The 72,089-nt window shown below is 37.0% G+C and overlaps 1 protein-coding gene across 1 annotated transcript; it reads left to right on the top strand.

Annotated features, from left to right (window-relative positions):
* The first annotated feature begins 56,147 nt into the window (after positions 1-56,147).
* On the top strand, positions 56,148-59,131 carry LOC125837553 (probable ascorbate-specific transmembrane electron transporter 1). Its single transcript, XM_049516649.1, has 4 exons — positions 56,148-56,330; positions 57,558-57,606; positions 57,789-57,988; positions 58,868-59,131. Exons 1-4 carry the CDS (start codon positions 56,148-56,150, stop codon positions 59,129-59,131), a joined length of 696 nt encoding a protein of 231 aa, XP_049372606.1.
* The last annotated feature ends 12,958 nt before the right edge of the window (positions 59,132-72,089 follow it).

The following is a 72,089-nucleotide window of genomic DNA, read 5'->3' on the forward strand; positions in this document are numbered from 1 at the left end:
ATTTTTTTCCTCGGTTGGTGAACTTGTTAGGTACATTCCTCTAGCAGTGGTTGCCCCTTTTTTTTCGATGCTCACATGGAATGTAACAAAAAATTTGTTGCTCATTATCAATATTCGTATTCATGTTTCCTTAGATGGTGAAAGTGATTTAACATTTCAAGCACACCTCTTCCAATTCTAGGTGTCAACGATCATTAATATGTATAAAACCCAACAAATGAGTTGGGGTAGAATCCCACAAGGAGCGTTATGTGTTCAAATTTGATTAGAAAGAAAAAGACATGAATCAAATTAAAGGGTTGACACGAATGTACGATGGGGTTTTTGTTTGTAATTATCAACTACAAAGCAGTCACAAACACTTTGAAATAATAATAAGGAGAGGGATTCTCGGGATGTGATCGATTATAGGCAAATGTAGATGTATGGGTAATTGAAACTACTAGTAAACGGCTAAAAATCAGTGAGTAGGCTAGACTATGAGGGAGATAGCTTTCTCTCGAACAACTACCCTAAATCAGGTGATTTCTTTCGAACATCAACAAGCATAACAATGAAAAACAACCCACACTTTAATTCATCCACTCTTTCGAGCTAGATGGGTAGGATTGGGTTTAAGATTTACTCTCTCGAGCTAAACCCAGCTCAACCCATTACCCACAAATCATTAATCAATAATTTTAGTTCTAAAGCCTCTCTCTCTCGAGCAAGCCAAGACCACAAAATTAGAACTGCATTTGCAACTACAATTCATAAATTAAACCACAATTAATGATTAAACTCACTTCAAAATAGCATTTCAACTAGTAATTAACAATACCCATAAACTAATTCAACCCATAATCACATGATCACACCCCAATAATAGGGGTTTTAGCCAAACATCATAAAAGAGTAAAAATGATTACCGAATCGATTAGCCATCAACTGGGTAAAAGTGATTTAGTCTTTACAATGCTTCAATTTGTAGAATATTCGAAACCCACTCCCCAAATTTCCAAATTGAACCTTTAAAATTCTTCAAAGCTATGAAAAACTACAGAGAAAAGTGTTCTCAACTAAATTAGAAATTTCTACTCTATCCAACCTCCTAAATAAAATGTTCAAAATCTAATTTATAGTCGCAAAAAATGAGCCACAAATGGCCAGTTGGTGAAGTAAGTCGGTATCGCCGAACCACTCTGCGAGCCGCTCTTTGACCTCTTCCATCGCCTTTTCGCGCTGGCACTAAGCATTCTCAAGTTCTGCAACTTTGGGCGTTCTATCTTTGCATCGCGGAACTACTCGGTGATTCGCCGACTGCTTATTTTTGTCGCTGACTTGGTTTCTTCCCTCAGGGCTGGCACACTGGAACTTTAGGGGGTCAAACTCGCCACTCGGTGATTCGCCAAGTGCTCTTGGCGTTCCCCAGGCTTGCCATTCTTCATTTCTTCAGTTTGTTTTGTTTCTTTTTCCCTGTTAGTGTCCTTGCTTTTCTCCTCAATCCATATACCTGAAAATCAAGGATTTAACATCAGTTTATGGCACAAATTATAAATTTGAAGACACTAAATCTGTATAAACAAAGCCCCAAATGAGTCCAAATCTCAGACTCATTAACACCCCAACTTAAACTTTTGCTTATCCCCAAGTAAAACTCAAGATTAGCAGTTATAAAAGGATGTCTCAAATAGTGCTTCATAAGACTCAACATGAATGCACACAACAAGACTCACTTTACTCATGCAAGGATCAATTGTGCACTCAAAGATTCAAATTGTGACTCACCATTATCAAAGATGCTCAAGTTCACAATACTTGCTTCAAATGCAAGTTCAAGCTCAACAAAGGTACTCAAATGCCCTTACAACAAAAATGATTCCCTATTCACACAAAGTTCTTCAACAATTTATAGTTTCGGAATCACATATGACTCTCACACTCACAAATATGAACACATGCATGACTTCACTCATAGGTTTGCCCTTATTTTCCAATCAACATTCGTTTTAGCATACTCAAGATCACAAAGGTCTTTTCAAGGCTTGTAACAGGGCTGAGTGTAGAGGTATGGTCATTTAGGCTCAGTGGCTGCTACCCTAATGAAATGTGGTCTGAACATCACTTTCTTCCTTTTCTTCAACATCTTGATCATGCCCACAATTCACCCCATTATTCAACTTCAAATGGACTACCGGATACACCATTTCTTTTGCAACTTCCACTACTTTATTTCACAACTTTTTCATTATTTTTCTTTTGCTTTCTTATCTTCTCTTTTTTTAACATGGAGGGGTTCCATCTTTTTTAAAACCATTGCTCAAAGAGGGAATTTTTCACATTTCTTGATTTACTTTCTCTTTTCACCACACCCTTAACTTAAGCTTTTGACCTAAGTTGGTTATTCAAACAAACTACACTTCATGAGAGTTATGGGTGAATGTATAAAGATGAGTCACAATTGTTCAAGTTTCTTCCAAGAAAGGGATAAGGCTCAAAAGGGTTCAAGAAAGGTTCACACATCTCATAATGTTGTCCACAAAAAAGGTATATTGTCAAATTATTTCACTTTGTTGCCTAAGATCATTTCCAGTGCTTGCATCACTTAGTCAACCGGTTTAACGGGGAAAATTCTAGGTGTCATCACACACGATGTTCAAGGTAAGCTCATCACCCAAGGCGTTGGTGCCAATATCAAACAAGACTCTACACTTTCTAACTACTGTGCAATGTTCATCACAAGAGACAAATTCGATAACTGGCTAGTCACAACGAGATGCAAGAAGTCCACACATTGTGTATGCAACTTAATTTGGCCTCATCGTAGCCGAACATTTATTTCGTTCAACTAAGAGCACTATTCAAGTCATCGGTATTGATCATAACTGATACTCAAATTCGCACAAGAACAACCACAATCACAAATAATAGAGGTGGCACAAATTTTTAAAATAGGTTTAAACAATTTCCATTCGAAACAAGGAGCCACAAGCTCAAACATCCACAAGATTAAGATCCAGACACAATAAAAACACAAATATAGATCACAAAACCCAACATATACAAATAAAATGTAATCATAAGAGGTAGGTATGGAAATACCTCACCCCAACCACAAAAGAAAAGCAGTTGTCCTCAAATGCAACTAAAATACCAAAAATCAATAAAAACAACAAAGAGGGAGGTAAAGATGTCATCCTGCCAGGCTAAGACTGGGGTGAAGTCTGCATCGCAGTCACTCCGTCTGTCGGGGCATCAATGCCTGGGGTCACACTCTGGTCTTGGGCATCAGTGCCAGTGGTAACATCAACACCGTCTCCACTGGAGCCTGCCATAGAAGTGTCCCTCAATGAAGTCTGAATGGCTGAATGTATGATTTAACATTTCAGGCACACCTCATTCAATTCTAGGTGTCAACGATCGTAAATCTGTATAAAACCCAACAAATGAGTTTGGGTCGAATCACACAAGGAGCGGTACGTGTTTTACATTCAAATAGGAAGTGCAAACGTGGTCTAATCAGCCATAGGAATATAAATTATTGAAAAAGACATTAATCAAATTAAAGGGGTGACACGAATGTCAGATGGGAGTTTTAGTTTTAATTAACAACTACAAACAGTCACAAAAACTTCTAAATAACAATAGGGAGAAGGATTCCCGGGATGTGATCGATTAAAAGCAATTGAAACTACTAGTAAACAACTAAAAATGAATGAGTAGGCTAGACTATAAAGGAGATAGCTTTCTCTTGAACAACAACCTCGAATCAGGTGATTTCTTTCGAACATCAACAAGCATGAAAATAAAGAATAGCCCACACCTTAATTCATCCACTCTTTTGAGCTAGATGGGTAGGATTGGGTTTCTTATTCACTCTCTTGAGGTAACCTAGATCAACCCAATACCCACAAATCATTAACCAAGAATCTTAGTTCTAAAATCTCTCTCTCGAGTAAGCCAAGAACAGAAAGATATAACTGCATTTGCAACTACAATTCAAAAATTAAACCACAATTAATGATTAAACTCACTTCAAAATAGCATTTAAACTAGTAATTAACAATACCCATAAACTAATTCAACCCATAATCACATGATCACACCCCAAGAATTGTGGTTTTATCCAAACATCATAAAAAAGTAAGAATGATTACCGAATCGAATAGCCATCAACTGGGTAAAAGAGATTTAGTCTTTACAATGCTTAATTTAAAGAATATTTGAAATCCACTTCCGAAATCTCCAAATTGAATTTCTAAAATTCTCCAAAAGCTCTGGAATACTCAAGAGAAAAACACTTCTAAACTAATTCAGTCTTGTCCAACTTTTCCAATATAAAGAATCTCTTGAATAAAATGTTTAAAATCTAATTTATAGTCGCCTAAAATGAGCCACAAAAGCCATTTGGCAAAGTAATTCAGGCTCTCCAACCACTCATCGAGCTGCCCTTTGACCTATTTCATCGCCTTTTTGCCTTGGCATTCAGCATCCTCGAGTTCTGTAACTTTAGGAGATCTATCTTTGCTTTGCAAAACTACTCAGCGATTCACCGACTGCTCTTTTTCTTCGCCGACTTGGTTTCTACCTTCAGGGTTTGACACACTGGAAATTTAGGCGGTCAGATTAGCCACTCAGCGACACACGATGTGCTCTTGGTGATCCTCAGGCTCGCCCTTCTTCATTCCTTCAACTTGTTTTGTTCCTTTTTGCCTGTTAGTATCCTTGCTTTGTTCCTCAATCCATATACCTGAAAATCAAGGCTTTAGCATCAGTTTATGGCACAAATTAAGCATTTGAGGACACTAAATCTATATAAAGCCCTAAATGAGTCCAAATCTTGGACTCATCAACACCCCTAACTTAAACTATTGCTTGTCCTCAAGTAAAACTCAATATCAGCAGTTCAAAAAGGATGTCTCAAATAGTGCTACATAAGACTCAACATGAATGCACACAACAAGACTCAACTAACTCATGCAATGACCAATTATGCACTCAAAGATTCAAATTATGACTCACCATTATCAAAGATGCCCAAATTCACAATATTTGCTTCAAATGCAAGTTCAAGCTCAACAAAGGTACTCAAATGACCTCACAACAAAAATGATTCTCTATTCACACTAAGTTCTCCAACAAGTTCTTCAAAAATTTACAGTTACAGAATCACATATGACTCTCACACTCACAAAGATGAACACATGTATGATTTCACCCATAGGTTTGCTGTTACTTTCCAATCAACATTTGCGTCAGCTCACTCAAGATCACAAAGGTCTTTTCAAGGCTTGTAACGGGGCTGAGTGTAAAGGTATGGTCATTTAGGCTTAGTGGCTGCTTCTCTCATGAAATAGGGTCTGAATATCACTTTCTTCCTTTTCTTCAACATTTTGATCATGCTCATAATTCACCCCATTATTCACTTTCAAATGGACTAATTGATACCCCATTTCTTTTGCAATTTCAACTACTTTATTTCACAACTTTTTCATTCTTTTTCTTTTCTTTTCTTCTTTTATTTTTCTTTTTTTATATGGAGGGGTTCCATCTTTTTCAAAACCATTGTTCTATGGGGAATTTTTCACACTTCTTGATTTGCTTTCTCTTTTCACTACACCCCCAACATAGGCTTTTGGCCTAAGTTGGCTATTCAAACCAACCACACTTCATGAGAGTTATGGATGAATGGATAAAGAGGGATCACAATTGTTCAAGTTTCTTCCAAGAAAATGATAAGGCTCCAGGAGGTTCAAGCAAAGTTTACACATCTCACAAGGTTGGCCACAAAAGAGGTATAATGACAATTTGTTTCACACTCCAAAATTGTTGCCAAAGATCATTTGAAGAGTTTACATCAATTAGTCAACTAGACCAACGGGGAAAATTCTAGATGTCATCACACACAATATTCAAGGTAAGCTCATCACACAAGGCATTGGCACCAATATCAAATAAGACTCCGAACTTTCTAGCTAGTATGCAATGTTCATCACAAGAGACTCATTCCATAACTGGCTAGTCACAACGAGATGCAAAAAGTCAACACATTGTCTATGCAAATTAATTTGGCCTCATCCTAGCAACACATTCACTTCGTTCAATTACGATTACTATTCAAGTCATAGGTATTGATTATAACTGATACTCAAATTTTCACAAGAACAACCATAATCACACAATAGAGGTGACACAAATTTTCAAAATAGGTCAAAAACCATTTTCATTCAAAACAAGGAGCAGCAAGCTCAAACATCAACAAGATAAGATCAAAACACAATCAAAACACAAATATAGATCACAAAACCCAATTTATACAAATAAAATGTAATCATAAGAGGTGGGTATGGAAATACCTCACCCCTCCCACAAAAGAAAAGCAGTTGTCCTCAAATGCAACTAAAACAACAGAAATTAATAAAAACAATAGAGAGGGAGGTAGGTATCATTCTGCCAGGCTAAGCCTGGGGTGAAGTTTGCATTGCAGTCACTCCATCTGTCAGGGCATCAATGCACGGGGTCACACTCTGGTCTTGGGCATCAGTGCCCGGGGTAACATCAACGCTGGCTCCACTAGAGCCTGCCATAGAAGTCTCCCTCAATGAAGTCTGAATGGTTGAATGTACCTTAGCCTCCTCAACTTTGGTTAGACCCTCATAGGTGGTCTCCTCCTGAACATCGAGCTGCTCTTCATCAGTCTCATTTTTGGACTCTACAGCCACATCATCATCTCTAATCTCATCTCTGGTGATAGCTGGAGGAACATCAGAATAGGCCAGAATATTTGTGTCGTGGTCATTAGGAATCTCCATAGTCCTAAAAATAATCGATATGTCAGTGTACTTCAGCTGGTCCATGTCTTTTCTCAACTCTGCAATTACGGCCGTTAAGATCCTTACCTTATGAGTGGCTCCTTGACCTCTCTCACACACCATTATCCTTGTCGTGGGGGCATTAATAGATTCTCTAAGAGGTGTCAAAGTAATGGTGAGAGCTCTCTCAACCAGCCCAAGAACTGCAGCCTCTAGCCTGGAGGCACGTACATCAGCAGAATGGGCTTGGTTCCCCATCCGTAGCAGCATAGCCTGGGTGAGTAGAGGTCAGGACACAATACTAGCAGCAGACCTAGGAGGCAGAGCAGTAGTAGAAGAACTCGGAGTAATAGAAGGGGTAGAGCTAGAAATACGTGAAGGCCCAGTGGCTGGAATAGGCAATACTGCCTTTGCAGGTAGTGTCTCAATATCAACAGCTGGTGATGTATCCATCGGGGCTGCCCTCGTCTTCTTAGCCTCATCCTTCCAATACTTGGTCTTAATGCATCGAATGTCGGTAGAGGATGTGGTAATCATTTCCACGTCCTTCTTCTCATCACGTGGAACCCGAGCTCGTCTACACAACACAATGATCAATACCCAAAAAGGGACAAATATCTGCTACTGCCGAGATCTCATGTCTAATAATCGCACCTAGATTAATGTGTTTCCTTGCAATGATGGATCCAAGATAGGCTACCTTTGTGTGGCAGATGATAGACTCATTCTGGGATGGCACAATTGTGCTACTGATGAAGCTGAACCAATAACTCACTACCACATTGAGGTCTTTCTTCTCAATTCGCACTCCAACCACGATCCACCTAGAAGTACCATCAGATCAAATAAGGGACAACCATCCTTTCATATCCTCCAAGGATGTTCTCTTGATCATGTTCTGATATTCATCTGAAATGTTGGCAGTGCATTCCATAATAACGTTTATATCATCACTATCGTACTTTACCTTCCTTCCCCTAACAACTACATGGTCTATTGGCTTAAAGGTAGCAACCTTCCTCTTTCCTTGTGGCACCAGAGCTCCATAGGCATTGTAAAACTCCCATACACAATTAGGAATGTAAGGGCCCTAAGGTTTAGTAAAGACCTGGAATTTGTGGGATTTCAGTGTGCTCCAAATCTCCAGATATATGTCCACTGCATCATCTGTGGACAATCTCTTCTCCTCGATGATAGTCCTCAGTCCCTTGACCTTCATTCTGTTGAGAGACCGGGGAGAAGGACCCTGTGTAGGTGGTGCTGGGACCACAACCTGATCTGGAACTATAGAAGGAGGAGTGGTCTGAGGCACCCAGATCCTAGACAGATCATGCATCCTCTTGGAGAGCATTTCAATTCTCTAGGACAATAATAGCTGACCGTGCTCAGGCTCAGAGATGACAGCCTGAGGATCCTAGTGTTCCTCTTCACTTTCAGAAGTGGTGAGGTAAGTCGTGTAGACTCCCTCACTATCGGAGCTGACCTCCGGTGAATCAGTTGCGGGCACCTTGCCTTTTCCTTTACCCTTCCTACCCTTGGTAGGAAGTTTGGTTGTCTTTGCTTTGGATGTCGTTGCATCCTCATTAGTGACGATTCTTTTTGCCAATGGGGCGACATGTCTCATCCTGGTACTTTGGGTCTAGCCATATCTGCAAAACACATAAAAAAGGGTTAGAAATAATTCAAGAAAATTTACAGAATTCAAGGTGCAGAAAGACTCGCCGAACCAGTTGTCGAGTCACTTTGGTGAGCCAGATCAGGCTCGTCGAAAGGACAAGTGTAAAAAATTTCTAGAAATAAGGCAGGTCGATGATGTTTAGAGCCCTTCGGTGAATTATCGTCCTCATTCGGCGAGCTCAAACTAGCTCGCCGAATATTACAGTGTGTTTTAGGGGTTAGGGGCGCAGAAAGGGCAATCAAAGGAACCTTTCGGTGCGTTGCTGAGTGAATTTAGTGAGCTCAGAATTCTCACAGAAAGTTACATATTCAAATTACCCAAATTAAGCAATTAAGGGAAACCATAAGGGGACATCGATGAACCGCTGAAACGTTCGACAAGCTCGACCCAGCTCGCCAAATGGGGGGAAGTTTGAGTACCCCGTTTCCCAAAATAAAGGCTACTGCCCCAGAAATTAAAATAAAATAAAAACAACACTCAATTCACAGTAGACCCATAAGACCCATGCATCTGAGGTACTCAAACTTCCCCCGATTTGGCCAAAATTGGCCATTTGACGACTTTTGCCCTTAGGATTTATGTCAACCGCTCCATCATTGGGCAAATTACGTCATTTGAATGAATTTGGGGTTACTCAGACTTCACCCAACTAGACCCAACATAAAATAACCTCAACTGAACAATTTAGAATCAATTTTAATGCATTAAACACGTGGATTCGTCATTTTAAGCAATTAAGCACAAGTTTGAAACATGAAATAGGCAAACCAACACATAAAATATGATTTCAACCATTATCCAATACACAACAACAAATAATTATTGAAGGCATTCGAGTTCAACCACTAATCGAAAGTTCAGGGTTCAGAAAACCAACCTGGGTGCCGAATAGAAAATTTGATAAGCTAGATGGCAAAGTAATCCAAATCCGAGCACGAGATGAAACACAAAAATGAAGAAAATGGGAAAGTAATGAAGATCTAAAGTGCGGGTGAGAGTGTACAGGTTCGAATGAGAGAATATGAAAGATTTTGAAAATTTAAATTGTTTGGCCTTTTAAAACCTTTCAGTTCGTAGCCCTTTTAGCGGTATTAGTCAACCACGCCAAACCACTTGGCGATTTGCCGAGTGGTGACGTACTTCACCGAGTTTACAGGACCTCTAGTCAATTTGGGGATCCAAATGACAGACAAAATCAGGCAGCTCGCCGATCTGTTCGGTGAGTCACCGATTCAGCCATTGGCCCATCTAGTTTTACAGACTTCCACTTCATGTTTTATGAGTCTAACGGCGGTCCAAGTTGGGCTCGCCAACCTCTTCGGTGAGTCACCAACTGGACTCTTGGCTCGCCAAATCACCTATTTTCAAACACCCTTTACTTTTTGACCTGCACAATCAACACCCGTTATTCAAAATCAAACTTAAAGCATTAAAAACTTAGGTAGCCTACCAAGAAGCACCTTAGTTAACGTCGTAGCACAATGTAAGTACCCATTAAAGTTTCATTCTTAGGTTTTGCCATAGTATCACTAGGCAACCCCCTTGTTGTCTTAGGTTCAGATGAGATGAAATTTGACCCATTTGGGTCTCCAGCTGCTTAATTAAGACTGAGTGAGAGGTCATCGTCTGGTTGAGAGTCGATACATCCTCATTCATTTCCTTCAACACTTTATCGGACACTTCAACCTTGTTGAGAATGCGTGAGGGCTTGTCTTCCGTACAGTCACTCTCAGAATCTTTAGGCTTTTGACGCTCATGGGGAGGAAAATACCTATTATTCTCCCCCTTTCTTTCCTTCCAAGTGGCGTTACGATCACACCAATCTCTATCATGGTATCTCCAGCCCTCATCTTTATTCCAACCATGATTTCCACCCGGTCTTGGGTAGTTAGCACGATAACCTCCTCTGTAGTTGGCTAGGAAGTTCACTTCCTCATTGTACAGTGCTTCAAATTGGGTTGTTCACTCCACCAACACCCACACATTAACACTCTTCGTACCAACACCCATGACATTTTTAGCCAAGACATCTAGATGGGTCATCATTTTTTCCATGTTTTGGTCTCTCTATTAATCCTTCTTGATCTGAAATTTTATCATTCTAAAGTTGAGAGGAGAGACTTGGTCCTCACGAGTGTACCATGCCCTGTTGATCTTGGTCATGCAATCAAGGATTTGGAAAGCTACTTCATAGGGTTGTTTGATTATACCACAGGGAATAAGTTGATCAGCAACTCCTTTGTTCACTGAGTCAAGACTCCTATAGAATTATTACAGCAGCAAGTTGTTGGGAAATCCATGAGTTGGGCATTGCAACACCAACTTCTTAAACATCAGCTATGTCTCATGGATTGGCTCACCCTCCAAGTGCTTCAAACTGTGGATACTATCTCTATAAGTTCCTAGAGTACAAAAATAACACAAACAATGATAAATAACCCAACACAAAATAATAAGACAAATAAAATAAAATAGTACTAGATAAAGTAGAAAATATCAAGATTTTTTTAGTAATTAATTAAGATAATAAGAACGGCGAAAAAAATAAAATGAAACCGACTGTTATTCACAATCACCGAATTTTGGCAAAGTCACGACTTGCAAAGAAGCACAAAAAATGACAAAAATAGGAGAGACAATAGAGGTTTACAATGGTGTTGTGTTGGCTAGAGTTGTAGTTATTGATTGTTCCTTGAGCTCCATCGAGACTGCTCCAGAGTTGGTGGTTTGGAGCTCGGCGTTGCTTCTCGCCGGAGTTTAGAGCTTGGAGCTCACTAATTCGCTATTGTTGTTGGTTTGTTGTGATTCGATGGGGTTCTGGTTGTTTCCTGTCTCGCTAGAGCTGCGAAAAAGAGTTGAGAAAGAGGGTTTTTATGGTGGTTTGCTTTGTAACGGGGGTCGCTAGTTGCTGGTGGTGGTTGTTTCAGCTTGAAATGGTTGAGATATGGGTCCTTGGTGGTTTTGTGGTGGCTGTTTTCAGCTTATTTTTGTTGTTTTAGTGGGTCTTGCCGGAGTTTTAGTGACTGTTGGAGTTGTTTGGTCGACTGTTGTCTGTTGTTGCCAGAGCTAAGGCTCACGGTGGTTACAAGTGTGATTTTGGGTCTGGGTTTTGGTAGAGATCTGGTGCATATTTGGTTCAAGGTGGTGGTGTGGTCGACTGGTAGTTTGGAGGGAGATTTGGGTTGTTTTCGGTAGTTTTCTCGCAAGAAAAAGAGAAAAATGATGGTGGTTTTGGTAGTGGATTCGCCGGAATCCGGTGGAACTCCGGTGAACTTGTCGCCAGAAAATTATGAACACTAAAGAATTACTTAAGACTTAAAAAAAATCTAAAAGTTACCCCTAAGATATTATCCACCACCTTTTTTGTTTCTTGATCTAATAATTACTTAAATAGGGAATTGCCATACAATGGGCTCAAATCATGGGCTTGAGATTGTGGCCCAAAATCGTTGGTCAATCTGTGTAGGCAAATCCTATCTGTATTTGAATGAATTTCTAGATTGTGCAAAATATCAAAATAAATACTAACAAATGTAGCGAATAAAATTTAATATTAAAAAATATAATGAACGTAACCAATGGCATGTAAAAAATGCAATTTAACTGAAATAATGATTTAATCAAAACAAACAAATATTTGAACGTAATCAACTGACTGTGACAAAAATAATTTAATTAAAATTAACTGATATAAAATCCTAAAATTTTGAAAAATAACGATCGATATCAATAAACTTATTTAAAATTATAAAAAAATGTATTTTAAACTATTAAACAAATAAAACTTAAAACTTACAAATTTTTAAAATATTAGGCCAAAATTGGGTGTCAACATCTGTCCCTTTCGTTGGATATGATTGATGAAAGAAATCATAGACATAGAAAATTGAAAAACCCAATTGTGGCCAAACACATGACCTTCATATAAAAGTGTGGCTGGAATGTGGTGGAAGTCGATCCTCAACTTGCTTCCAAAAGGTTGCATGTTGTGATGCATCCTTGTTGGCGTAGTCCACACCTATAGCTCAATTTAGAATGCATCCTCTTGGATGTTCTCGAAGAGACAAAATAAAATTCTTTATTAGAGACAGAATTAAAGAAAAAGGCAGCATCCCTTACGATACGATGAATGACGATGATTCAACGGTAGGATATAAATGCATGTCCATCGATAGGACAAATGAACATGATCCATCGATAGGATATAAATGCATGTCCATCGGTAGGACGAATGAAAATGATCCATCGGTAGGATATGAATGTATGTCCATCGGTAGGACGAATGAAAATGATTCATCGATAGGATATAAATGTATGTCTATCGGTAGGACGAATGAAAATAATCTATCGGTAGGATCTGAATGTATGTCCATAGGTAGGATGAAAAAAGATGATCCATCGATAGGATCTTTGGGAAAAATAATTCATGTCCATCGATAGGACATATATGTGAACACTACCACTTCCGGTAATGTAATATGAATATCTTTCAATGCAAGTCTCCTCTAACTTCGACATGGAATAAATAGGGTGCACAACCTTCACCTCCGAATAGATGTGACTTAAATGCAAATATCTTTTTGCGAAACTCTCATCTGACTTGAACACGGAATAGATAGGGTGAACATCCTTCACCTCCGAATAGATGCGACTTAAATGCAAACATCTTTCAACGAAAGTCTCTTCCGACTTTAACGCGGAACAGATAGGGTGCACATCCTTCACCTCTAAATAGATGTGACTTAAATATAAATATCTTTCAATGCAAGTCTCCTCTGACTTGAACGCGAAATAGATAGGGTGCACATCCTTCATCTCCGAATAGATTCGACTTAAATGCAAATATCTTTCGATGCAATTCTCCTCCGACTTGAACGCGAAATAGATAGGGTACACATCCTTCACCTCCAAATATATTCGACTTAAATGCAAATATTTTTCAACGTAAGTCTCCTCCGACTTGAATGCGGAATAGATAGGGTGCACATCATTCACCTCTGAATAGATGCGGCTTGAATGAAATGGCCTTTTCGGCGAATAAAAATGTAATGACCCTCTCGGGAAATGAAAAATGCAATGGTCTTTTCGGCAAATGAAAATGCAATGGCCCACTTGGCAAATGAAAAATCCAAAGACCCTCTTAGGAAATGAAAAATGCAATGGCCCTCTTAGCCAATAAAACTACAATGGAAAATGCAAATGATGGATGACCCAATGATTTTCCACTGTAACGAGGTGGATGGCTCGGTGATTGTCCAACTGTAACAAGGTGGATGGCTCAATGATTGTCCGACTGTAACAAGGTGGATGGCTCAATAATTGTCCGTTGTAACAAGGTGGATGTTCCGATGATTGTCCACTGTAACGAGGTGGATGGCTCGATGATTGTCCACTGTAACGAGGTGGATGGCTCGATGATTGTCCAACTGTAACGAGATGGATGGCTCTAATATTGTCCACTGTAACGAGGTGGATGATTCGATGATTGTCCAACTGTAAGGAGGTGGATGGCTCGATGAGTGTCTAACTGTAACGAGGTGGATGGTTTGCTGATTGTCCAACTGTAACGAGGTAGATGGCTCGCTGATTGTCCAACTGTAACGAGGTGGATGGCTCGATGATTGTCCACTGTAACGAGGTGGATGACTCGATAATTTTCCAACTATAACGAGGTAGATGGCTCGATGATTGTATACTATAACGAGGTGGATGGCTCGTGATTGTCTTGAAAGTGTCATCGCCTCAATGTTTTTACCTGTTCCTCTACTTGACAATGAACATTAGTAGACACAATGTTTCCTTAGCTAGAGACTTCGTCAAGAAACCTGGAAAAAAGATTCTTTAAAAAGAATGTGTTCAAAATGGCTGATTAATTTGACAAATGTCAGAAACCAATATTTTACTCTTCATCATTTTGTGTTTATTGTGACTCATGTCTTATTGGGGATATGTACGAGGATTTGCTGGCTCGCCATGACAATGCTAGAGAGTTGCAAGTTGACTTTGAACTTCAAGCGATGATGGATCATTTAAAGTTGAGAATCAATCTTTTGACTAGACTTGTTGGAATTTTTGAGGTCTTCCTAAAAAATTATGTCCCAGTTAGAACTTTTGCTAAATCTCAAAATGATCTCCAATCTTGACTTGTTGGGGATAGCATATTTATTGTGAATTTTGGAGATAATTTTGTCCCAATTTTTATTACAAAGAGAAAAGAAAATCACACTAGGTATATGACCGAGCCGTTGTGGCGCCTACATATCCTATTGAGTCAGAAATCAGGTCAAATGTAGTTTCAATCCTGTAGATGATGAATACTGCAAAGAATTTGAGACAAGATCATTAACAGAAAAATGTAAAATATGAACATGATGAAATAGGAAAATGATATTCCTTGTGATATTCAAATCCTAAAGACAAAAGATATGTCACATTTTTTTAGGACGAACGACCCAATGAAGTAAAATAGGTGTCTCACAATAACAGGATAAATATAATATTACAATTTACAAAGAATAAATGAATTTTGCAAGGAAAAAATGTAAATTATTATTATTTTAAAGGAAAGAATCTAAAAATTATTTTGAAAGATATTGAAGGTGGGTGCTTGCCCATTTTTTTTCTTTTTTGTTTTGAAAAATAAAGAATATGAAGAGATTATCAAATCTTGACTACAGTTGGTACCCACATTTAGGATTGGTCGGCTGTTGCCGGTGCTAAGGCTCACGGTGGTTTGAGTGTGATTTTGGGTTTAGGTTTTGGTGGAGAACTGGTGTAGATTTGGTTCAAGATCATGGTGTGGTAGACTAGTAGTTTGGAGGGAGATTTGGGTTATTTTCGGTAGTCTTCTCGCAAAAAAAAAGAGAAAAATAATGGGGGTTTTGGTGGTGGATTCGGCAGAATCCGTTGGAACTTTGGTGAACTTGTCACTGGAAAATTATGAACACCAAAGAATTACTTAAGACTTTAAAAAATCTAAAAATTACTCCTAAGATTTTATCCACCACCACTTTTATTTCTTGACCTAATAATTACTTAAATAGGGAATTGTCATACAATGGGCTCAAATCGTGGGCTCGAGATTGTGGCCCAAAATCGTTGGTCAATCTTCGTATGTAAATCTTATCCGTATTTGATTAAATTTCAAGATTGTACAAAATATCAAAATTAATATTAACAAATTTAACGAATAAAAATGAATACTAAAAAATGTAATTAACGTAACCAATGGTATGTTAAAAAATGCAAATTAACAGAAATTATGATTTAATCAAAATGAACAAATATTTGAACGTAATCAACCGGCTGTGAAAAAAAAATACAATTAAAATTAACTGATATAAAATCCTAAAATTTTGACAAAAAAGGAGAGATATCGGTAATCTTATTTAAAATTATAAAAAAATGTATTTTAAACTATTAAACAAATAAAACTTAAAAGTTACGAATTTGAAAATGTTAGGCCAAAATTGGGTGTCAACACCCAACGTGTCTCTTTAAAGGTGGACGACTCAATCTTGAATATAACATGTCACTTTGAAAGAGGTGACAACCAAACGTGTCTCTTAAAGGCAGAAGACCCAATCTTGAACTTAACGTACCACTTAGAGGGAGGTGACAATCCAACGAGTTCCTTTAAAGGCGGATGACCCAATCTTAAACAACAAAATTTGCAACACAATTGTTAGTAGAAACTGTAATAGCAGTGCAATATAAATTATGCAAACATGGCCTCATATGAACTAGGTAATTGACTAATGCAACATTTCGATCATAATAACATCCTAAATTTTATAAGAGTGTCATTTAAAACGGCATGACAAATCAATATTTTTTTAAAAGCATCATTTTATTTGAATAACAAATTAATTTTTAAAAGATGTCATTTTGAAAGGTAAGACGACCTAAATTTAAAATGATGTCATTTTGAAGGGTATGACGACCCAAAAATACAATTTCAACAATGAAATGGTCCATAAAGTTACTTTGGACAAATATTGAAAAGGGGATGTTAGCCCATTTTTATTTTTTGAACAATGAAACATGTTTTGACTTTAGTTAGCGCCAACAATAGTAATGCACAAAATTTTCGCACAATACTATATCTTTCACCTCAGATTGACTTCGAGATAATTCCTATAGCTTCAAATGGTACCTCAAATGTACTTAAGTAACAACAAGAATTGTTTATCTTGCTCCAAACAAAGGTTTTTGAACTAGAAATCATGTTTCAAATACCCTCACCACAAAAAGGTCTCAATTTGCACACATTTAAAGTGTTTTAATTTGTGGGTATTTAGTGAAATACACGCACACTCGAAAAATGTTCAACGCATGAAATTGTGATACCATAGGCTTGACCTTCATGTAAAACTCCATTAATGTGAGAACATTTGAACTGAAATCATGTACGACTTGTTATTGGCTTGTAATGCAGGCTTATAGATGGGTAGAATATTCATTTGGGATAAAAAGTGACTTTATCCCATCTTGAGCATTCACTAAATCTGTGCTTTCAATGTTCGTAACGCTTTAAGTATGTGATCCTCTTTGGCGTCCCTTCAATTTGCATTTTTGACTTCTTTTGAAGATTTGCTTATCAAAGCTTTCCCTCCTTCTCTTCATCTTTTGAAGTTTCTCCCATATTTTTGGAGTATTCTTCTTCATTTGTTGAAATTTGATTTTCTTGAACTTGTGGGGAATTTTCAACTCTTTCTTCTTTATTTTGAAGTCATTTTTTGCAATCTTGAATTTCAAGGACTTCGCAACTTTTGTCTTTGACAAATTTGAACTTTAAATTTTCATTTGAAACTTGCACGTCTTCAGCATGCTCAAGAAAGTTAGGCCACGAGAAGGATAGTGCATATGACCACTTAGAAAGGGTGTTAAAAGTGGTGCCTCAAAACCTAGAGATTAGTTTCACTTTCTGTTGTATCAATATACAACTTAAAAGTAGAATTAAGTTCAGATAAATAAGGCTGCAGTATTTGGCAGAATCTAAGTAGTTAGTTGCTATATTTTAGGCTTTAGTTATTGGAGATAATGTTAGCTTATTTTACTCCTTTTCTTTAGATTTTTAAGTTATGAATTCATGCATTTATATTGCAGTCATTATATCAATAAACAAACAACTTAACCTTGTTATCTTCTCTTTTCTTTCTTAGTAAACATCTGTTATTCTCCAGTTAAAAACCTACATATTGGTATCAGAGCATTGCCATCTTGAGGGACCTATGAGAAGAGAGTGAACCATATAAACCTTTCTTTGAACGACTATCTTAAATAGTTTATAGAAAATAAATTCTGAAACAAGCTTCTTAACTCCATCAGTCTTCAATGGTGAGAATTATCAAGCTTGGGAAATTAGAATGACAGTTCATCTTGAAGCGCTAGAGCTCTGGGAAGCAGGAGAAGAGGATTATGAAGTAACTCCTCTTGGTGATAATCCAATAATGAATCAGATGAAACTTCACAAGGAGAATAAGACAAGGAAAGACAAAGCTAAATCTTGCCTTTTATCTACAGTATCCCCTTAAATTCTTACCAGAATTATGCAAATGAAGTCTACTGCAGAAATTCGGGAGCATCTTAAAAAAGAATATCAAGGAAATGAAAGAGTGAATAATATGCAAGTGATGAATCTGATTCAAGAATTTTAAATGAAGAGAATGAAAGAATAAGAAACTATAAAAGACTATGCAGACCAACTACTCGACTTGGACAACAAGGTGAGATTGTTCGGTAAGGATTTCACTGATGAAAGAATTGTTCAAAAGATTCTTGTTACAATTCTTGAGAAATATGAAGCCACAATTTCTTCTTTAGAGAATTCTAAAGATATGCCAAGCGTTACCTTGGCAGAACTTGTTAAAGCTTTGCAGGCATTAGAGCAAAGGAGATTAATGAGGAAAGAAGATTCTGTTGAAGGTGTTTTTCAAGTTAATTCACAAAACAACAAGTCAAACAAAGGAAGCAAAAAAAACACAAGAAGCACAAGCCAAGTAATATTTACAACAATAAGGGAGAAAGTCAGCCTCCCTGCCCTCATTGCAAAAAGACAAATCACTCTCAACAGAAGTGTTGGTCGAGACCAGATATCAAGTCCAACAAATGTGGTCAATTAGGCCATGTGGAGAGGGTATGCAAGTCACAACCGCAACAAGAAGAAGCTAAGGCTGCAGTAAATCAATATCAAGAAGAGCAATTGCTTGTAGCAACTTGTTTTGCTAGCAAAAGTGTTTCTGAAAGTTGGATAATTGATAGTGGATGCACAAATCATATGACCAGCGACCAAGAACTCTTTAAAGATCTCGATAGACCTTTTATTTCCAAAGTGAAAATCAGAAATGGAGAATCTCTCAACGCGAGAGGCATAATGTAACACCCTGTAACTAGAAAGAACTAGAAAGAAGTTAATAAGTGGAAAGAGTCATTTTTTGAAAGAATATAAAAATCTCAAAAATTTGTTAAGTATGTTAAGTTGAGTTTTTGGTCAACTTAAAACGACCATTACTCCTATCTCAGTATGGTTAGGTGTGTTTCCAGATATCGTAGGAAATATCTTGGAATAATCTTTCCAACGCCGCTGAGTTTGCGCCATTCCAAGTTCGTATGAGTGAGATATGCCCATTGGAAGTTGTGCTGTTCAATTAAGGAAAGTTTAATCTGGATTTCAGAAGGGCATTATGGTCTTTTCCTTACCCAATTATTTTATTTCATTTTTGGGTAATTAATTGGGGTCTAAACTGATATTAGTCAGTTTACGCTTTTGGAAAAACAGTTAGGGTTTTGAGAGAAGAGAAAAAAAAAGAGGAAAAAAGAGGAGAAGAAGCAAGAATCGTCAAGATCTTCAAGAATCGCTTGTGGATTTCGTCAAGGGGTGATCCCTACGAGGTATGTGAGATCATATAGCGTTGGTTTTGTTCATCCACGCACCAATCAAGATTTATTTCAGCGAATTTAAGTTCTTGAAAGTTTAGAAATTGAGTTCTTGATGGGTTTGTTGAAGTTCCTTTGAATTCTTGATTCGTTGAAATTGTTGAGGAATTGTTTGATCCGAATCCATGATTTTAGGTGTGAATTCGATTAGAATCTTTCATATATTGATGGTATAGTTGATTCTAACTGTTTTGGGAAAGAACCAAGTCAAAATAAGGGGTTTAAAGTTGAAAAGGAAAGAGAAAAGTCGAAGGCACCTGGGCAGGGGGCCAGGGCGTCGCCCCTCTCATAGCCCCAAGAAGAATTCTCTAATCTTTTGCCTTTGGGGCATTGAATCTCTCAGATCCCCAAGCAGGATTCTCTGAACTTTGGCCTCTGGTGCCCCACACCTCTCAAAGCGCTAAGGACGCTAGTTCACCCCATTTCCCCCCCTTCTTTCTGTACTAGTTCCTTAGTAACGTACCTATATTTTCCAATCGATTTCTATACTCTAAGGTACATTTAAACATCATGAAATCATCATAAACATGAGATAATGAACCTTGAATCCATAATCCAATTCAAGGAAAGTTAAGATCAATGTCAAGAGAAGTAAGAGTCAAGTCAAGAAGAGTTCTTAGAGTTTTCCAAAAGTCTTTTCCAAATGTTTTAACTTGTTTTAAGACTTAAAGTTCAAGTTGAGTAAAGATTAAAGAGTAAATATTGAAGTTCATTTCTTCAAAAGTATATGGGGACTATGTATTCCCAAAGAATTGAAATGTTTTCACATTTAAACAAGAGAATGAAACCTTGATTTCCAAAGAGCTTTTGAGCTAGTTTTCAGAAAAGAGTAATCACTTTCTAAATTAAGCAAGAGAGGAAACTTTGATTTCCAAGATAGACTTTTAGCTAAGTTTTGAGCAATTATCTCAAATCACAGAAAGAAGTATGTTTTTAAACATAAGAGTTAGTATCATATTTTGGGAGTAGTATTGAGCAGTGATATGTGGGAGAGTTCAGACAACTCACAGCCCCCATAAACAATGTAGCCATCATGGGTAGAAAAAGGTCATACTTTTAGATGATTCCTTTAGTGATTTTTAGCATAGACTAGTGGATCCACTTAGTAGTTCAGGTTCGATACCCTCGGCAAAGTATAGGACGGCCCTGGCAGCGTGAGGCAAAATGTTGTATCATCATAATAGCTCTTACGTGATGGTTGTCGGTTAGAGAAACTCCCACAAAAGTAATTGTATTCTTATATACATAGTTTATATGTATTTTTTACATACATTTCAGAGTTATATTGAATTTTTGCATACACACAGAGTTGACATCCATGTTTTAAACAACTTTTCTTTAAATTGCACTTGTTTTAAACTGCTTTATATTGAAATGAGTTCAGTTATGCTGAGTTGAGTTGAGCCAGGTAAGTTCTTCAGTTCCTTTCAAGCTTATGTCTTGTTTAGAATTCCCCTCGCATACTCATACATTCAATGTATTGATGCCATTTGGCCTATATCTTCTTATTATGCAGATACAGATAACCAGGATCAACATCCAGTGCATCGTTGATCTAGTTGAGCACTTAGAGTCTTGTGGTGAGCCTTCTTACTTCTGGAGGATCCCTTTTTATTGCTTTCAGTATTAGTTAGTTCATTAGGATGTCGTGGGTCTTGTCTCGACATCCATCTCAGCTATTTTAGAGGCTTCATAAATAGACAGTCAGATGTTAGTTCATTCGTCATTATCTTTTTATTGTCTTATGTTCAGATTTTAGTTGCCACTTTGGCTAAATTAAATGTTTATTTGAAAATATTATGAGTTTAGTTTGAGACAGTTGAGTTATTTAGCATTTGAATCTTTTTCTTAATACTTAAAGTATTCCGCTGAGCAACTAATTCAGGCCAAGGGTTCTCTTGGAACTAGCAATGGTTCTCGAGTACCAGTCCTGCCCAGGGTGTAGGCTCGGGGCGTGATAAACTTGGTATCAAAGCCCAGAGTTCAAGAGTCCTAGGGAGTCTATGAAACCGTGTCTGTAGAGTTCTACTTATCGGTGTGAAGCGCGCCACATCTATAATTAGGAGGCTGCAACATTTTGGAAATTCCTTCACTTCTTTCATACTTATTTCATGTGATAGAGTTTTATCTTTAAAATATTTCTTTCTAAGTCATGCTTGTGCATAACCGATTGTGAGTTGGACTGTTTTGAGAGTGCTTTCATGGGGCGTTTCTTTCCTCGTGAGCTAAGAGAAGCAAAGAGATGGTTGCCGACATGAGAAACAGGATGAGTTTATTCATTATTGGGTTACCTCGTCTATCAGATAAGGAAAGTAAGGCGTCCATGCTAATAGGTGACATGGGCATAGCACGGATGATGATCCATGTGCAACAAGTTGAGGAGGACAAGTTGAGTGATAGAGAAGGGTTTAAGAATAAGAGGGCAAAGACATCAGGGAATAAATCCAGGCAGCAAAAGAGTAATGCAAACCGGTCTTCTTTCCAACATAAGCAAAAAGGACCTTTCCCATCATCTGCTGGTGCACCTACACCAAGAAACAAATGTGAGTACAATAGTCATAATTCCCAGGATTTAAGAGCTAGACCTGCACTGTCGCAAGGTAGTATGGCACAAGGGGGTACTAATATTCTTGCATTTGCTAAGTGTGGCAGGAACCACTCAGGTACGTGAGGGCTCCACTGGTTGTTTCAAGTGTGGCCAGAATGGTCATTTTATGCAAGAATGTCCAAAGAACAAGTAGGGTAATAGTAATGGGGTAATAGAGCCAATCTTCTTCAGTTTTTCCCCAAGACAAAGCTACACCTAGAGGGGCTACTTCTAGTACTGGCGGAGGAGCAAACCACCTATATGTTATCACTAGTTGCCAAGAGCAAAAGGATTCACCAGATGTTGTCACTTGTATGATCCAAGTCTTTAACTTTACTGTTTATACTTTGCTAGACCCAGGAGTGAGTTTATCCTTTGTAACACCATATGTTGCGATGAATTTTAATGTTATTCCTGAGCAACTTAGTGAACCCTTCAGTGTTTCTACACTTGTTGATGAGTCTATTCTAGAAGAGAGAGTCTATTGTGATTGTCCCATTTTTGTCAATCACAGGAGCACCATGGCTGATTTAGTCGAGTTAGACATGGTAGATTTTGATGTCATTCTTGGTATGGATTGGCTTCATGCCTACTATGCCTCAGTTGATTGTAGAACTCGAGTTGTCAAGTTTCAGTTTCCAAATGAGCCAGTCTTAGAGTGGAAAAGCAGTTCGGTAGTGCCTAAGGGTCATTTTATTTCGTACATTAAGGCGAGGAAGTTAGTTTCCAAGGGGTGTATCTATCACTTAGTCTCAGTTAATGACTCTAGTGTTGAGATACCTCATATTCAGTCAGTTTTAGTAGTAAAAGAGTTTCCAAAAGTCTTTCGAGATGATCTTCCTGGAGTCCCTCCTGAGAGAAAGATAGACTTCGGTATAGACATTTGATATACTGTGAGTTTACGGTATTTTTAATACATTTCACTTAATAGTTGTGTGTGTTTAGGGACATTTTGTATTGGTATTAATGTATTTTTATCATGTTTGCAGGAAATAAGTTCGAACATGGAAATATGCAACACAACTGAAGAATTGTGCAGAAAAGGGCATCTACGGAAGTGATTGATGGACCGTAGGTTCATTCACGTTCCGTAGGTTGTGATCGTAGATGGGCAGGCAATGCATGAAGAAGAAATCAGGGAATTCTTTACTAAGTGTGGAACTACGAACTCAAACGATGGACCGTAGGTCGACCTACAAGTTGTCCTGCAAGTCCGTCAAATGCTTCAGAGAGGGTGTTCCAGTACCTGGTTTCAAAGATTCTAAGTATGGAGCTATGAAGAAGGACCCACGGACCGTGGATAAATCCACGGTCTGTACTGTTGGTTTGTTGATTGAAGATGAGAAGTGGAATTTTGAAGTTGGAAAAAATGCCTAAGTCCTAAGTCACGGAAGGGGCCTACGGACTGTAGCTAAGTCCAGGGTCTGTAGGTCAATGTCGTAGATAGAAACCGCGTCCTGAAACTTTATTTCCATATTTCGTTTCATTTTTAGTTGGGACTTGTTTTTCTATTAAAGGGTATGTAAACCTCGTTTTTAGGAGTTAGACTTTATTATTTTAGTTCTAGTTTTTCGCTTGGGAGATTAACTTGCAAGTTTAGCAATTCTTGATTTCCTAAGTTCGTTTTGAAGATTTTGACTTTGAAATTCAAGTTGAGATTCCGGGTTTATTCTTCTCATTACGTAAGTTCATGATTTCTTCATCAAAAAATATGAATTGTGTTCTAGTTATTATGGGTAACTAAATCCACAACTAGGGATGTGGGAACCATAAGCAAGTAACAAAGTATGAATAGTAACTAAGTAATTCTTGAATAGTGTTGTTGCATGCATTGATAATTCTTTCATTTAGAAGTCTTTTTAATGGTGGCCAACGTTAGAACTCGCCTCGTTACTACTTGTCGGAACAAGAAGGTAATTAACGAGAAAAGTATTATCAACATAGATTTAGTATGATACAATCTAATAGTCTAATGTCGATTGGTGTGAGGGTGAAAACTAAGTCATACATCGATGTGATGTCTAATATAAGGTAAAGGTAAGGGTTAGTAAATTATACACACGTAGCCGGACCAAGGTGCGGGGTGTGAAATTCTCTAGTTGCCAGACCAAGGAATTAGAGATACCTAACTTATCACTTTGCATGTAACACACTAGGAAAGGATTACTATTACTAGGATTACCGCGTTATGAGCTTCTGGGGAACACGTACACCCTAGTTTATATCTCATCTTGATAACACCTAAAGTTTGAATCTTGTTCATTGATTGTTCTCCTAATTTCTAGAATTTGTTTCACAAATCCCCCCCCCCCCATTTAATTACATATTTTAGAAGTACGTTGACTAAACGAATATAATTGTGGGTTAAAGTTAAGTCTAAACCATATTCATCATGAGATCGATCCCAACCTACAAGTTGGGTTCTTTACTTGATAACGATCGCCTATGCTTCTTTAGGGAGGTGTAATTTGAGCGTATCAAATTTTGACGCCGCTGCTGGGGAATAAGGTTGTTAGATTAAGTTTAACTACATTATTGAACTTTAGTCAAATATTTCTTAATTTTACTTTTTCTGTTGTTTTTGTTTCTCTCAGTTTCCTACTATAGAGTATGCCAAGTACACGGAGTAAAGGTGAACCACTTACTCCTTATGACCTAGAATTGAATAGAACTTTGAGAAGAATGAATAACCAAGGAGTCCCCGTCAATCCTATCAGAGGAAACATAGGTGATGGAGTTGGGTTGCAGCCTCCGAGGGTTGGTGATGAGAATAATCAAGTTCAAGCTGAGAATCTACTGGAAGATGCATTGAGGGTACAGGATCCACCAGGACCAAGACTGTGTGATAACAATAGGGTCAAGTTTAATGCCGTTGAATTTGAAAGACCTCTTGTCCTACCTCTGGGTCATACATTTGTCGTGACTAGCTGTTTGATACAGATGCTTACATCGAGGGGTTTGTTCACCAATTTGGCATCGAAGGATCCACATCCACACGTAACTAAGGTGAGGATTGTTTGCAAAAGTAGTGTTGGTCGACCGAACTTAGATATGTATGTCATTGGATTGCGAGTATTCCCTCTATCATTGACCGGCGATGCTGCTGTGTGGTTTAATGAGCTTCCTTATAACTCAATCTACATATGGGAACAATTAACTGAAGTTCCCCTGGCAAGATACTTTCCCGTGTCAAAGAAGCTGAATCACAAATATAAACTCAACAACTTTGTAGCATTACCTAGAGAGTTCATGAGTAGTTCTTGGGATAGGTTTACTGCTTTTGTTAGAGGTGTCCAAAATCACCGCATTGATGATGAATCACTGAAAGAATACTTCTATCGAGGTCAGGATGACAATAGTAAGGCAGTGCTTGATACTATCGCTGGATGTTGATACGGTGAGTGCACTTTTGAGAAAATTGCGGAGAAATTTGAGAAGAATTCTCAAAATAATAAAGCATGGAGCACTAGAAAGTCGGATACAGGGAGAAACACGTTTGCAGTCCAAGCTACAACTAACTAATCTGCTGATGATATTCGTGAGAAGATGGCTCAGATGAGGACCGAACTGGGGTTGGTGTTGAAGGATGTAAGCAGAGGTACTGAAAAGGTAAATGCTGTCAATTATTTGACTAGAAATTCACCACCGAGTGAGGAATGTTACTATGAAGAGGATACTTATGCGGTGAGTGATCAGACGGGGGGTTTCTGAGCTAACACCAAGGTTCCAATACGGATAATTGGCGCCAAAGTCAAGGAAACCAAGGTCGGAACTATTGCAACTACAACCGAGAGGGTCATTATGTCCAGGATGGGAACTACAATCGCGAGAAAAACTACAATCGAAACAACTATGGCAACAGAGACGATCGGGTTAAGCCTTATGTCCCTCCACAAAATCGGGAATCTGGTAATAGGGAAGTTGGAGGTAATATGTTATGTATTGAGGATATGATGCAAAAGATGATGAAAGAGGTTTGATGCGACTGATGAAAATGTGAAGGAGATGCGAAATGACTTATCTAGTATTGGTCAAAAAGTTGATGCCCATGCAGTGTCGATCAAGCATCTTGAGCTACAAATGACTTAGTTGTCTACAACAGTGAACCCACGTCAACCTGACACACTTCCTAGCAACACCATCCCAAATCCAAAGAATGATGGGCATTGTATGGCAGTCACTACTCGAGGGGGTAAGCAGACCATTGATCAACCGATGCCGTCTGGGGTTGAAATTGAGGTTAGTAAGATGACGATGTGATAGAGGTAAATAAGAAGCCCGAGAATGCAACAAAGAAGGAAGAAGAGATAACTCAGAAAGTTGTTCCCATGGCTAGACCTCCACCTCCTTTCCCATAGAGGTTAGTGAAGAAAACTGAAGAAGGCAAAAACTGCAGGTTTATTAGTATGTTGAAGCAACTTTCCATCAATGTGCCGTTGATAGAAGCTTTGGAGCAAATGCCTAAGTATGCGAAGTTTATGAAGGACTTGGTAACTAAAAAGTGGTCTGTGAGTTTTGAATATGATGATATGTTGCAACATTGTAGTATTATTGTTATAAGGTCCCTTGTGAAGAAGAAAGAGGATCCTGGTGCTTTCACTATTTCTTGTACTATTAGGTTGCTACATTTTGCAAAGGCATTGTGCGATTTGGGTGCTAGTATCAATTTGATGCCATTGTCTATTTAGAAGAAGTTAGGTTTAGGGGATCCAAAACCAACTGCAATGCGACTGCTTATGGCCAATAGAACTGTAAAGAAGCCCATTGGTGTGCTCCAAGATGTACTAGAGATTTTGTGATACTGGATTGTGATGTTGATTTTGAGGTTCCCATTATCCTTGGGAGACCATTCCTAGACACTGGGCGTGCCTTGGTTGATATGGAGAAAGGAAAGATGAAGTTTCGATTGAACAATGAAGAGGCAACTTTCAACATCTCTAGATCCATGAAGTAGAGTTGTGAGCTCAAATTGGTGTCTATGGTGACACATATTGTACAGAGTGGTTCTGAGATGCCTATTAAAGAAAGGTTGGGTATTGATGCACTAGCAGCGGTATTGATGAACTTCGATGGTGATGGTATTGAAGACTATGAAGAATTGGTCGATGCACTTGATTGGTTTGAATTCCGTTCAAAACCAAAACGATTGGAGTTAGACATGAAGAATCACGACTCTCCACCTGCTAGACCGTCTGTTGATGAGGCACCAAAATTGGAGCTTAAGGCTCTACCATCATATTTGAGGTATGTATTCTTGGGGAGAGATGGTACTTTACCAGTCATCATTGTGGTAGATTTGAATATGGCACAAGTTGAGGAATTGGTTTCCGTGTTGAAGAGGTTCAAGCGAGCTATTGGGTGGACTATTGTAGACATTAATAGGATTCCTCCTGGTATTCGTTCTCATAAAATTCAACTCATGCCGAATCACAAGCCTAGTATTGAGCACCAAAGAATACTAAATCTACATATGCAAGAGGTAGTTAAGAAGGAAATCATCAAGTGGTTGGATGTTGGAGTTATGTATCCCATTGTAGATAGTAGTTGGGTGTGTCCTATTCAGTGTGTGCCCAAAAAAGGTGGGATTACTGTGGTGCCTAATGAGAGAAACGAGTTTGTTCCGATGCGGCCTGTGACTGGATGGAGACTCTGCATGGACTACCGAAAATTGAATGCTTTGACAGAAAAGGACCACTTCCCTATGTTGTTCATGGATCAAATGATGGATCGACTTGCTGGTAAGGGTTGGTATTGCTTTCTTGATGGTTATTCGGGATACAATCAGATTTTCATAGCTTCGGAAGACCAAGAGAAGACCACATTCACTTGCCCTTATGAGACGTTCACATTCAAACGGATGTCATTTAGGTTGTGTAATGCTCCAGCGACCTTCCAGTGTTGTATGATGACAATATTTTCTGATATGGTGGAGGACACTCTTGAGGTATTTATGGATGATTTTTTTGTGGTAGGTGATTCTTTTTATCGTTGTCCAGACCATTTGGCCGAGATGCTTAAAAGAGGTGAACAGTGCAATCTTGTGCTAAATTGGGAGAAGTGCCACTTAATGGTGAAAGAAGGGATAGTTCTGGGTCATCGGATTTTTGAGAAGGGTATCGAGGTTGATAGAGCGAAAGTTGAGGTAATAGAAAAGCTTCCACCACCTATCTCTGTTAAAGGTGTTAGAAGTTTTCTTGGGCATGCAGATTTCTATAGGAGGTTTATCAAGGATTTCTCTGAAATTGCACATCTATTGTGCAAACTGCTAGGAAAAAAAGTATAAGTTTGATTTTGATGATGCCTGTTTGAGAGCATTTAGAGAGTTGAATGAGAAGCTAGTTACTGCACCTATCATTATTTCACTGGATTGGGGACAACCGTTTGAGGTAATATGTGATGCGAGTTGAGTGGCGCTTGGCGTGGTATTGGGACAGAGGCGAGAGAAGATTCTTCATCCTATTTATTATGCTAGCAAAACTCTAAATGTGGCTCAAAAGAACAATACAGTGACTAAACAAAAGCTTCTTGCGGTGGTTTTTGCATTCGAGAAATTTCGATCCTACTTGCTTGGTACTAAGGTCATTGTGCATACTGACCATTCAGCATTGAAGTATTTGATGACTAAGAAGGATGCAAAACTGAGGTTGATTAGATGGGTGTTGTTGCTGCAAGAGTTTGACTTTTTCGTGAAAGATAGAAAAGGGACAGAAAATCAGGTTGCCGATCACTTGTCTAGATTGGAGCAAGAAGCTATGCTCAAGCTTGGTGATAGGGCTGAAATTAATAATGATTTTCCAAATGAACAGGTATTGGCTGCTTCTTATGATCTGATTCCTTGGTTCGTAGACTTTGCTAACTTTTTGGCAAGTGATTTGGTGCCATCGGATTTGTCTTTTAACCAATGGAAAAAGTTGATGCATGATGTGAAAACTTTTGGGATGAACATTATTTGTATCGTAGTTGTGCTGATGGATTATTCATCGTTGTGTGCCCGAGGTCGAGATGTTGAGTATACTAGAGGCGTGCCATTCACCGCCAGTTGGTTGGCATCATAGTGGTATTCGGACTGCGCATAAAATTTTCCAGTGTGGGTATTACTGACCTACCGTCCACCAAGATGCTCATGATTTCGCCAAGTCTTGTGACCGTTGCCAAAGAGAAGGAGGAATTTCAAAGAGGCAAGAGTTTTCTATGAATCCTATATTGGTGATAGAGTTGTTTGATGCATGGGGGATTGATTTTGTGGATCCATTTGTGAGTTCACATGGGATGAAGTATATTCTTGTTGCAGTTGATTATGTGTCAAAGTGGGTGGAAGCAATTGCGCTTTCCAACAATGAAGGTAAGAGTGTCACCGCATTCTTGAAAAAGAATATCTTCTCCAGATTTGGTACACCTAGGACGATTATCAGCAATGGAGGTTCCCACTTCTGCAATAAGTTGTTCAAGGCGTTACTTGAGAAATATGGCACCCGCCATATTGTAGCCACTCTTTACCATCTGCGGTCTAGTGGGCAAGTTGAAGTGTCCATAGAGAGATCAAGCAGATTTTGGCAAAGACAATGAATACTAATAGAACGGATTGGTCAAGGAAGCTTAATGATGCTCTATGAGCCTATCGCACTGCATTTAAGACTCCCGTAGGTATGTCTCCCTACCAACTTGTATATGGAAAGTCTTGCCATTTGCCGATAGAGCTAGAGCATAAGGCTATGTGGTCGATAAAGAAGCTAAATTTGGATTGGGGCACCGCATCAAATCAGAGAATGAGTGACTTGAATGTTCTTGTTGAGTTTCGCCTATGAGCTTATGAAAGTTCAGCCTTGTACAAGAAGAAGATGAAGAAGTATCATGATCAAAGGATTGAAAAGCGAGAATTTGTTGTGGGTGATCTTGTGCTTCTATTCAACTCTAGGTTGCGCTTGTTTCTGGGAAAGCTCAAGTCCAAGTGGACCGGGCCATTTTCAGTCACTCAAATGATCCCACATAGAGCGGTGGAGCTTGGAAACAGTGAGGGAACAAGGTTCAAAGTAAATGGGCAAAGGATTAAGATATATCTGGGAAACGCGAAAAGTATACACGAAGTTGTTGAGGCCTAATATCTTGATGAAGTCTGAGTAATCAAGATACATGCGTCGTGTCGCGACGTTAAATCAAGCGTTACTTGAGAGGCAACCCAAGATGTACAATCTAGCCAACTATAGGTTTTTCTTTTCGGTTTAGTAGTTTTCTTTGTTTAGTTACTTTTCTCTATCCCTTTAGATAGGTGCTTTATTTTTATTTTAGTGTTGGCTAGATATAGAATAGGGTCCGTATCTAAAGAAGTGTCCAGAAAAAGTAAAAAGAAAGGCCTAACAGTTGCTACATGTGCAGGGTTGAAAAGCAAAATCTGCAGAAAAAGTCTGTTATAGAGATTTACGGACCCTATCGACAGTCCGTGGTTCATTCCACGGACTGTGAATGGCGTCCGTAGATCCTGGGTAAGTTCTCTGAATTTTCTAATGTTAGAGTGACCTACGGATCCCATCAATGGACCGTAGGTCGACCCACGGACCGTAGATGGGGTCTCATGTGTTTAAACCCTAGTTCTGCCTGACCCGATCCGAACCCCTATTAAATAAAATCCCCCCATTTTCAAATCATTTCCCACTTCTAATCTTACCTCCTAACCATTTCTAAACCCATCAAATTCCTAAAATCCCTCCATATTACCACAACTCACCCTATAATCACTCTACATTCATCCTTCCATTTCCCAAATACTCTCCTTTGCCCCAAATCCTGTCATCCCCATTTTCAGAGTTCCGGTGTCCGAGTTCGGTGTGTAAGGTGAGTTAAAGGTTGTTGGAAGTCTAGAGTTATCACATAATCACCCACTTTTGTTGCTTGTAAGGTAATCGACTTTCCCTTCACTTTGAATTTCGATTCATTGTTGTGTTAGAAAATCAGGAAGTGGTTATTGACCTTGGGTTGTTGTTATATGAAATTGTATGCTAAAATAAACTTAGAATCACCCTTGGGATGATAGATTGTGATTGTAGTGTCATTATCATCAGTGTAATAAGAGTATAAATGCAAGTTTTGACTTAGGGTTCCTAGTCTTGTATGCAATACTTGTCAAAAACTAAGTAATTGGAACCCTTAGAATGACGAACTAGCATCAATTGTGTTGAAATGCATGGTTAGACTAAGGGAAATTGTGTGAATTGGTTAAACTTGGTTTCGAATCAAGGCATGTATGATACCTAGCACAGACCTGCTCCACGAGACCACGTCTATGGACCGTAGGTCAATCTACGGACCGTAGATCAGGTCGGTGGTTGTGGCACATAGCAATTCCACTAAGTGTGGAACCACAGAGGTGGATTACGGTCCGTAGGTCAATCTACGGACCGTTCTGGACATCTGTGGTTCCCATTAGAGCCCATCTATTTGGGACTTCAGATCTATGGAGGGGATCCACGGACTATAGGTCCATCTACGGACCGTAGATACCCACCGTAGGTGGCTTCTAAAGCCACTGTCAGAATTTTTTATTTTATTTTTTGTTTTCCTTTTGGTTCATTCTTAGTTCTAAAAAAATTTCGTGTGTTATGGGTTTATTTTGGCACTAATTATACATTCACATGTATCATGGCTCCTAAGAAACAAGTAACCTACACAAAGAGGGGCAAAACAAAATCTGTGGCGCCAACTTTTAGGCTGATTGATGAAGACACAGATGCGGAGAAACATCCCGAATATGTTCCACCGGCCACAAGGACATCCCCTATTGCACCTCGTGCTACCCGAAATCAATCCCGGCAGGTGATCACCGACGTAGTCACTGTCTCCCAGTCTGATAAGCAGAACACATTGATCGGGTCACCAGCTGGTTCTGCTTCCAGCTCTGAGTCCGCTCCTACTTCCGGCTATTAGTCCGCCCATGCTTTCGTCTCCGATTCTGGATCCACCACAGGCCCAATTTCGCATGACCAAGTCGCCTCGTCTGATGAGGCTACTAGTTCGAGGGTGGTTCTAGTGCCACCAAACACAAACCCTCATTTGGTTGCTAAGGAGCCTAATAGGTGGTGTGTAGAGGGTCAATGGCAGATATACAGAGACGCCTCGATGTTGAATGAAAAGAGGGTCAAGGCTCGGCAAATCACTGAGGAGCGCAGAGTTCTCACGGGGAGCCTACACACCATACCCGACATCCACTAGCTCTTCTAGAAATACAAGTTCGATTGTATGGCTCGGAACCCCGGGACTTATAGCGAGGAGATTGTGAGAGAGTTATATGCTTCCTATGCTGCCACACTTCGGGGATCTATTAACAGACGGGTCAAACCCACGGCCCAGGACCCACTCACTTCCACTTTAGTCCGGGGTGTTTCGGTGGACATATCACCGGCCACTATCATTAGATTCCTCTACGATCCGAGCACCTCTTGGGCACTCAACACTGGAGAAGTTGACTACCGGTGGGATATTATGAGGGGCGGTGAGTTCCAACGGTATGCAGAAAAGAGAAAAGATGCCCTACTTTGGTTAGCCAGGCATATAGAGTGGATGGAGAGCGCACTGAGTGGGTTAGCACACCGCATTTGGGTATTCGGAAGGCCACCTTAAACTTGGTGGCCAAGTTCTTCTGGCCTCTGTTACGCAACAGGATATTGCCCACTAAGGCTAATAATGCACTTACTTGGGATAGAGCGGTGATGGTTGCGGCTCTAGTAGCTGGGTTCGAGATAGGCTGTTCCCGCATGCTGTTGGCAGAGATCCATGAGAGGGCGTTCAATACTACCAATACTCTACCCTTTCCGTGTATAATTTTTTAATTGTGCAGGGATACTGGGGTGCCTATTTGGCATTGCAACTTGGTACAGGCGACCGGGACACTTGATATTGGCCTTATTTAGGATGCGGCCAATGTAGCTTCCCTACGACGTGGCCCACAGATTGAGGTGTCGCCATTAGGAGCAAATATACTAGTTGATGTGGAGTAGATGCGGGGTGATGACCCTGCCCCTCCAGCCCATACTGATGATGCCCCAGGCTCCCCATCTCAGGCTTCCAGTCGGGCCCCTATCTCATCCAGAGTCACCCCACCTTCCGGAGCTGATGTTGTGCCCTTGGCCCGGGTTCAGAAATTGGAGGCACGGATGGCCACACTGCTTCATCATGTGAAGCCATGGATGCAGAAGTCTATTGCAGAGTCCGAGGCAAGGATGGAGACCATGATGGACCAGAAGGTCCAGGCCATTCATAAGTGCTTGAATGCCTTCAAGTTGAGAGTCCTCGAGCGACCAGACCCTACTACAGATTTGTCATATTTCTGAACCGAGTTAGACAGTCTTCGGCCGACCTTGATGCCATCATTGCCCCACCCACAGATGAGCCAGAGTCTACACATAATGTATTAGTTGATGATACAGTGCTTAGTGCTTTATTCAGCGAGGACATAGCACAGCTTAAGCCGACCCATCCCCGAGGGAAGAGGCCCCATTCCAGTAGCATTTCTGACACTAATGAAGAGGCCCGAGCAAAGATGCGATAGCGTCAGCAGAATGAGAAGGCTAGAAAGGCTTTCATTGTAGATGAGGAGTTGCGCCAGCAGAGGGTTCGTGAGAGTATTATTAGAGCCTCAAGTTCTAGGCCTACCACTGAGGCTATGACTGCTGTGGGAGATGATGTTACCACCACTAATGGTGCAGTTAGAGTGATTGATAGCACTAATGATGGTGTAGTTAGAGTGACTGATCGCACTACTGATGGTGCTATGATAAAGGATTTGGGCACTATTGAGGGTGACTCAAATGTTGTTCTAGCGGGCTCCGGGAAACCGAACCCACCCGCTTGTTGAGGTCTTCGGCGCATTTGCGCCACAGGTTTGCTTCCCCTTCACCCTACTCTTTATTGCTTATTTTTGTTCATTGGGGACAATTGCACTCTATTTTTTTTTTGTAAATGGATTGTGAGTGATAGGGTGAAATCTAAGTAACCCAACTCATAATCCTATTTTGGGGTTTTCTTGCATGTGTTCTTCTTCCCCAAGAGACTGCTTTAATTTATGTTGAACTGGCATGTGTTAGGAATGTATGTGTAGAAGCATGAGAAAGAATGAAGTATAATGGCATAGTTATGAATAAAAAAATTATACACATCCAAAATTTGTGATATGTGCTAGAATCTATAGGCTAGAATGAGTTGAATGTGTTGGCTCCGAGTATGACATAATAAAGAACCAAATTGATCACATGACTTAAGCTAAAACTTGAACTGAGTAATTGATAACCTGATAATGTGACAATGTGCCAAGAGTGTGTGAGAATGGTTGATTGTTTAGATAGTTCTGTGCCAATCTTGAACTTGCCCCATTGGTCCTGCTAGGATAATCTAGGCTAGAAGTTAGGAAGTGATCATAGGTCATTGTTCAAATTGGTCCACTTAAGCCTAAAATGATATAACCAAATGATAGCATTATTCCCTTTTTATCCAATTATTTGAGCCTAAAATTGACCAATTCTTTTGATTCACCTAACTCACCTTCCCTTAGAAACATTGTCTTGGCCCCGGTCCCTCCTTGGACATGTGCACCTTGACATAGGCCAAAAGCCTAAGTTGAGGGCGGCTAAGCCTAAAAGTTGCCTTGATCTTGGCCCTGGTCCGACATCGGAGATTGTGCACCTCAACTAATGCAAAATGCATAAGTTGAGGGTGGCTATGAAAAAGGAAACCAAATGAAAAACAAGGGTATAAAAAGAGTTTGGTGTTGAAAAGGGAAAAAGTATGAAAGAGGATGTGACTTTGTGCAAAAGAAAAATGTTGAAAGAAATAAAAGAAAAAGAAAGTGAAAAATAAGAGTCAAAAAGTCAAAAGTCACATCCATGTTGCAAAGAAATAAGAGAAAGAGTTTAAAATGGAAGGATGCCAAAAATAGGTCAAGGAAGAGGTAAAAAGCCAATGTAATGTCAAGGAGGGTTGAAAGCCACTAAAAAATACCCAAATGTACCACACCTGACCCTGGGCCTACGTTAGAAGCTAAAAAAGTCCTATAGTGATCCTAGCAACTAGTTTGGAGAGTCTAAGCAGTGAAAATAAGGGTAAGCCTATGGTATTGAGCACTAACTGTACTTGAAATTACTTCTAAGCGTGAGTATTGAATGAATCCTTGTACTCAAAATTATATTCATTGTGTGAAAAAGGGATATTATTTGAAGTAAGGGCACCAGTTACATTGTTGGAAAGTTGGTACCTTAGTGATAGCAAAACAGTGTATGTTGTGTGTTGATTGGTCGATCTTTGTCATATTTTGATCCGCATGAGTTAGCTTGTTGAGTCTAAGAGAAAATATTTGCACTCGAAAAGAGAGTCGAGATAGAGAGCCATGTGATTGCTTGTGGTTGGATGCTTGCTTCTATACAAGTGTCGTTTAGAGTCTTAGTGCATCACTTGAGGACAAACAACGAATTTAAGTTGAGGGTGTTGATATACTGTGAGTTTACGATATTTTTAATACATTTCACTTAAGAGTTGTGTGTATAGGGCCATTTGGTATTGGTATTAATATATTTTTATCATGCTTGCAGGAAATAAGTTCAGAAGAGGAAGTATTCGACAGATCTGAAGAATTGTGCAGAAAAGGGCATCTACGGAAGTGATTGACAAACCGTAGTCCATTCACGTTCCGTAGGTTGTGATAGTAGATAGGCAGGCAATGCATGAAGAAGAAATCAAGGAATTCTTGACTAAGTGTGCAACCACACACTCAAACGACAGACCAGAGGTCGACCTACGGGCCGTCTTGCAAGTCCGTCAAATGCTTCAGAGAGGGGCTTCAGTACCTAATTTTGAAGATTCTAAGTATGGAGCTACGGAGAAAGACCCACGGACCGTGGATCGATCCACGGTCCATACTGTTGGTCCGTTGATTGAAGCTGAGAAATGGAGATTTTGAAGTTGGAAAATGCCTAAGTCCTAAGTCACAGGAGGGACCTACGGACCATAGGTCAGTCCATTGTCCGTAAGTCAGTGTCGTAGATCGAAATCGCGTCCTGAAACTTTATTTCCTTATTTCATTTCCTTTTTAGTTGGGACTTGTTTTTCTATATATAGGGTATGTAAACCTCATTTTTAGGAGTTAGACTTTATTATTTTAGTTCTAGTTTTTGGCTTGGAAGATTAACTTGCAACTTTAGCAATTCTTGATTTCCTAAGTTCGTTTTGAAGATTTGACTTTGAAATTCAAGTTGAGATTCTGGGTTTATTCTTCTCACTACGTAAGTTCATGATTTCTTCATCTAAAAATATGAATTGTGTTCTTGCTATTATGGGTAACTAAATCCACAACTAGGGTTGTGGGAACCATGAGCGATTAACAAAGTATGAATAGTAACTACGTAATTCTTGAATAGTGTTATTGCATGCATTGATAATTATTTCGTTTAGAAGTCTTTTTAACGGTGGCCAACGTTAGAACTCGCCTCGTTACTACTTGCCAGACCAAGGAGGTAATTAACAAGAAAAGAATTATCAACATAGATTTAGTGTGATACTATCTAATAGTCTAATGTCGATTGGTGCGAGGGTGAAAACTAAGCCATACATCGAAGTGATGTCTGATATGAGGTAAATGTAAGGGTTAGTAAATTATACAGATATAGCCGGACCAAGGTGCGGGGTAAAATTCTCTAGTTGCCGGACCAAAGAATTAGAGATACCTAACTTATCACCTTGCATGTAATACACTAGGAAATGATTACTATTACTAGGATTATCGCGTTATGAGCTTGTGGGGAAAACGTACACCCTAGTTTCTCTCTCATCTTGATAACACCTAAAGTTTGAATCTTGTTCATTGATTGTTCACATAATTCCAGAATTTGTTTCACAAATCCCCCCCCCCCCATTTAATCACTTGTTTCGGAAGTACGTTGACTAAACAAATATAATTATGGGTTAAAGTTAAGTCTAAGCCATATTCCTCGTGGGATCGACCGCAACATACAAGTTGGGTTCTTTACTTGATAACAATCGTTTATGCTTATTTAGGGAGGTATAATTTGAGCGTATCAAATTTGACATTCTTCCAGATACTCATCTTATATCTATTCCGACATACTCAATGGCACTAGCAGAGTTGAAAGAGTAGTTGAAATATCTCCTTGATAAGGTTTTTATTCGACCAAGTGTCTCACCTTGGGGAGCTCCGGTCTTATTTGTGAGAAAGAAAGATGGTTCCCTTAGGATGTGTATAGATTACCGCCATTTGAACAAGGTTACCATAAAGAATATGTATCCTCTTCCGAAAATTGATGAACTCTTCGATCAACTTCTGGGTGCCACTTGTTTCTCTAAGATAGACCTCAGATCTGACTACCATCACTTAAGAGTAAGGGAATGTGATATTCCAAAGACAACATTCTGGACCCGTTATGATCATTATGAGTTCCTAGTTATGTTCTTTGGTTTGACCAATGCGCCTGCAACATTCATGGACATTATGAATAGAGTATTCAAGCATCTTTAGATATGTTTTTTATCGTGTTCATTGATGACATACTAATATATTCAAGGAATGAGGAAGATCATGCTAGTCATCTCAGAATAGTTCTCCAAACTCTAAAGGATAGGGAGTTGTATGACAAGTTCTCTAAGTGTGAGTTTTGGCTTGGGTCTTTGGTATTCTTAGACAATATTGTGTCTGGTGATGGAATTAGTGTTGACACTCGGAAGATAGAGGCAGTGCAGAATTAGCCTAGACCCACATCTCCAACTGATATTAGGAGTTTCTTGGGGTTAGTTGGATATTATAGAAGGTTCGTAGAGGGGTTCTCATCTATTTCTCCCCCTTTGACAGAAAACATTTAAGTTTCAATAGTCTGAAGCTTGTGAGAAAAGCTTTCAGGAATTGAAAAAAAGGTTGACTACTGCCCCCACTATTAACCTTACCAGAATGTACTCAAGGTTTTGTCGTATATTGTGATACGTCCACAGTTGGTTTGGGTTGTGTATTAATGCAGAATGGCAAAGTTATAGCTTATGCCTCCAGACAGTTGAAAGTTCATTTGAGGAACTACCCAACCCATGATCTAGAGTTGGCTGTCGTAGTCTTTGCTTTGAAAAGATGGTGTCATTATCTTTATGGTGTTCATGTGGATGTGTTCACCGATCACAAGAACCTTCAATATGTGTTTACTCAGAAAGAGCTTAATCTCAGACAAAGGAGATGGTTGGAATTACTCAAGGATTATGACATGAGTATTCTTTACCACCCAGGTAAGGCTAATGTTGTTTCTAATGCCTTGAGCAGGTTGTACATGGGGAGTACCGCCCATTTTGAGGAAGATAAGAAAAAACTAGCAAGAGATGTGCATAGACTTACACGCTTAGGAGTTCGACTAATGGATTCCACAGAAAGAGGAGTAGTGGGATGAATGGGGTTGAATCATCCTTAGTATCAGAAGTGAAAGAGAAATAAGACCAAGACCCATTTTTTCTTGAATTGAAGGCAAATGTTCATAAGCAAAAAGTAATGACTTTTGAACAAGGGGGAGATGGTGTATTGAGGTATCAAGGTAGATTTTGTGTACCAAGGGTGGATGAACTCCAAGAGAGAATCGTGGAGGAAGTTCATAGCTCCAGGTATTCCATCCATCCGGGTTCCACAAATATGTATCGCGACTTGAGAGAAGTGTATTGGTGGAGTAGTATGAAGAAGGGCATTGCAGAATTTGTTGCTAAGTGTCTGAATTGCCAACACGTTAAAGTAGAGCACCAAAGGCCCGGTGGTATGACTCGAACTATAGAACTTCCAGAATAGCAGTGGGAGATGATCAATACGGATTTCATCACAGGTTTACCAAGGTCTCGCAGGCAACATGATTCTATTTGGATGATTGTCGATAGAATGACAAAATCAGCCCATTTTTTGTCGGTAAAGACTACCCATTCAGCAAAAGATTATGCTAAGTTGTATCTTCAAGAGGTGGTAAGACTTCATGGGGTTCCAGTCTCCATTATTTCAGACAGAGGTGCACAATTTTGGAAGTCATTCAAAGAAGGCTTGGGTTCGAGGGTGAACTTAAGTACTGCTCTTCATCCTCAGACAGATGGGCAAGCAGAGCGCACTATTCAGACCTTAGAGGACATGTTGAGGGCTTGTGTGATTGATTTCAAAGGTAATTGGGATGATCACCTACATCTTATTGAATTTGCTTACAACAATAGTTATCACTCTAGCATCCAAATAGCTCTGTATGAAGCTCTTTATAGGAGAAGATGCAAATCTCCTATTGGATGGTTTGAAGTTGGTGAAGCAGGGTTGATAGGACCATATTTAGTTCATCAAGCTATGGAGAAGGTGAAAATGATTCAAGAGAGATTGAAAATGACGCAGAGTCGTCAGAAATCCTATACCGATGTTAGGAAAAAGGAGCTAGAGTTTGAAGTAGATGATTGGGTCTACTTGAAAGTTTCACCTATGAATGGTGTTATGAGATTTGGTAAGAAGGGGATACTTAGTTCCCGGTATATTGGCCTTTACAGAATATCGAAAAGGGTAGGTAATGTAGCTTATGAGTTGGAGCTACCACAAGAGTTACCCACGGTTCATCTGGTTTTTCACATCTTCATGTGAAAGAAGTGCATGGGAAATCCTTCATTAATTGTACCAACTGAAGATATTGGGATCAAGGATAGCTTATCTTATAATAAGAGATTCCGATCCAGATTCTAGATCGTCAAGTTTGCAAGTTTAGGACTAAGGAAGTAGCATCAGTCAAAGTTCTTTGGAGGAACAATTTAGTTGGGGAAGCTACTTAGGAAGCCGAGGAAGATATGAAGAAAAGATATCAGTAACTTCCAGATGAAGGTACTAACTCTCTTCTTAGTACTCTTTTATTTATAAGTTGGCATGTTGTATTTGCATTGCTTGTTGGGCATTTGAGCTGAATGTTAGATGTTACACCCTTAGCATATTATGAGTAATCTCATTCGAGAATGAATGTTCCCAAGGGGGAGATATTGTAACACTCCGTAACTAGAAAGAACTATAAAGAAGTTTATAAGTGGAAATAGTCATTTTTGGAAAGAAGACAAAAATCTGGAAAATTTGTTTAAGTATGTTAAGTTAAGTTTTTGATCAACTTCAAACGATAATAACTTCGAGACTAGGATGAGTTATGTGTGTTTCCAGATATCATAGGAAATATCTTGGAATAATCTTTTCAATGCCGTCGAGTTTGCACAATTCCGAGTTTGTATGAGTGAGATATGCCCATTGGAAGTTGGGTTGTTCAATTAAGGAAAGTCTAATCCGGATTTTAGAAGGGCATTATGGTCTTTTCCTTACCCAATTATTTTATTTAATTTTTGGGTAATTAATTGGTGTCTAAACTGATCTTAGTCAATTTACACTTTTTGAAAAAGAGTTAGGGTTTTGAGAGAACAAAAAAGAAGAGGAGAAAAGAGGAGAAGAAGCAAGAATCGTCAAGATCTTCAAGAATCGCTTGTGGATTTCGTCAAGGGGTGATCCCTACGAGGTATGTGAGATCACATAGCATTGGGTTAGTTCACCCACGCGCCAATCATGATTTATTTCAGTGAATTTAAGTTCTTGAAAGTTTAGAAATTGAGTTCTTGATGGGCTTGTTGAACTTCCTTTGAATTCTTGATTCGTTGAAATTGTTGAGGAGTTGTTTGATCCGAATCCATGATTTTAGGTGTGAATTTGATTAGAATCTTTCATATATTGATGGTATAGCTAATTCTAAGTGTTTGGGGAAAGAAACAAGTCGAAATAGGGGGCTTATAGTTGAAAAATGAAGAAGAAAAGTTGGAGGCACCTGGGACGCCCCTCTCATAGCCCCAAGCAGAATTCTCTGATCTTTTGCCTCTGGGGCATCGCCCCTCTCAAATCCCCAAGCAAGGTTCTCTGAACTTTGGGCTCTGGCGCCCCACGCCTCTCAGAGCGCCAAGGATGCCAGTTCACCCCATTTTCCCCCTTCTTTCCGTACTAGTTCCTTAGTAACATACCTATGTTTTCCAATTGATTTCTACACTCTAAGGTACGTTTAAAAATCATGAAATCATCATAAACATGAGATCATGAAACTTGAATCCATAATCAAATTCAAGGAAAGTTAAGATCAAAGTCAAGAGAAGTAAGAGTCAAGTCAAGAAGAGTTCTTAGAGTTTTCGAAAAGTCTTTTCCAAATGTTTTCACTTTCTTTTAAGACTTAAAGTTCAAGTTGAGTAAAGAGTAAAGAGTAAATATTGAAGTTCATTTCTTCAAAAGTATACGGGGACTATGTATTCCCAAAGAGTTGAAATGTTTTCACATTTAAACAAGAAAAGGAAACCCTTGATTTCCAAAGAGCTTTTGAGCTAGTTTTCAGAAAAGAGTAATCGCTTTCTAAATTAAGCAAGAGAGGAAACTTTGATTTCCAATATAGCCTTTGAGCTAAGTTTTGAGCAATTATCTCAAATCAAAGAAAGAAGTATGTTTTTAAACATAAGAGCTAGTATCATATTTTGGGAGTAGTATTGAGCACCGATATGGGAGATATTTCAGACAACTCACAGCCCCCATAAACAATGTAGCCATCATGGGTAGAAAAGGGTCATACTATTTAGATGATTCCTTTAGTGCTTTTTAGCATAGAATAGTGGATCCACTTAGTAGTTCAGGTTTTATACCCTTGACAAGGTATAGGACGACTTTTTCAGCGTGAGTCAAAATGATGTATCATCATAATAGATCTTACGTAATGGTTGTCGGTTAGAGAAACTCCCAAAAAAATAATTATATTCTTATATACACAGTTGATATGTATTTTTACATACATTTTAGAGTTATATTGTATCTTTGCATACACACAGAGTTGACATCCATGTTTTAAACATCTTTTCTTTATATTGCACTTGTTTTAAACTGCTTTATATTGAAATGAGTTCAGTTATGTTGAGTTGAGCTGAGCCAGGTAAGTTCTTCAGTTCCTTTCAAGCTTATGTCTTGTTTAGAATTACCCTCGCATACTTGTACATTAAATGTACTGATGCCATTTGGCCTGCATCTTCTTATGATGCAGACACAGGTAACTAGGATCAGCATCCAGTGCATCGTTGATCCAGTTGAGCACTCAGAGTCTTGTGTGAGCCTCCTTGCTTCCGTAGGATCCCTTTTTTATTGCTTTCAATATTAGTTAGTTCATTTGGATGTCGTAGGTCTTGGCCCAACATCCATCTTAATTGTTTTAGAGGCTTCATAGATAGTCAGTCAGATGTTAGTTCATTCGTCATTATCTTGTTATTGGCTTATGTTCAGATTTGAGTTGCCACTTTGGCTAAGTTAAATGTTTATTTTAAAACATTATGAGTTTAGTTTGAGACAATTGAGTTATTTAGCATTTGAATCCTTTTCTTAATGCTTAAATTCTTTCGCTGAGTAAGTAAGTCAGGCCAAGGGTTCGTTTGGGGATAGCAATGGTTCTCAAGTGCCAGTCACGCCCAGGGTGTAGGCTCGGGGCGTGACACAGAGGAACTGTTGCAATTGAAAGCCTCAGAGGTTTGAAACTTATAGTTGATATTCTTTTTGTTCCTGATCTTGATCAAAACCTCTTAAATGTTGGACAACTATTTGAAAATGGTTTGAAAGTGTTGTTTGAAGAAAAAACATTTGTCATCAAGGATACTGATAATAAAGAGATGCTCAACGTCATGATGAGAGGAAAATTTTTTACCTTGAACTTGTTGGATGAGGAGCAAGCAACAATTATCAAGTTGGAAAATAACTTAGAACTATGGCACAAAAGACTCGGACATTTTCATCATGATGTTATACTCTTCATGAAAGAAAATCAACTAGCAGAACGTCATCCAAGCCTTGAGAAGAACATGCCTGCTTGTGAAGCTTGTCAGTAAGGGAAGCAAATAAGGTTGCCTTTTCAGAATTCATCATGGAGGGCAAACAAGAAGCTGCAACTTATTCATACGGATGTAGGCGGACCTCAGAAAACACCAATTTTAAACGGTAGTAAGTACTATATTTCCTTTATTAATGATTGTACCAGATATTTTTGGATTTATCTTTTGAATTATAAATCTGAGGTCGTAGATGTATTCTAAAATACAAGACTTTTGTAGAAAATCAGAGTGGTTGCAGAATTCAGGTGATAAGAATAGATAATGGAACCGAGTATACTTCAGAAAAATTCAACAAGTTTTGTAATGAAGCAGGAATCGAGCATCAGCTAACAACATCATGTACTCCCCAATAAAACGAAGTAGTGGAAAGAAAAAATAGGACGCTAATGGGGATGACAAATTGTTTGCTCTATGAGAAAGGACTGCCAAAGAAATTTTGGGTTGAAGCTGCAAATACTGCAGTATTTCTGCTAAACAGATTGACAACTAAGGCCTTGCAAAATAAGACACCATTTGAGGCTTGGTCTGGTTACAAACCTTTGCTAACAAATCCAAAAATATTTGATTGTCTTTGTTTATCTTATGTACCTCAGGTGAAAAGAGATAAGTTGGATAAGAAGGCTGAACTTGGAATTTTTGTAGGATACAGCAGTTTTTCAAAAGATTATAGGATCTATCAACCTCAAAATAACAAAATCATTGTTAGCAGGATGTCAAGTTCGAGGAAAATGACACCTGGCAAGATGATGAAAAGCAAAACAATCTAGAATCTCTAGATAAAGATGTTGATGATGTACCTATTAGAGGCATACGAACACTTTCTGATATATATCAAAGGTGTAAAGTTACAATTTTAGAACCAAGAGGATCTATGGAGGTTGCTAAAGATGAAAAATTAATATATGCAATGCAGGAGGAGCTCAAAATGAAAGAAAAAAGAACAACACATGGGAGTTAAAAAGGTTGATTAAGGACTTTATAAGAGCCTGATAGGTTGCCTAATGTACTTGACTGCAACGAGACCAGATATTCTTTATGTTGTGAGTTTTCAAGATATATGCATTGGGCTAGCAAAATTCATTTTCAAGCAACTAAACGTGTGATTAGATATGTTAAAGGTACTGTGAATTTTGGTATAATTTTTAAAAAAGCATCAGACTTTCAGTTTCTTGGATTTTCTTATAGTGATTGTGTTGGTAGCTTAGATGATATGAGAAGCAATGGAATGTTCTCTTGGTGTTCAAAGAAGAAAGATATTGTGGCTCAATCTACAACTGAAGCAGAGTATAGTGCAGCTACATCAGCTGTGAATCAAGCCCTTTGGATTCGGAAGCTACTGACAGATTTGCATATGTAGCAAAAGAAGAGCACTAAAATCTTTGTTGATAATCACTCTGCAATTTCAATTGCAAATAACCATGTTTCACATGGAAAGAAAAAACATTTCAAGATCAAGCTTTATTTCTTGAGGGAGGTGCAAAAGAATGGAGACATAGACTTGGTGCACTGCAAAAATGATTTTCAGACTGCTGATATTTTAACTAAGGCCCTACCTAGAGCAAGATTTTAATTTCTCAGAAAAAGGGTTGGGATTGTTGCTCTTGAGTGAAAAATGAGTGTTGAAAGTGGTGCCTCAAAACCTGGAGATTAGTTCCACTTTCTATTGTATCAATAGACAACTTAAAAGTAGGATTAAATTCAGATAAATAAGGCTGCAGTATTTGGTAGAATTTGATTAGATAGTTGCTATATTTTAGGCTTTAGTTATTGGAGATAATGTTAGCTTATTTCACTCCTTTTCTTTAGCTTTTTAAGTTATGAATTCATGTATTTATATTGCAGTCGTTATTTCAATAAACAAGCAACTTAACCTTGTTAGCTTTTCTTTCTTTCTTAGTAAACATCTGTTATTCTCCTGTTAAAAACCTACAAAGGGTATAAGCTAAAAATGTGATTATCCAAATAAAAGGCTTAAGGATTAAAGTGGGGACATGCTAAGGATTGATATCATTTGGTTACTCAGGATTTCGTCTCAATAAACATTCAGGCCAAAATCTGGATCAACAACACAACACAATTAAATTTAATTCAAAATTCACCACACATTGCACAAGAAACAATGAATCTTATTTTGTTCTAATCTTGAAGGTATGCAAGAGAATATTTTCAAATGTAACAAAAGTATGAATGCGACGTACCAAAAGAATCTATGATTTAACAAGAATTCAATCTTTCTCCATTATATCAATTATTCTTTCATACGCACAATCTAACTGTGTTGGCACTAACCAAGTCAAAAAATGAATTTAAACATTTTACAAAGAATAAGAAAATAAAAAAAACTTTTGAATAAAGAATACCCCTAGAAGGGCTGCCTACAGATCTCATTGAGATGAGAATCAGGTTTGCGTAGTTCGTGCAGATATGACATAAAAATATTTTTTGAGAAACATATGAATTTTTTGAAAGGAGAAAAAACTAATAAAAATAAGAAACCAACGAAAAGGCAGGCAACCCAAATTAACAAAAAACTCTTTTTTGAAAGAAAAAAACAAAAATAACTATATGAAAAAAAAACAATGAATCACATTGAAGGACAGACCACCAAAACTTTAAAAATGTCAATTTTCTTATGGAATATAAGAAAAATAAAATCAAAGATATGTAATGAATTTAACATCATGTACAAACAATTAATATAAAGGTATAAACCAGCTCAGAGGAATGCCTCAAAAATTTGGTGTCTGAGTACAACCTTGGTGAAATTTTTTAGGGCTTTCCTTAAACATTTTGTCTCTGTTTCAGCTTCAACAACCACCAGTATTTAATCTTATAGCAGCTGTCTCTTTTGTGAAATTTTTGGAGACCTCTTCAAAAAAATTGCCCCAATTTCCGTTTTGAAATAATGGTAAGCTCACGGGGAACATTACCAAGTCGTTGTGGCGCCACGTATCCCGTTGAAGCAGAAATCAGGTCAAACGTAGTTCCAACAAATTGTGACTTGAGTGGAAATTGGACTCACGTTGTGAATGTTCTAAAACTTGGTGACTAAGAGTGGGTTTTACTTGAAAATGGACCAGTGACAAAACGGACTACTTGCATTGGAGGAAGTTAAAGATCGTTGAACATCCAGTGGTCAACTTACTTTGTCAGGGTACCTCGGTTAAACAATGTGGATTCAATGGTTGCAGCCCGCATAACCGTAATTTAAGTAAGAAATAAAAAAAATCCGAGCTACAGAATAATATGTCATGATGCATTGACAACATACATATAATTAAACAAATAATGAAAGAATAATAAGTACAACATACACATAATTAACTAAATATACAAGATATAATGGATAACATAATATAAGAAAAGTCCCATCAATTTGAAAAAATGACACTTAGTGGTTAGAATATCTATATCCCCAGCAAATTTGCCATTTTATTGACATCTCGAAGGCGCAACGTCACGGTGACTCACAAAAAATAACTAATAGATTTAATTTTTAAAAGAATTTAAATAAAAAAGAAATTTTAAGGGAAGTCGCCACCTAATTTTGAGGATAATTAAGAAATCAATTAATTAATTAATTAATTATTTCTACGAAACCAATAGATTCTAGGTAAGAGTTCAAGTATTTCTTAATGAAAAGTGTTAGACATCCTTCAAAATTAACACTTGTGGGTCTCGACTGAATTCATTTTTCAAACTAAGGAGGAGATAAAAAAAAATTACAAGTATAATAAACATGTAATATACACAAATCATAAAGTAAAATAATAGTATAAGAAACAACCTAAGTTTTGCTAACGTTAATAATATACACAATAATGAATCAAAAAATATTGTTCAAACTTCATTCGAATAGCTTCAATGGGAAGCAATTCTGGGTATATGTAAAGACACTTAATAAAAGTGTTAGTAATAAATAGATATAAATAACAATTAATGAATCAAATACGAATCCGTCTATGAACATAGGAGGCCTTGGAAATTGACGGTAATTTTTTCATCGGCCAATTTTAACAAACAATTTATGCAAACTTAAACTAAATTTATATCTTTTACAATGGAGAGGCCTCGAAAATTAACAGGAAGATTTTTTCATTGGCCAATTTTAATATACAATTTGTACAAACTTAAACTAATGTTTTGTCTTTTACAATTGGGAGACCTCAAAAATCGACGGAGAGATATTTTCATTGGCTAATTAAACTTAATAAAATCAAGTAAAACTAAAAAAAGATAAAACAATATGTAACATCCAAATGATAATCAACATAACAAAATGATAATAATAAATAAAAATAACATAGCAACATCCGTCACTAAAACTTCTTAGAAAATGAATGCTCCCAATCTTAATAAATCTAGAAAATCACGTGAAAAAATAGTCAAAGAATTATTATAGCTAACAAATTTATATACGTAATTCATATAGTTCTACCAACAGTCAACTGTAGCTATTGAAACTAAGGGAATAAATAAAAATAATTAAGAAAGAAGAAAGAGTAGCCTATTTGTACATACGCAATTTATAGTTCCAGCATCACTGAAAAAATATTCAAAACAAACAAATCAACTCCAACACTAAAAATAATCAACAATAATGAACGAATCAAAGATGGTCGAAGTTTGAACTCTTCCGGCCAGATCTGAAAAAGAGAAATGAAGTGAAAGAGGAATTGTTTATTTACCGGAGTTGTAACTCGATCTGATCGGAGCTCACTAGTAACAACGATGGAGCTCGTGGTCTGAGCGTTAGTTGGATTTCAAGATGGTAAACTTGCTTTCCAGAGATGGCGTCTCAGGTGGGTTGCTACGGTTGTTTGCCAGAGCTGGCGGTGGTCGGGGTCTTGTTTGTTTCTGATTTGGGTCAGAGTTTTGGGGATTTTGGTTGGGGTCTCTCCGAGCTCGGTGGTGGAACAATGGATTGTTTCGTGTGTGTTCTTGATCTAGTTGGGGTTTCTGGTGGAGAGAAGAGGAGGAATAGGGCGACGACTAGGATTTTCGGTGGTTTCAAAGTTATTTTTGGTGTGCTGGTTGTTTGTTTGTTGTTCACCCGCCAGTGGTCAGGGTATGGCTTTGGTGAAGATGGGGAACAAAGAAACAATGAGGAGGCAAAAGTCTACCAGTGAGGTTTCTTTGGGTGGTGATTGGTTTGAGCTCCGACGAATTTATCGCCGGAGAAAGATAATGAACAATAGAAAAAATATATGAAAATTGAACCCTAATTCTAAAATTTATTCACCACACTTTGACTTTGTTACCAAACAATGATTTAAATAAGAAATTTAAAAATTACCTTTGTACAATACCATGATCTTAAAATCATGGGTCAAAACCACTAGTTAATAAATATCTGTGTATGCAATTCTTATTCATATTTATGTGTATTTCTACACTGTACTAAAAACACCAAATTGAATATTAATAAAAGTAACAAAAAAATGAATATAAATAAATATAACGAATAAAATGAATGAAATGTAAAATATGCAATTAACAGAAAAAAATGATTTAATCAAACTGACACAATATTCACAACATATTTAATTGATTGTCACAAAAAATAATATAATCAAAATTTAGTGATAAAAATCCTACCATTTTCCAAAATATGAATAATTATCGATAAATTGCATTAAAATTGTAAAACTTGTATTTTGAACTGTTTAACAAATAAAATACTTAGAATTATTAACTTTGAAAATAGCATGCCAAAATTTGATGTCAACATCCTCCACTTCCTTGTTTCGTGGATCAAAACAAGGTGGACAAGTGGGGATGTGACTTAAATATCTAGGAGTGAAGGCCTCCAACTTATTCATAAGTTGAGCTATATGAAGATTTTGTTATCAACGGATTTCTTCAAGGCTTCAATGGTTTGCTCCATCATTGTGAACTTGTCGTCCATGTCAGTTGAGTCAGCCATCAAGGCATTGACAATCATTGAAGTTGGAGAATCCATTAAATCGTTAGATTCACCAACGTTGGAGCCAATTTGAGAAAGTTTTTCAAATAACACAAATACAAAATTACCCTCGGGTATTGCAGTTACGATCATCATATGAGAGTTGTTGTTTTTTATCGTCTTCAAAGAAGTGAAGTATTTAGATCCATCTAACTCATTGTTCTTGAACTTACGTCGAGTAACCGGGCCAACATGTCTAAGATCAGCAAATACGATATTGGTAGAGTCTTTGCATGAAATATTACTACTCTTTCTGAAGGCCATTGCAGTAGTTGACTTTGTAATTTTTGATTTGCAAGAGAAAGATATGAATAGAAGAATTGTTCTCACTGGGCGTGTCAAATTTGTTCACAACACATTTCTATAAACGCTGAAAATTATTTGCCAGCAAAATAAATAAAAGAAAAATGTGATTTTATTGATGAATCATGTGCGTATAATTTTGTTGTTCACTTGATTCTTATCTCCTAAACGTCTCCAAGATTCAATAGCCTTCAGTAGTGTACTTCTCAAATCGTTCGATGATCTTGACCTCTTTGAGATGTGGTTGATCTCCGAGAACGTTGGGAAGCGCTCTGCCGTTCAAGTGGATCTTTGGGAAGAACTTCGTTGACCACTCCTTCAAAGAGTTATGTAGTTGGTGTTGTAGTTTTCTCCAATCCTTGCAAAACACTTGTTGAAGAGTTTTTAGAATGCCCCTTAGAATGTCATGTCTAACCCCTATTTATAGTTGTAGGGGTGGAAAAGATTGCATATGATTGACAAAAGGATGTCATTTTGACACTTGGCGGATTCTGATTGGTTCTTGAATTTGACTGGACTACCACCTCATTTGGACATGTGGCATCACCTTGTTGGTCTTGGATGCCTAGTCATTGTGACACGTGACATGGGTTTTGGCTTCAAGGTAGAATGGACCTTGGACTTGAACTCAATAAAGTGGACTAATCATTTGTAAAGCCCAAATTATTCATTCAATCCAAATACACATGGATTTAATTTAAATGTTGTATGAATTAATCCAATAAAATTTATGTGTATACAACGTCCATCCATTAGTTTTCATTTAAAAATTTTAGGGACGAACATGGATTTTTTTAGAAAAATATAATTTCTCTTTTAGCGTTCATCTGTATTTAAATCGTGGTAGGCAGTTTACATCTCAGTTTCAGAAGTCATTTCAGAAAGGTCTTGGTACTTCAGTGAAATTTAACACGAATATTCATCATCAGACTAATGGACAAGCCGAACATACTATTCAGACCTTAGAAGATATGTTGAGAGCTTGTGTAATTGACTTCAAATGAAATTGAGATGGTCACTAGTCTTTAATTGAGTTTTCTTATAATAATAGCTATCATTCTAGCATTAGAATGGCACCGTTTGAGGCTCTTTGAAATATGGATGCCAAATTTTAAATCTATGCTTAAATTGTCATTTTGAGCTCATTTAGGTGATTGTATAATTAATTTAATGATTTTAGGATTTATGCTAAATTTCTCAATTTCATATCCAAATTTGTAGATAAAAACGATATTTGAAGCTTGTCAAACCAAGCTCACTAGGTCATTAAATACTCGAATGGACCTTAGCTATGTTGATGACACTGAAACCGTATTGGCCACGCTATATGCACTCGGCTAGTGTTGACCACACTGTCGCCAGCACTTGGTCTAAGTTGGCTGCACTTTTAATTGTTATAGTGGTACAAAAATTCTCTACTTGATTCAGTTATGCCGTGATTCATCTTAGTCCCTCGTATTCCAACTCAAATTATACGAACAAGTCTCAAATCATACCAACAAGTGTGTCAAATGATATGAATAAGTTTCAAAACATATTTTTAAGAATAAACATTTTAAAAACAAAGAAATAAAGAATTGAATTGTTACAAAAAGAATGAGTCTAATCAAAATTAGCATAAAAATCACAAATAGACAATGGGACCATGGTTAATAGACGTTGGAAAAGGTCAATAACCTATATTGTTCAAAATTTAAATGTTGTATTGATTTGCATGTTGAGTGTTTGAATAGGGTGTTAGATGCTTCCACCCTTAGTCTACTTTAGAGTAATCTCATTTGAGGATGAATTTTCCCAAGGAGGAGATATTGTAACACCTCGGTAATTGAAAGAGCTTAAAATAGAAAGAACAAAATTGGAAATAGAAAAATCTGAAATTTTGCAAGCTATGCATGAGTTAGGAGTTTTGGGTCAACATCGAACGACCATAACTTTCAGTACTGGATGAGTTAGGTGGCTCAAAAGATTTCAAATGAAAGGTCTTGGAATCCTTTTTCCAACGCCACTGAGTTTGCTAATTTTCGAGCTCGTATGAGGGAGATATTCTCATTTGAAGTCAGGTTGTCCATTTAAGGAAAGTTACTCGAAAATATGAGGAGTATTTTGGTCTTTTCCTTACCCTTTCAAATTTAAGCGTTTTTAGTAAATAATTAGGGATCTAAACTGATTTGGTTCAGTTTTCCCAAATCAATTTAGGCTTAGGGTTTTGAGAGGAGTTCGAGAAGAGGAGAAGAGGAGAAAAGGAGAAAAGTTCAAGGCGTTCATCAAGGTTCTCAAGTTTTGTTGCGGATTTCACCAAGGGTTTAATCTCTAAGAGGTATGTGAGCTAGTGTTGGGTTTATTGACCCACACGCCAATCATGTTATTTTAGCGCAATTTCATTCTCAAAGTTGAAGGATTAAAATTCTTGATTAGTGTTCATGAAGTTTTGCTTTCGCTCTTGGATTAGGATGGGTTTGATGAGTTCTTGAAATAATCATAACGAGTTTAAGAGTTTTTTTGAGTAGATTCTTGTGTACTTGTATTGGGTAATTGAATCTAAGGAGAAATTGAGAAAAAGAATAGATTCTAGTCGAATTAAGGTCAGAAAACAAGTCAAAAAATTTGTCGGAATTGCCTGGGCAGGGGCTAGGGCGGCACCCCAGCAGTGCGCCAGAAATGGGCTTCTAAACTTTAGGGGCTCGCGCAGGCAGTGCACTAGGATCACATGCCCCCATCCTTTTTTCCGTCGTTTAGCCCGTCTAAATTTTCTTAAAGTGCACCTTCACTCCCTATTGATTCTAACTACTCTAAACTACTTCTAAACATCTAGAAATCATTCACAACGTGAATCATAACCTTGAATTCATAATTCAAATTCAAGGTAGAGCTAAGAGTCAAGTCTTGAGAGTTCTTCGAGTCATTTTATGAAGTCTTTTTACAAAAAAAATTTAAACTTGTTTTACGACTTGAACATTGAGTTGAGGAAGAGTAAGAGCTGAGTTCATTTTCGTTAAAATGATATATGAGAACTAAGTATCCCAAGAGAAATATTTTTACATTAAAGAAATGGGGAATACCGATTTCCAAAGGAGTTCATGAGAAGTTTAAAGTACTATCTCTTTTTAGAGAAAACCTTTTTGAGTAATAATCTCAAATTTGAGGAAAAGGAAATATTTTTTTAAAGAATCATAATGAGCTAAGTTATATTTTAGGAGTAGTATTGAGCATCAATATGGGGGGATTTCTAACAACTCACAGTCCCATAAACTATGTAGCCAATGTGGGTAGAACGGGTCATACTTTTTAGATGATTCCTTATTGTTTTTTAGCATAGACTAGTGGATCCACTTAGTTAAGGAGTTCTATAACCCGAGAAAGTATAGGACAATTCTGACGGCGTGGGCTAGACGTTGTATCATCACATAGCTCATAGGGATGATTATCAGTTAGAGAATCTCTCAAACAGAGTTATTTTATATTTTTGCATACAAACAGAGTTTATATTGTATTTTCTAATACATTGAGTTGTTATCTACTGTTTTAGAACTTTTCTTTATACTGCACTATTCATATTGCTTTATATTGAAATGAGTTGAGTTGTGTAGAGACGAGGTAAGTGTTTCTTCAGTTCCAGTTCAAACTTATGTCATGTTTTAGTTTTCCCCTCACATGCTCGTACATTACATGTACTGATGTCATTTGGTGTGCATCTTTTATGATGCAGATACAGATAACCAGGATCAACATCCAGCGCTTCGTTGATCGAGTTGACCTCCAGAGTTGTTGGTGAGCCTCCTTACCTCTGGAGGATCCCTTGTTTACTTTTAGTCATTTTATTTTGTTATTAGGATGTCGTGGGTCTTGTCCCGACGTCCATCTCAATTAGTAGAGGCTTCATAGATAGATAGATGTTAATTCATGAGTCTTGTTCATTTCAGTTGTTATGTTCTAGACTTGAGTTACCCTTGAGGCCAATTTGAATGTTTATTTCTAAATATTCTGAGTTTGCTTTTGAGACATTAAGTAAAGTTATCTTTTGAGTTCTTTTAAATGTTGAGTACAGTCTTCTGCTAAAAGTTAAGCTAGACCAAGGGTTCGCTTGGGGACAACAATGGTTCTCGAGTGTCGGTCACGTCCAAGGTGTAGGCTCAGGACATGACATTTATGATCCTTAGGTTGACAAGGCTTTTTTAGAATATAATATCTCCTAGTATCGTCACGTATATTAGGATTATATTCTGCAATGGGCTTTCTAATCCCCGATCAACTTCAAGAGATTTTAAATTAACATTTGAAATAAATGTTTTCCTCTGAATTTTCGGAGCTATGGTTGAAGCGGTAGATGGATGAGTAGAGCTAGAACATGGATGCCCAATTTTCGATCTTGTGACATATATACTTATGCATCTCAATTTACAAAGATAAATTCCTGCAAAACAAAATTCAGTTTTATCATATAATTAATTCATACAATTCAATTAATTCTTATTGAAATCTATAACTTTCTGTCAACAATCCAAATAACAATTCATATATCTATTTGATCTTTCAACACCACAAACAATAATATACCAATATATGAGTCAATGAGCACAAAATTTTCAATTGCACAATCTGTATATATCCTAAAATTTAATTTTTGAATTAAGTAACTTGGTAAGAAAAAATATTATTTCAAAAGTATTCAAAAAATATATATTTTTAATCACATTGCATTAAATATGTGAGACTCTAAACCTATTTACCAATTAACAAAAAAATATGTGGAATCTATTTTAAGAATTAATTAAGAGTACTAGTCATAACTCATAAGCAATGAAAATCTCCAAACCTAATCCCCCAAACTCTTTTTTTCATTATCTACCTTAAATAAAAAAATCTTGAAGTTTGTTGTTTGGCTTTCTACTTTCTTTTTGAAACAAGAAGAAGAAGGAGGGGTTTGTGGTTTTGTTAAAGAAAAAATCGCAAAAGCACGATAGTGAAAAAGGTTTTAAAAAATAGAATAAGTTAGAAAATTAAATCACATAGGAAAAGTTAAAAATAAAAAAGAAAGAAAACCAGAGCACCCACTAGTGCTTTTGTCCAATGGGTGCTTATTTATATGTAATATCCGTATTTTTCATATTTTCTCTCTCTCTATATATATATATACAGAAATTTTGTCGAAGTCAATGGGTGCTCGAGCACCCAAAACCATCTACGTGGATCTGCCCCTGGTGACAGATGTTAATCCACCTAAGCTAGAAGTTTAAGGTTGTTGCCTTGGCAAGCAATGACATTTCTTTTCGGTGTGGAAGCAAGACACCAAATTCCATGTTATAGCTCACATGTCTATGTCGGTTAATAGTAAATATCCCACAAAATGAACTAAGTTACTTTCAAATGTTTTATGAAGCTTATGATTTCAAGATGCATTGGTCATATTTATGATTATGATTCTATATATTAAAAAAAAATTACTATGTTAGCTTGGTCATATATATCATGTCTTTCATTATGTCCCTTTATGATCATGTCTCATGTTTTATTGCATTTCCCTAATACTTAGTACATTTCATATACTAAAACATATTTGTGCCTACATTGTTTCATTAATGTAGGGTTTGACGACTCTTCTCCCTCCGTTCGTGGCTATAGTGAGCACTTAGAGATTTTGAAGAGTTGATGAGTCCTCATACTTCGAGGACAATGTCCCATTTATTGTTTTCTTATGTTTTTAGTTTCATACATTGTATGTGGTGTACGGATTACATCCCAACCACCCTTTTGATGTAATAAATGGCTTGTCTAGACTTTGATGTACTTCCGCTTATGTCGAACTCTTTACTTCTTATGAGATTTCTTATTTTTCTCTATTATGTTGTGTCTATGTATGTCAAGTGGCTTGTGTAGGCCCTTTCGAGGTCTTATACACCATGTCACGTCTAGGGTGTCCTTTGGATCATGACAACTTCAAAGTCAAAGTCAACTCTCAATCAATTCAAAAGTCAATAGGTGAACAAGTAAAAATTCGAACCAATTATATGGATGCTAAATTTTAAATCTATGCTTAAATTTCCATTTTGAGCTCATTTAAGTGATTAAATAATTAATTTAATGATTTTAGGATTTATGCTAAATTTCTCAATTTCATATCAAATTTGTAGATGAAAACGATATTTGAAGCCTCTCAAATCAAACTCCCCAAGTCTTTAAATACTCGAACGGACCTTAGCTATGTTGATGGCACTGAAACCATGTTGGCCACACTATCTGCACTCGGCTAGTGTTGACCACACTGTCGCCAGCACTCGGTCTATGCTGGCTTATAGTGTTTTAAAAATTCTCAACTCGATTCAGTTATGCCGTGATTCATCTTAATCCCTCATATTCAAACTCAAATTATACGAACAAGTCTCAAATCATACCAACAAGTGCATCAAATGATATGAATAAGTTTCAAAATATTTTTAAGCATAAACGTTTAAAAAGAAAAAAGAAGAATTGAATTACAAAAAGAATGAGTCTAAGCAAAATTAACATTAAAAATCACAAATAGACAATGGGACCATTGTTAATAGACGTTGGAAAAGGTCAATAACATATATTGTTCAAAATTTATATGAATGACCGGCCTGACGGATATTACTTAATCGTAGTTACCAACCAACCGTTTAACCTTTAGCATATGGCATCAATTACCAATTGGGACATATGAGCCTTAATTTGAACATGTCCAACGAAAGCAGGTGAGATTTCATTAAATATATTATTGAAATACCCAGAAAATTTCACAATTGCTATTTTTTGAATACGCATTGGATAAATATGTGTTGTTAATTGTTTAAGTAGAAAGAAACAAAAAAAGGGACAAATATAATTTATCAGATTTTGTAATTAGCCTACGGTAACCTCTATAAAAGGACTTATTTAACCATATCATGTAGTATACGTATAATAATCAATTATTCTTTCTCTAAGTTGTATGTGTCCATTAAAACATTTGAGTGGAGATCGATGGAGAAGGCAAATAATAGGAGCCGTGCAAGCTATCGAACGGCAGGGGTGTCAGTGTCCTCGCTTTTGACCTTCTTTGCACATTTGTTGTTCATAGCAATCACAACCTTACTCTTGGTTTGGCTGCTACACTTCAGAGAGGGACTTTCTTTCACTTCAACCAATAAGATGAAGCTTTTCAATGTAAGTGTCCGCTCATTTATTATTCTCTTTATTTCAATTTATTTACTATCACAAAATTCAAAAATTCTTTCTTTATTTCTTACACTTCATGCGTAGTCAAATTATGACTATTAAATTGGGGCGGAGGGAGTATATATATTGCATTCCTTAAATTTATGGGATTATTCCCTTCAATTCTTTATTTCTTTTTATTATATGGAACGCAATTTTAAGGTAAAAAGAAAAGGCTTTCATCACATAGTACAATGTACTCGTTGAACTTGTTATCTTACATATTCCATGAAATTTTTGTACCATAAAACTTAAAAGTGTCGACGTGCGTGGATAAAATAGAAATTTAAGAGTTAAAAAGCTTCTCAAATATAAAAAGAGTGATGACCAAGCTCACTATTAGACAATGAGAAATTAGTGACCGACAAATTTTTGTAGCTAAACAGTAAAAATCTCATACTAATCTCATTTAGCTATGGATTATAAAAAATCCAACAAGCTAGGAGCATTTTAGCGATGGATTAGATGGGAATTACCGACAAATTCCATTGCTAATTTCATAAAGAGAAGTCTTCGTGGAGGAGCAATTTTCAAAGCTCTCCAAGACAACATAGTCATCATTGTGGAGATCGGTTAAAGAGCATATAACGCAAAGGCCTTTCATTCCCTTGTTTCGTCATGCCCCCGCTCAGGGGACTAGAAAACGTCTTCGTTTTCCAGTCGAAAGTGTGGTCACATATAAGATGAAATAGATTAAATATAGTTTCTAGTATTGTACTTATAATAATAGAATGTGGAAAGCTTTTTGAAACAGTTGGACGTGAATTTGTCAGCTGCTTTTGTTGAGTTTTAGTGCTCAACGAGTCTAAATGCAGGTTGAATTCATGTTCTCTAGTCTCTACCATAAAAAGAAGAATTAAGAGTTCAAGGAAATTAGAGACACTTAAATTGACAAGGATGAAATAACTTCTTATCTATTGAAGTTTTGTGTCGTTTTATTTTATTTTTTCAGGGCAACCTCTTTTGTGTAGCTAGCCAATTTTTATAAACAAAGATTTAGAGAAACACGTACAATACTGAGTATAGTCCCACACAATATTGGGGCAAAAATAAATAATAAACATTTGGATATATTTTTCTTGAGCTGAATACTATGAGAATTGTCAATAACCTGTTATATAAAATATTTTCAGCATTCAAATAACTAATTTACTCCGTCTGCATGCATGCGCGTAGCTTCATCCATTCTTTATGGTCATTGGATTTGTCCTAGTTTCCGGAGAAGGTATGTAGTTTTTATTTTGTTATACAAAATATAACTTCTTGTTACTCATGCATTATGTTTTCATGCACTCTAATTAAGCCCTTACCCTTGTTAACTTCCAACAAAATTGGTTTTAAAATATAAAAATAAAATTTCAATAGGTTTAGACTAAATTACACTATATGAATGTGCTATTATTACAGCTATAATGACATTTACCACTATCCCAGCAAGGAGGAGGACAAGAAAATACTTTCACATGTTTCTACATTTGATTGGTCTTGGTTCTAGCATTGTTGGCCTATTTGCTATTTTCAAATTTCAGCATGATACTGCAAAAGTTGACCTTCTTACCTTGCATTCCTGGATTGGCATTTCCACAGTTAGCTTCTATGCCTTGCTGGTAAGAAATGAGTCAAATATTAATATAATATCTAATAAATTAAATTTCATAATTTGAAATGGATAACTCAGGTGGTTTCTTTGGTGCACATATGAATTGTATATTGTGATTAATTATCAAAGGGATATGATTGAAATTTCATTTACATACGTTAACTAAACTAATTAAGGTCCTATTACCTCTCGAACTCATTTTTTTGTTGATGTAATTTTGTACAAATTTTGGGCTTACGGGGCATCCTAACATCTCTCACACACCTCAACCATGCGGAGTCACGGGTGTGCCATGTAGGCGAAAAGGTGTACAAAATTACAAAAAAATAAATGAGTTCGGAGTAATAGGACCTAATTAGTTTAGTTAAAGTGCATGTGTCTATTAGATTTCAATCATAGTCTATGGGGTTACTTGTGTCTTATCCCATTATCAAATACTTCTCTGTCCACTTTTAATTGTCATAGTTTCTTTTTTTAGAGTCAAACTATAAGAAATTTTACGATGCATTTTTTCAATGTGTTGATATGCAAAAAACTGCAACTTATAGTACTTTTCGTATAGTTTTTGAATATCTAAAGTTTTTATTTAAAATATCGAATTAATGTAATCTAATTAATTTTGAAAATTAGTTAAATTGACTTTTGAAAAACGCAACATGACAATTAAAAGTGGGCGGTGAGAGTAATAACTTAATTAACTCAACTCTAAGACAAACTTAATTAAACATGCATCAATTTCTAATGTTTTTACGCTTATTTCATCTTCATCTCATCATGCATGTGGTTAAGATAAGATCTATCAAAGATGACTTGATTTATAATGTATCATTAATATTCAATTAGAAAAAAATAATGTCCTAACAAAAATCTTAATTTGTTTTTACAGTACTTTGTTTCATTCTTGGTATTTTTCTTCCCTGGGGCACAAAATTGGAGAAGGGCAAGGTTGGTTCCATGGCATGTTCTCTATGGAATTACAATTTTTTTCATGGCAATAGTTAGCATAGAGACTGGTTTGATTGAGAAATTCATGGCTTTAGGACTTCAAAAGGGCCAAGAAGCACTCATAATCAATTTCACTGGCTTATTAGTTCTTCTATTTGGGATCTCTATTGGCCTGGTTGTTCTTCTCCCAGTTTCATATTACTAGTTTGATCCTTTTGTTATTATTGTAATATTAATTTTGAAATAAGGTAGGTATTTTTAGAGAATAGTTTGTCAAGTTACTGAAATTGTATGAATCATCATGTTAACAATGCAGAGAAATTTAGAGAGAAGATATTTTCTTTACTTGTAACAGAATACAACTATATCTATATGCTTAATTAGTCCTTTCATGAAACACATGATTAACAACTATTTGTAGAGCTGATTTGCTGTCAGAAAATATGGAAATATGAACTTTAAGCTCCTTGAACAACCCTGTCATCCATATCACTTCTGCAACTGAAGATGCCATAGCCCTCTGCTCTGCCTCTGCTGAACTCCTAGAAATTGTGGCTTGTTTCTTTTACTTTCATTCTTGAATTCTTGGGGTTTTAATTACACATTGATCTTTGATTTTTGACTTTGCAATTTAATTCAAGATTTTGAATTTTCAACATTCATACTGTAAGTTCATGATTTCTTTGAACCAAATTATTATAAATTGTGATCAAACAATTATGAGTAGCTAAATCCACAACTAGAGTTATGGGAACCATGAGGAATTACCGAAGTAAATCTAATAAATAGTAATTCTTGAATGGTATACATGCATGTATTATTTTTCTCTTCACTTTGATTGATTTATAATGGAGGCCTACGTTAGAACTCGCTTTATTCCTACTTATCTGACCAAGGGAGTAACAAATGAAAAAAAGGATTACACAATGAAGATTTGAGGCTATCAACCCTCATCTAATAGCTTGAACTTACCCAAGGATAACTAATTTGGGATCAACGATAAGGGTTAGTAAAGCATACACCTGTAGTTCGTAGAGTGACCAAGTTGTGTGGTAAAATCCATCTACTTAAGCATCCATCCACTTAGATGATAAATAACTTACTGATCTTGCATGCTACACACCAGACAAGGTTTTGACTATAAGGTTCTATTGTGCTAAGGATTCACGGGGAACACTAACACCCTAGTTTCGTCTTATATTGAGTTAAAACAAGTTAAATTGTTACTTGCTACTTGCTATTATTCCCATCAATTACTTTCTACACACCCCCCCCCCCCCACCTTTATGGAAATAATACGACTAAGAGCATGAATAATAACAATTGAACTAAAACATTAATCCTCGTGGGATCGACTCTAACCTTCGTTAGGTTCTTTATTTAAACAACGATCGCTTTATACTTCTTTTGAGAGGTTTAATTTGGACGTATTAGGGTTAATGTCCGGTCTCAGTCGGGGTCTCAAAATGTGGTCAAGGTCGAGTCTGGAGTCGGGGTCAGGTCTCAGGTCAGAGTCATGATTGATGTTGGGCTCAGGTCTCAGGTCGGGGTTTCAAGTTGGGTCTTAGGTCTGGATCGGGTCTCAACTTAGGTTCGGGTCTCAAGTTGGGGTTGTCACGATCCGAGCCTACACCTTGGACGTGATGGGCACTCGAAAATCATTGATGGCCCTCAAGCGAACCTTCATCCTAGCTAACTACAAGCGGAAGACTAACTCAAGCATACATAAGCATCAAATTGGAAGAAGTGTTTAAAAATAATTTACTGAATCTCAAAACTGAACTGGATATACTGAGTATGAAACATAAGCTTTAAAGAAAATATCTGAAAATGTAAGATTCTCCAAAACTATTTATCTATGAAGCCTCTATTATTAAGGAAGGATGCCGAGATAAGACCCACGACACCTCAAAACTACTAACTGGAAAATAACTGTGAAGTCCTCTGGAATACAACGAGGCTCACCAAAGCTAACTGGAGTGTAGAATGATCTCAACGAAGCGCCTATTGATAATCATAAACACCTATATTTGCATCATAAAAGGATGTGTCGAATGACATCAGTACATGGAATGTACGAGTATGTAATATGACTGAGTAAACAAATAACTAAACTGAATGACCGAAAGCAACTCAACTGAATCAATACATGAACATGAAGTGAAAACCATTTAAGCTTTACAATAAAATATACAACGAAAGGAACATGAAAATAATGTACTTTATTTGTGGGGAGTTTCTTTTACCGACAACCATTACCATGAGCCTAGCAATGATACAACGTCCCACCACACGTTGCAGGGGCCCATCCTATACCATGTCAGGGGTATAGGATGATATCGTGACTATGAATCCAACTATATGCCTTCTCAGAGGTGGTGAGGTGACGCATGAAGAATCAATGCTATCCTATCCTACGTTGGCTACGTAGTTTTATGGGTCTTCTGAGTTATAAAAGACTCTAACCCAACTCGGTGCTCCATACTACTCCAAAAATAATTAATATAACTTTTGTGCTCAATTCACCCATTACAAAGAATGAATTTTTGATATTACTTGAAATACTTTTCAAAACATGAGACGTGTTTACTTTCTTGAAAACATGCACTTATCAACTTATCTTTCAAGTCCAATAATTAACATAGGTACATATGTATATATATATATATATATATATATATGAATACAATAACATTATAAACTCTAGTTTTTATGAAATAGAACCTTTAAACTTTTTCTCAAAATTTAGTTTGAAACACAATGATTGGCTTTCAAAGACTCTCAAGACTTATAACTCAATTCGTAGGGTTCATGCAAAATTATGGACATGACCGACTCAACTTGAGGACCTCAATAATCATATAAAAACTCATGAATACAACTCCTTCTGAAAAGTCATCTTTACTTCCTCAAAAACCCAATTTTAAACTCAAGTGTTAGCTTGAAAATAAAACTCAATTCATAGGGTTCATGAGGAATTATGGACATGAACGACTCAATTCAAGATTGTTAATGAATAACATATAGCAATTCAATAATTAGGAGTAGAATTTCAAAATGAAATAGAAACTCGAGAACTCAAAATTAACTCATCTCAAGAATACTCAAATCTAGGGGTAGAATCCTAGATTACTCTTTTACTGATTTGAAAGTAGATGTAGGGCACGAGGATGAACTAGTCTAATACTATGATAGTCTTACATACCTGGAAGAACAAGGTTCTTGAAGAATCTTGAAGAAGAACTTGATTAGAAGCCTTCAAACCCTAACTTGATGGAGAACAATCAAGAAAACCCTTCTTGAGATTCTTGAATTAGTTTCTTGAAATCTCTATGGCCAAGAATTATGATTTTCATTAGTGATTCACAATTGTATGGAAGAATTTGAGTTGGAAATAACGGAATTCTTTGAGAAAACTTACCTTGGAGAAGAATCGTGAAAAAAGATTGAAAGAATATTGAATGGATTCTTCTACTTTGATTTTTCCTTAGGGTTTTGCCTTAGGGTTTGAGAGAGAAGAGAATGATGAATTAAGAGATGAAAATCTAATTGTTTTGGGTCTTTAATTAGTCAAGAAATTTGTTTAGGGTTTTCTTAGAGGTAAAAAAGACAAAAATGACCCTTTTTAATGTTTTCCCATTGGCTAATTCGTCACAACACTATATCAGGTTACTAAAATGGTCATAACTTTTTGCTCAGAAATTGGATTGATGCAAAATTGGTGGCGTTGGAAAGAAGAATCAAACACCTTTCATTTGATAGGTTAAGGGCCACGTAACTTATATTCTAAGAGATATGGTCGTTTGAAGTTAACCCAAGTAGAATATTACATCAAAACTTAATCGATAAGGAAACTTTCAACTCGATCTACTTTGTGCTAGGAATTTCTAGTGACCTTAATTGATATCCAAAATCATTCCCACACTAAAGAATTTACCTTTACACATATGGGCAATTTAAGAATCACCTAATATGATCCTATAAGTAAATGAAGAATGGTTCGAATCTTAACTTAGAAATTTTTGGGGTGTCACAGGGGTCTTAGGTAAGGATTCAGGTCGGGGATAGGGTCATTTTTTTGGGGTCAGGGTGAGGTTTGGGGTTTCGAGTCGAGGTTGAGGTCAGGTCTCAGGTCATGGTCAAAATTGAGTCTTGGGTCGAGGTGAGGGTTAGATCACGGATTGGGGTTGAGTTCGGGTCTCGGGTCTAGGTTGGGGTCAAGGTCTATCCTCAGATCGAGGTCGGAGTTGTGTCTCGAGTCGGGGTTGGGGTCGGGGTCGAGTCTTGGGTCGGGGTTTGGGTTGGGATCAGGTCTCGTGTCGAGGTCAGATCTAGGGTTGAGGTCTGGTTTTGGGTCGGGATCGGGTTGGGTCTCGGATCGGGGTCGCATTGGGTCTTGGTTCGTGGTCGAATTGGGTCTCGAGTCGAATCTCGGGTCTTCTCATAATAATTTTTTTAATGAATTGTTGTAATTAATTCTCTTTATTTGTTTGGTGCAAGATAGTTGTCAGCCAGAGAAAGTTATTCGACGTACTTTGTCTGCTTGCCACATAATTTGTCTTTTGTTTTTGAAGGTAAGAGAAGGGGGATCATGACTTTCTCTCTATCGATTAGAGTTCGATTAAATTTGAATGCACGAATTGCAGAATTAGATGTGATATTCTTAATGAGATGTCTTTTTTTAATTCCCAAGAATCTAATTCAAAAATTCTGATTAAAAATGGAAGAATATACCACAACTCAGATTGATCTACTCTCTTTCTTGTTTACTTTGTGACTCTTCAAAAGTGCTATAAAATTCTCTCTTGGTTAGTATCTTAAAATCATTATATCTTAAGATTACTCACAGTCACAACTCACATACTATCTAATTATAATCACTTTATTTTTTTAACGTTTTAAGGGGATTGAAACTGTTCTTGTATAGCCTTTTCTCTTGTGTAAGTTCAGTCATATTGATTTTGTATTGATTTAATTATTGCATTTCGTTTTATAACACTCAATTTTCATGTCATAGACAAAGTCGGATCTCCACTTCTGCCGTGTGAAATGATTTATAAGTTGTTTTCATGGGCCATATAATTTTGAAGACTCATAGTTAATGTCGCTATCACTTGTCAAGATTACAAGATAAAAAATATATTCTATTATTTTCCTTGTTCATATCGAATTCATCTCAACACAATATTTAGTGATTAATAAATATAATTTTTTATAGTCGTACCTTATTCAAATTTACTAGAAAAATGAAATCAAAATAACTCTTTTGTCAAAACATTCAAATCTATGATTTTTAGAAATATTTTTAAATTCTTTGTTGATATTAATAAATTTTTAGGATATAGGTAATAACTATAAATTGTAATTTGAATGGAAAATATACATTCTTCATGTGTCAAAATATGTCTACTACCGTGACTTTAGAATGATAACGTTAGTGTCAATCAAGCTATGCCTTAATTAATTTTAGAAAGATAATATCACTTCACCTTTTTCTATGTCAAGCTATTTTTCTATTTAAATTTCTATTTCATGATATTTTTCTGTCTTTTTGAAAGAAAGCAAATGATTTTTGGAAACTTATGTGTACGTTGTAAAATTGCGTGTTTGTGTTGCTCTCGTCTTTGTGCATATATGTTATAGAAAATAATTAAATATACCTACTTAAATCAATTAAATTTATCTTTAATTATATATACTATAAAGCCAAATCTACCTCTTATGTTTTACTAAAGTTAACAAAAATACCCTTGTTTATAAGAAATTTTATTTCTCTTTCATTTTACAATATTTTATTTTTAAAAATTATTTTTTTTATTTTCAAATTTAACTGATATGTTAGAAGTACCACGTTTAGACAATATAATAAAATTTCTAATATGAAGCTTTCTAGATAAGTTTAAACAAAGTTAGTATATATTAAAAGTTAAAACGACGCGAGAGAGGTAATCTTCTTCATGGTTCATTAGTTCCGTATAAACTTTTTATGGTGTGTTTGGTATGATGAAAAACATTTTTTGAAAAATATTTTTCAATTTTCTCATGTTTGATTGTCTTTTTTTCAATTTTAACTCTTTTCTTGACGTCCCGACTCATATCTTTCAATCAAGTTCAATTTCAGGAGTTCTACATACCCGAATTCAATTTTGAAAGACCTTATGGATTCCTTAATGTCTTGGCTAGAAGTATACACTAGTCAAATCTCAAAACAAGATCCCACCCTTCCCTGGATGGTCCTAGACATCACCTAGCCCAAATTCCGTTTAAGGTAATGAGATGAGTGGACTCCTTATAATGCTTGGACAATCCTCCTCCATTTGAGCTAGCTTTAGGGGTTTGAGTTAGGCTTAAGACCTAATTTAACAAGGTTGGCCTAGCCAAGAATTTTCAAGTTACTACCCAAAAAGTTTTCTAGCCCAAATTTCTACTCTATAAACCTACTCATAACGACCGGGTCAAATTGTTACACGAACACACTTTTAGTAACAAAAATTTGTAGTAAACAAATCTTATAATATACAAGTTTCAAATACTTTATAATTATACAAAATATTATGGACAAATTTAAATTATGATTTTCAAAAGCTTTTTTTGAAAAAATCGTCGTTGGTACATCTTGAATTTGTAACCAGTACTTTTTGTTTGTTTGGTGCGCCAAATTGTCAGGCAGCGTTAATTATGGGCTTATGGCATATTCTCAAATAATTATGCCTCTATCTAGTCGCCACATAATTATCTTTTGTTTTCTTCTAAATAAATATAAATAAATGCCCGACAAGAGGCAATGCTCTATTGCTCTTTGTTGTCTTTTTGTTTTCTTTATGACTCTTTAAAACGTGCTAAGTTTTTCGTTTCATAATTTATAGATTATGAATTTTCTATCATTACAAGTTACTTCCTCCGTTCCTATTTATATGTCATCATTTTAGGTTTTATGTCTCTTAAGAAACTAGATAAGTTTACCATTGCATGATTATTTAGTGTTCACTTGAAGTCAAGTTTTCAATAAATGAACATGAATTAATTTACTTTGATTAACTAATTTGACTAACGAACATGAATCAATTACTTAGTTTTCTATATTGGGCAAATATATAGTTTCAAGGCTAATAACTTTCAAAGGGTAAAATAAGAAAAATAATGTCATTTATGCATTGATTTTGTGAAATGACAAATATTAAGGACCATCTATAGTAAGGACAACATATAAGTAGAAACATAAGGAGTAATATATAGTATTGTCTATGTCCCAATTTATATGATTTACTTTTCTTTTTAGTCAGTCCCAAAAAGAATGACACTTTTCAATATTAAGTAGCAATTTAACTATAAAATGTTTATTTTACCCTTGATGAAATGATTTATAGCCACACAAATTTCTATCATTCATTTTGGACCATAAGTTTTAAAAGTCTTCATTTCTTTCTTAAACTCTGTGCTGAGTCATACTACCTCACATAAAATGGGATAGAGGGAGTATGTAATAACCAAAATAAAAATTGAATATTGATGTACGTTCAATAATTAATATATATTTTAAAAGTAAGAACAACTTAAAATCTATATCTTTTTAATGACCTGGAAGGTCATGGTTAGACATTTCCATAAAATTATGATTTTATCCCACTCGATAGTTGTCCTGAGTCAGTTATGATCAGTTTGTGAAGCTTGTTCGGAATTTTTTTTGAAAAGCTATGATTTATGGAAGTTTTTTGAGTTTTTGAAGGTCTAAAGAGTTTAAACGTAGTATTTGATATCAGTTAGAGTTTGAGTCTCGAACAAAGGTATTTCTGAGTTCGTATCTAAGTGTTTGACTTGCCAATAGTTCAAGTGATAGCACCAGCGGCCTGGAGATGTGTCTCAAAGGATATCCGTTCCTACTTGAAAGTGGGAGTGTGTCACCATGGACTTTGTTGAGAGTTTTCCTACCACCATGGGTGGTTATGATTCTATTTGGGTGATTGTTGATAGGTTGACCAAGTCCTTCCATTTCATTCTAGTTCAGGTGAATTACACGGTAGAGAGTTTAGCTCGACTCTGCATTAGTCAGATAGTTCATCTTCATGGACTACATGTATCTATTGTCTCCGATCAAGTTTCACTATTTACTTCTCACTTTTGGAGGGCCTTACGACATGGTTTGGGTACTCGGCTAGACATTAGTACAACTTTTCACACTCAAACGGATGGGCAGTCCGAGTGGATGATTCAAAAGTTGGAGGATATGCTTTGACTGTGTGTGTGATTGACTTTGGTGCTCGTTGAGATTAAAACTTGCCCTTAGCAGAGTTTACCTACCACTTGATTTATGACTCCAGTACTTAGATGATCCCATTTGAGGCGTTGTATGATAGGCGTTATAGATCCCTAATTGGTTGGTTTGATACAATGAGATGAACTCTTTTGATACAAACTTGCTTAGAGATGTCATTGGGAATGTCTATATGATTCAGGGTAGGTTGTTGACGGCTCAAAGTCGACTAAAGAGTTATGTAGATAGGAGGGTCCGAGATTTAGAATTTATGGAGGGTGATCATGTTTGGCTCAGAGTGTCACCCATGAAGGGTGTGATGACGTTCGGGGAGAAGGGAAATCTTAGCCCTAGATTCATTTGTCTTTTTGAGATTTTGAGTCACATTAGAGAGGTGGCCTATAAGTTGTCCTTGCCACTTATGTTGGTAGTTGTGCATTCTAGTTTCCATGTCTCCATGCTTTGAAAGTATGTACTAGATGAGTCTCATGTACTTTCACTCTATTTGGTGTCTTTTGATCGAGACTTGCCATTTGAGGATACACCTATAGCTATATTGGATAAGTCCAAAAGCTCAGAACCAAAGAGATTACTTTAGTGAAGGTGAAATGGAAGAACCGATCAATTGAAGAGGCGACTTGGGAGATGGAGCCCGACATGCGTGCTATATATCCTCAGTTTTTCAAAGCTTTAGGTACTTTTTTTACTTTATGTTCGAGGAAAAACATAAATTTTAGCGATGGTTACTGTAATGAATCAGAAGGTTATTTTTTGAAAATTTTATAATATTAACATTTTACTCTTGCAGATTGTTGCCCCGAGTCATTTTTGACCAGTTTGTGAAGTTGGTTTGGAAATTTTATTTAAAAACTATCATTTATGGAAGTTTTGAGTTTCAAAAGGTCTAAAGTGTTTTAAAATGTTTTTTGGAATTAATCGGAGTTTTGAGTCTCCAAATGGAATACCATAAGTCCCATCAGTCTTGAAATGTGGAATTTTGTCTCAAAGAGTTGCCGGTTTCAGGTTCGGGGTTGTTTTGAGGATTTGAGCCCTTGATTGGAAGGGTCACGACCCAGACCGTCGTGATTGATACCTACACGAATCATACCTACACGAACCCTCCGGTGGGAGAACCACTACTACAACCCAAACCAAGCAACTAAACCAAAAACTAAAGCATTTAAATTACGGAAGCAAGTTAAATAGCTAAAGACTGAAGTTCCCATACACTTCCAAAAGATCTCACGACTAAACAATGTGGAAAATACACCTTGAACCTGAAAGTCAATGTACCAAAACATCTAACAATGAACCAAAGTCTAAACAAGAAGGGTCACAACCCCAAACTAACAACTAATAACTAACTAGAAAAGTCTAAGTCCGAAATGTGGACATAGACGAAATGAGAACTCATGGCAGCCTGGAAGAACTGGCTCACCCTTGAATTCGAACGATAATCATTGATCTTCTAAGAAAGGTCTGTCAATAGCCGCCTGAAGATGCCCTATACTCAACAACGAAAGAGCAAGTGCAGTATTAGTACACAACCATAATGTACTGGTAGGATCACACGGCTATCCCACTAAGTGTAACATACATAAATCAAACAACAATATAATTGCATGCATATATCGAACATATACAATATTATCAACATTTACGAACAACGAGCAACTTTGCATTTCTCAAGATACACAATTATGACAAGTCATTAATCCTCTCATGGAACCCAAACCCAAATAGTTAGCATACCGGAACGTGGTACCCGATCCAATATTTATGCCAGAATGTGGCAATCGATCCCATAATTATGCTGGAACGTGGCAACTGATCCCAATTAGTATACCGGAACGTGGTATCCGATCCAATCGACACACTACAATCACAATCACAAGTACATTCTTAATAATCATACCATCAAGAAGTGATTCATGGCATTCATGTCATGCCCCGAGCCTACACCCTGTACGTGGCCGGCACTCGAAGATCATTGTTGGCCCTAAGTGAACCCTTGGCCTGGCTTACTGACTCAGCCGAAGACTCTAAACATTTTACTATAATCAAATGAACTTACTCAAATAACTTTAGTGAAATAACTCAGAATGTTTAACGGTCAACATTCAACTTGAGCAAAATGGAAACTCAAGTCTTAACATATGAAATGGTAATGTAAAGACGTCTGACTACTAACTATCTACGAAGCCTCTAAAACAAAGAGAGATGTCGGGACAGGACCCCTAATCATCGTAACATCTGAAAGACTAGAAAGCAAATAAAGGAGTCCTCCGGAATGCAAGGAGGCTCACCAACAGACTCTGAATGCTCAAGATGGATCAATGAGGCGCTGGATGCTGATCCTGGTTACCTGCATCTGGATCATAAGAAGATGCAGGCCAACTTGCATCAGTACATTGAATGTACAAGTATGCGATTTGGAATGCTAAAACAAGATATAGGCTTGAAAGAAATCTGAAGAAACGCTTACCTTGACTCTTCTCAACTCATGAATAAACTTAACTCAGAATAAAGCAATGAAACACATGCATTATATGAAAAACTTTATAAAAAAGTAAAAGCAACTTAGTTCATTCAAGAAAATGCAATAACAAACTCAACTTTACTCATACACAAAGTAATATAGTTTAGGTGGGAGATTCTCTAACCAACAACCACCACTATGAGCCTAAGTGGTGATACAACATCTTTTGACACGCTGCTAGAACGGTCCTATACTTTGCTGTCATATAGAACCTACTTTACTTAATGGATCCACTAGCTTAACTTATGTTATCATCTAAAAAGTATGACCCATTAATATCTATGATGGCTACATGGTTTATGGAGACTTGAGTTAATATGATCTCGCATCACCATATCGGTGCTCAATACTACTCCCAAAAATATACTTAGCTCATATGTTTAAAAACATAGCTCTTTCTTTAGTTTGAGATAATTACTCAAAGCGTAGCCCAAAGGCTCTCTTGGAATCGATGTTCCCTTTTATTGCTCAAATGTGAAAACATTTATAAACTTCTTTGGGAATACTTAGTTCCCTAATAGCTTTTTGAGAAATGAACTCAACTCTTTACTCTTTGCTTAACTTGAAAACTTGAGTCTTAAAATGAATTTAAAACATTGTTAAAGACTCTTGAAAACTTTAGGAAACTTTGCTTTGACTTGCTTCTTTACTTCTAGACTTGACTCTTGACTTCTTAGACTTTGATCTTAACTTTCCTTGAATTGGATTATGGATTCAAGGTTCATGATCTCGTGTATTGGATGATTTTATGATGTTTACATGTACCTTAGAGTGTTGGAATCAACTAGAAAACATAGGTACATTGCTAAGGAACAAGTACGAAAAGGTGGGGAGCGAATGGGGAAAACTGGTGTCCCTGGCGCTCTGAGAGGCGCGGGGAGCCAGCCCTGAACATTCAGGGACTGGTCTGGGGCGCGCTGGCTGGCGCGGCACCCCAAGGGTGAACATTCAGGGACCCTTTTGTGGCGCGCTGGCTGGCGCGACTCCCCTCCCCTATACCCAGGCGTTTGACGACTTTTCTTCTCCGTTTTTCATATCTAAACTCTAATGGTTCTTTCCTCAAACACTTAGAATCATTAGCACCCTCAATACCCGATAGATGTAACTCAAAAAATAACTTGGAAATACGAACCAAGTCAACATTAGGCATTCAACAATCAACCAACAAAATTTCAACAATGTTTTTCAAGAACTTCACTTTCTTAACATTCAAACAACTCCAATTTTGTTGAATTGAAACAAGTTTGGTGTGTGGGTGAACTAACCCAACACTATGTGATCTCACATACCTTGTAGGAATCACCCCAGACGAATTTCATTCGCAAAGCTTGAACGTTCTTGGCGATTTCTTGATTTCTCTCCTCTTTTCTCTTCTTACTTCTCCACTCCAAGCCCTAGTGTAAATTCTAATTTTCTAAACTGAATAAAGTCTTGTTTTACCCCAATTAATTCCTAAAAAACGAAATAGGCAAAGTAGGTAAGGAAAATACTAGTTTACCCTTCCAAAACCCGGATTAGACTTTCCTTAATCTAACACCCCAACTTCCAAAGGGCATAACTTACTCATACGAACTCAGAATCGCGCAAACTCGGCGGCGTTGGAAAGATCATTCCCATAGTTTTACAACCATATGTGAAACTACACCTAAATAATCCTGAGCTAGGAGTTATGACCATTTGAAGTTGACCAAAATCTCACTTTAACTTACTTAAAATTTTCCAGATTTCCTTATATTTTCCAAAAATGACTATTTCCAGATTTTAAACTTCTTTCTAGTTCTTTCTAGTTGCTAGATGTTACAATATCTCCCCCTTGGGAACATTAGTCCTCGAATGAGATTACTCTTACTAGGCTTAAGGTGAAACATCAAACTCAAACACCCAACAAGCAAATGCGAACAAACAACATGCTCATACATAATTTAGAGAGCACTAAGAAGATACTTAGTACCTTGATCTGCACTTTCATCGGATCCAAAGAGATGTGGATATTTTTTTTTCATGTCCTCTTCAGCTTCCCAAGTAGCTTCTTCAACAAATTGGTTCCTCCAAAGGACCTTGACTGATGCTACCTCTTTTGTTCTCAACTTGCGAACTTGGCGATCTAGGATCTGGACAGGAATCTCCTCATAGGGTAAGCTACCCTTGATCTCAATGTCTTCAGTTGGTACGATCAATGAAGGATCGCCCATGCACTTCTTCAACATGGAGATATGTAATACCGGATGAACCACTGCTAATTCCTGTGGCAGCTCCAACTCATAAGCTACATTGCCAATCCTCTTGGCTATGCGATAAGGTCCAATATACCAGGGACTAAGCTTCCCCTTCTTACCAAACCTCATAACACCTTTCATGGGTGAAACTTTCAAA

The sequence above is a fragment of the Solanum verrucosum genome, unplaced genomic scaffold (assembly GCF_900185275.1).
Source record: "Solanum verrucosum unplaced genomic scaffold, falcon-dt-bn FXZP01000131.1, whole genome shotgun sequence".
NCBI lineage: Eukaryota > Viridiplantae > Streptophyta > Magnoliopsida > Solanales > Solanaceae > Solanum > Solanum verrucosum.

Excerpts from the sequence above, each read along its gene's own strand:
- LOC125837553 (XM_049516649.1), top strand. The coding sequence starts at position 56,148 with ATGGAGAAGGCAAATAATAGGAGCCGTGCAAGCTATCGAACGGCAGGG. Across the intron at positions 57,607-57,788 it reads TGTCCTAGTTTCCGGAGAAG|CTATAATGACATTTACCACT; the intron begins GTATGTAGTTTT and ends CTATTATTACAG. Across the intron at positions 57,989-58,867 it reads TTAGCTTCTATGCCTTGCTG|TACTTTGTTTCATTCTTGGT; the intron begins GTAAGAAATGAG and ends TTGTTTTTACAG.